The sequence below is a fragment of the Cyprinodon tularosa genome, unplaced genomic scaffold (assembly GCF_016077235.1).
Source record: "Cyprinodon tularosa strain WSP-4 unplaced genomic scaffold, ASM1607723v1 ctg389, whole genome shotgun sequence".
Taxonomy (NCBI): Eukaryota; Metazoa; Chordata; class Actinopteri; order Cyprinodontiformes; family Cyprinodontidae; genus Cyprinodon; species Cyprinodon tularosa.
Window position 1 is genome coordinate 716,192 of NW_024039106.1, and position 72,089 is coordinate 788,280.

The window sequence follows — 72,089 nt, forward strand, 5'->3', positions numbered from 1 at the left end:
TGCATCCATCCTAAATCATTAATTAACCGTTATAAACAACATTTTCGGTTGTATTTCAAGGTGGTATTGTATTTATGACCTCTAAAATCAAGAAATGACTTTAACAGAAAGTTCCTGAACATAAAGTTCCTGGAAAAACAATACATCACACCCTGATGAAAAGAAATCCCAGAAATTATTAGGCAAACTCAATGACATATGTAACTCTACAAAATAATTACATAGATGTTTCTAAAAACACAGTGAAATACAATATTCATCAATAAAGGAAATATAGAACATTTGTGAGTCTTCCAAGGAGTTACCAGTCTACCAAAACTAATCCAAGAGCACAATAACAACTCATAAAAGAGGAGAAAAATAAAAAATAAACAAATCACAGAAAAACATCTGAAAAGCTATGGATCTCTTTTTAAAAGGCTTAGTGTTCATGATTTAACAAAAACAAACAATTTGGATAGGAATGGCCTCCTTGAAAGAAGTCCAAAGCTCAAGCAATTGCTTTGGTCCAACCTTGACTGACCTAAAAACCTTTTGTGAAATATTTGTTGGACTTCTGAAACACTTTCAGAGCAAGAACTTAGGACACTTAAACCACTTTGCTCTTTAACCATATAATTGTGATAGAAACACTTCAGTGAAGCTAAACTCTGGACTTATTTTCCTTTCAGGTTTTATTGCATGATGTAATTGGTGGTTCAAGCACGAACTTCATGTCCCTCAATTAACATAATTAAGTTATTAAAAAAGTTTGATTGCGGTTCTTGACATAACCAGATATAAGTTTAAAGGCCAACTGCTTCTTTAAAAGTGTAAGGGTGGTTTGTGTGGTTTGTTTCCCTTGATAAATTATATAATAACTTGAAAGTATCAAAGGGTTATCTTTGTCCTATATTCAAATATCTTAAGAGTGACATAAATTGTAAAACCAGAACAAATATGTCAGTAGGAAAAAATTGTTTTTTGAGATATTCTACTTCATTTTTATGTTCAACTTTTCAAACTCTTAATGATGATGGTGTTGCTCTCCATTAGCAAGCTAATTCTCCAGCACAAATGCCTCCTGCTGATGCGGTATCGATGATTACTCTCTGGCTGAATTTCAGCATGCTCCTTCTCTTCTGGCAGCAGTGGCAGAGGTTAATTAATGAGCAGTGGCAGGAGTGATGGCTGCTGGCAAGGGAGGGGCTCCTCTGGGAACTGGGATCCACCGGAGGGAAAAGATAAAGGTTGAAAACGAAAGGGTATGACTATTCAGCTGAAATTGAGCCCCCCTTTATTCTATCTGGATAACCTCCATGAGTAGGAAAGCAGTGTGATCACATTGCTGAGTTTAGCTCATGGATCTTTTCATAACCTTGTTCCATCGTGATGATTATAAATTGGTTATTAAACATCAAAGATAATCTTTGCAAAAAACAGCTAGCTTAAATTAGGTCTAAAAATCTGCTGCCTCTGATCAGACATCAAATGGGTTTTATATATCATAATTGTCTTTTTCTGTTATTTTCAAATGAAAAATGAAATGCATAAAAAAAAAACCTTTGTGACACCAATTTCCATCTTCTTTTCTATTAGATTCCGTTAAATGTAATTGGCTGGAGCGACTGTTTAGATTTTGCATGGAGCTGTGAGGGAGCTTTTTTGGTTAAGAACCAAAGCCATTAGTGCTGCTGTTTTGTTAAAGGCTTCAGATCATCTCTGAAGATAATCTATGTTCCCTCTTACTACCACTGCTTCTATAAAAGGCACGCTTTATTTTTTAAGCATTTTAGCAACTGTGACTGACGTCTCTATTGTATTAAATAAATTGGACATTTCTTAATCTCAAATCATGACAAGACAGATTATGAAATGGGTATAATTTTGTAGTTTGTAAAAATCTGCTGGTTAATACAAAATCGACCTTTAAAATCATAACCTTGCAGTGGCTTCTTCTAAACGAATCGGAATGGAAGCCATAAGAAAGAAGGAGGTCATAGATAAAAGTTAACATATACGTATGTGTACCAAACAACTGATCTTGTACGATGGATTCATTTTTCTTGCCTTTCACACATTTTATGTGCATGTCTTATTTTAGATGGTTTCAATTATTGTCGTTGCATAACCGATACAGCAAAGCAGACAAAGGCATGAACTGATGTTCGGCATAAGCTTAAAAGGTGATTATTGGAGTTGCTGTTACCGTTCTACCATGTACAATCCGGAGAGCCCAGTCTCCTCAGACATCAATAGGGTGTGTTCATTAAAAAAATTTTGTTCCTAAAACACCTACCCTTTTTTTTCTGCAAATAGGAGAGATAGTCTGAGCGGGAAGATAACAGTAGATCCACAGATTTTGAAATACTCAGCCCAACCCATCTGGCACCAACAATAATGCAACCAATATTCAAAGTTACAGTCACTCTTGTTGCCGATTCTTATGCTAGGTTTAGACTTAGCATTTTGTCTTGATGCCTAAATGCATAGAGCTTTTTTACTGCCTGCCTACAAGACTTAATAAGTCTATTTACTAAGAATTGTTTACTGAATGTATTATTTGGCATGTTGTGTGGCAACAGTATATAGATGCTATTTATTCCCTTTAAGCACAATGTAAGGACTGAAAGGAGCAATACACAGTAATGACACATTGTGTTCCAAATTGGATCCCACACAATAGCTAAGAAAACAAATGCTGCTCTGTTTTGGCAACATTAGCGAGTTTCTTGTTATTTGCTTCGGTACCAGGTAGTAAATATTGGCAACATACCCAACCTAAATGGTTCCACTCTGTAGCTCAGGTTATGAAAGGAGAAAATCCTAATCAATTATCTGTTAATATAGAAGACAGGGAAAGTTACATCAACTCTTGGTGACAAATGAGAATGATTATGGATAGTTTCATGTTTTTTTGTTTTGTTTTTTTGCTTATTGGTCTTTTAACAATGAGAGCTACTTATTTTTTTAGTTAATTCATTTCAATTTATTTATATAGAGCCAATTAACAACTCACCTCATTCATCTTAATGCTCTTTACAGACACAATAGTAAGATTGGTTAAAAGTTTCAGTCTAAGGAAAGCCAGTTGACTGTATCTACTGTAGTCATTGACTTGCAAGACACGCTCCTCCTGGACGAGCATCAGTAGATATTCACATGTATTTTGTTGTTAACTCTATGGCAATACTTCACACCCAGCATGCATGCAGCGACATTGGGGAGGAAAAAATCCCTTATGAAAATCCCAATGGAGGAAACATCTTAAATCTGTACTGGGGGTTAGAGGAGAGACAAGCAGACTTACAAAAGGAACATAAACACACTTATCCATTAATACTTTCTTTTAGAAAAATAGTGTTAAACTTGTTCGATAGATTGCTCTATTTAGGGAAGCAGGTTTTATGTCAAAGAGATGAAACAAGACATACATTAGTCACTAAAAAGTTGATACTATAGCTATGTCTATAACAGGACTAAACAGTAAAACAAGTCCATCTCGATTTATAACCGGAGGGGTTCATAGCTGCAGCTCAGCTGATATTTCTCTCCAGGATGGTGTTCAAACAGGAAGAGACTAGATGAAGCTACTGTGAGGAGAAAAAGCAGAGAGAACATAAAGTTATGGGTAGAACCAACAAATAGTACAAAATGGAAAATAAAGTAGATGACAACATGACAAAAGCTAAAGAAAATCAGACCTACTTAAACTATAACCTTTTTCAAAAGGAATGTTTAAAGCCTACCCTTAAAACTAGACAGGGTGCCTGCCTTACGGACTAAAACTGGTAGTTGGTTACACAGGAGAGGAGCCTGATAACTAAAAGATCTGCCTCCTATTCTACTTTTAGAAATTCTAGGAACCACTAGTAAACCTGAAGATTGAACAAAGTGCTCTGTTAGGAACATAAGGAAGAATCAGATCTCTGATATAAGATGGAGCTTGGCCATTTAAGGATTTATATACGAGAAGGAGAATTTTAAATTCAGAATTACAATAGTCCAGCCTTGAAGTAACACATGTATGGAGTAGTTTCTTAGCATCACCCCTGGTTAAAATATTTCTAATTTTCCCATTTTTTTGAAAGATAGAATATGTGTTAAACCTAGTTACAACTAACAATTTTTAAATTAAGAAAAAAAGGTGATTGTTATTGCTGCATCTATCACTCTTGGTTTGCAGCTGAGAATCTCAATGCCAGGTTCATTGATAGACAATGGAGTTAATTCCCTACAGAGAACAACAGTAAGGATTTCACCTATATTAATGCAAAGGAAAATGATAGCCACATTAGGAGTCTGGATTTCCATAATTAATCTGAAGGGGTCAAAAAAGACAGATTTTTGAGGTCAGGGACTGTGTCATAGTTTTGTAACATGTACTGAATAACAGTTCCTCTTTAGAATCTGTCATGATCGGTACACTAATGTGACCCAGTTATGCAGAACACCACGACACAGGAAACAGATGAAAAGTTAACAGAGTTTATTGAAGACAATCCAACGATAGTATGTTCTGGTTATGGTCCTGGGCAAACGGGTTCACCGGAGTCTGTGAGGAAGACAGTTAGTTAGCTGGGCTCTTAGCGGTTTGTCCTTTGATAGTCTCTGGTTTGTACCTTGTGGGTCCTAGAATGGATCTTGGAGAGGAAGGTTGTTGGAACTGGAGAGAGTCTGATTAGCTGAGTCCGTTAGCTGCTTCAGCGTCTTGCTTCTGAAAGGTAGCAGACCTTGACTTTGGATCTCCAGCTCTTGGTCCAGAGCTGCAAGAGAATCCAGGGGAAGTCTTCAGGTTTGGCTCTGAGGGCAGGCTCGGTGGGTTAAGCTCTTCCAGAGCTTCACGAAGGAGGATCAGGTTTTCCTGGAAAAACAGAGACAAGATTAGGATCCTGTCAGGATCTCAGAGCAAGCAAAGTTCTCAGAGGTTCAGGGCTTAGGTGCTAACCAACTGGCTCAACACTGCGGCGTTGAGGCAAGGTCTGAAGACAGCTTAAGTAGTGGGTCCTCCTGATGATGGTAACGAGCAGCAGCTGTGCAGAGGGCTCTGCTCAGGAGGATCCACGGCGGACTCTGCTGGAGAAGAGAGGTACTTCTCCAGCTTCCAACAGTACCCCCCCCTCAACGACCGCCCCTTGGCGGTCCGGAGGAAGTAGATGGGCAGGAACGCTCGTACTCCTCGATCAGGGAAGGATCGAGGATGTAAGAGCCTGGGACCCACTGACGGTCTTCAGGTCCGTAGCCCTCCCAGTCGACGAGGTACTGCCAGCCGCGACCTCGCCGACGGGAGTCCACGATGCGACGGACGGTAAACGCAGGATGACCATCGACTTCCAGGGCGGGTGGAGGGGAGTTGGATGGCGGGCACAGAGGGCTAGAGACTACGGGCTTGACCTGAGATACATGAAAGGTGGGATGGATGCGTAGACTCGGAGGTAGCTGGAGACGGACTGCGGAGGGACCGATGACCTGGGAAACCTTAAACGGACCGATGAATCTGGGAGACAGTTTCCGAGACATTCCCATGAGGGGAATGTCCCGGGTAGACAGCCATACCTCCTGTCCGATGGTGTACTCAGGAGCGGGACGTCTCTTAGAGTCGGCAAAACGTTTGGTGGTTTCTGATGATCTGTTGAGGGTGGTGATGGTTTCTTTCCAAATCCTTTGACAGCGGCGGATGTGTTGGTTGATGGTCCTGACTGATATCTCCTTTTCATCTGCGGGAAAAAGTGGTGGTTGGTATCCATGACTGACCTGAAATGGTGACTGGCCGGTGGAAGCGGATCTCTGGGAGTTATGGGCGTACTCGATCCAAGGGAGATACTGGCTCCAGTCGGTGGGGTTGTTGGAAGTTAGGCAGCGGAGGGTGGATTCAAGGTGCTGGTTCATGCGCTCGGTCTGACCGTTGGATTGTGGATGATAACCTGAAGTCAAAGCAGACTTACAACCCAGAGCTGAACAGAAGGCTTTCCAAACTTGTGAGATAAATTGAGGACCACGGTCTGATAGGATTTCCTGGGGAATGCCATGTAATCTGAAGACGTGTTTCACGAGAAGCTGAGCAGTCTGGAACGCCGAGGGGAGCTTCCTGAGAGGGACTAAATGACAGGACTTGGAAAAACGGTCAACGATGGTGAGTATTGTGGACATACCTCGAGAGACGGGGAGACCAGTGACGAAATCTATGGCAATGTGGGACCATGGACGTGAAGGGATCGGAAGAGGTTGAAGCAGACCAGAGGGTGGCTGATGCGAGGCCTTGTTTCTAGCACAAATGGGGCAGGCCAGCACATATTCCTTTACGTCCCTGTGGAGAGTGGGCCACCAGAAGCGTCTGGTGATGAGAGCGATGGTTCTACTGACTCCAGGGTGAGCCGAGAATTTGGCAGTGTGCATCCATTGAATGAGCCTGGACCTGACGGAAGACGGGACATAAGTTCTGTTAGCCGGACCGTTACCTGGGTCGGGTTCCGTGGCCAGGGCGGAGTTAATGAGATCGGAGATCTCCCAGTTCACGACTCCCACAGTACAAGAGGCCGGGAGGACTGGCTCTGGAGTCTCGGGTTGATCGACGGAGTATAGGCGCGAGAGGGAGTCTGGTTTCACATTCTTTGATCCGGGTCTGTAGGAGATAACGAGATTAAATCTGGAGAAGAAAATGGACCACCTGGATTGACGAGGATCGGCCTGTTTGGCAGACTGGATGCTAGCAAGGTTCTTGTGGTCAGTCCAGACTAGAACCGGGTGCTCAGCTCCCTCTAACCAGTGTCTCCACTCCTCCAACGCCAACTTAATGGCTAATAGTTCTCGATCTCCAACACCGTAGTTCTGTTCTGCTGATGAGAGTCTGCGAGAGAAAAAGGCACATGGATGAATCTTTTGATCTGAGTCGAGTCTCTGGGAAAGGACGGCTCCGACGCCAGAATCCGAAGCATCAACCTCGAGGATGAACTGTTTAGACGGGTCAGGCTGAATTAACACCGGTGCTCTGGAAAACAAAGATTTCACTTTGTCAAAAGCAGACTGAGCTTCGGGAGTCCATTGAAAATTCCTCTTAACCGAAGTTAAAGAGGTCAGAGGTTGAGCCGTCTGGCTATAATTTCTAATGAAACGACGGTAAAAATTGGCGAACCCCAAAAACCTTTGAAGCTGTTTTCGAGTTTCAGGAATCGGCCAGTCCAATACCGCCTTTATCTTGTCCTCAGCAGGCTTAACCTGCCCGCCCTCGAGCACAAACCCCAAAAAGGTCACTGATGGTTGGTGGAATTCACATTTTTCTGCCTTGACGAATAACTTGTTCTCCAGTAGCCTCTGTAACACCAGGCGGACATGTTTCTTGTGATCAGTTAAGTTCCGTGAATAAATGAGTATGTCGTCTATATAGACAAAGACAAACACATTTAAAAAATCTCTGAGAACATCATTCACTAGTGCTTGAAAGCAGGCGGGGGCGTTAGTTAAACCAAAAGGCATCACCAGGTACTCGAACTGACCTAATGGTGTCTTGAAAGCAGTCTTCCATTCATCACCTTCTCTGATTCTGAGGAGATGATATGCGTTTCTCAGATCCAGTTTGGTGAAGACTGTTGCCCCCTGAACTGGTTCAAAAGCTGAGGCTAGGAGAGGTAGAGGGTACTTATTCTTTATAGTGATTTGGTTCAACCCTCTGTAGTCAATGCATGGTCTTAATGAACCATCCTTCTTGCCAACAAAAAAGAAACCAGCACCCAAAGGAGAAGAGGACGGACGAATAATTCCAGCAGCTAAAGACTCGTTAATATACTTCTCCATTGTCTCTCGTTCTGGTTTGGAGATGTTATATAAACGGCTGCTGAGTAACGGTGCTCCAGGTAACAACTCAATTGCACAGTCATATGGTCTATGTGGTGGAAGGGACGTAGCACTGACCTTACTGAAGACCGGGGCCAAGTCATGGTACTCAAAGGGGACTGAAGATAGGTCAGGGGAGTCCATCTCCTCCCCGCCTCTAGGAGGCCCCACCACGGGGGCTGCCGACCGAAGACAAGTCTCATGGCATGACGTAGACCATGCTTCCACGTGACGTTCAGTCCAATTAATGCGTGGATTGTGTTTCTCCAGCCATTCGAATCCGAGCACCAACGGGGAACATGCGGAGGGAATGACAAAAAATGTGATAGTTTCACGATGGTTACCTGAGAGGAGGAGCTCGAGGGGTTGAGTTTGATGAGTAACTTGGTGGAGATTTTTCCCATCAATGGCAGAGACACGGAGAGGTTGAGAAAGGGGGACAGTTTCAATCATCAACTGTTGAACAAGGTTAGAGTCTATGAGGTTCCGTTCACAGCCTGAGTCAATAAAGGCAGAAAAGGAGAGGTTCTGATTATCACAAAACAAAGTGGCAGGAAGCATCAATCGAGGAGATTTCTTAGAGTTGGTTTGGCCCGCCAGACTCCTCAGATCCTCTGGCGGGCCCTGCCTTTTGATTTAGCCGGGCAGGAAGCAATGAAATGTCCACTTTCACCACAATAGATGCAAAGTCTGCTCAAAAAACGTCTTTGTCTCTCCTCAGGAGTAAGCCGAGTGTGTCCCACCTGCATAGGTTCGACCTCCATACCATCAGAATGTGAAGCCTGAACAGGCAGAGGGAGGGACTGGGCTTTTGGTCGCTCTGTGGGAGGAGAAGAAACAGTCATAATATTTGAAGCAGATGTAGGGGCATGAGACCCAGAATTTCTTAACTTGGAGCTGCTTCTGGCTCTAATTCTGTTGTCCAATCTAATTGTCAGTTTGATTAGATCCTCAAGGGAGGCTGGCTCGTCGAGAGTTGCCAGTTCGTCTTTAATATTCTCATTTAAGGCCATGAAATAAGCTCCCTTCAGAGCACTTTGATTCCATCCGGAAGCCGCTGCCTTAACCCGGAAGTTGATCGAAAAATCAGCCACAGATGAGTTTCCCTGCTTAATACTGAAAAGAGCACGAGAGTCAATTGTTTGATCAGTTTCTTGATTAAAAATCTGGGAGAACTCAGAAATGAAATCAGAGTATCGGCAGTTGAGACTTTCATCTGAGGGGAATCTGGCCTGGGCCCACTCCAAAGCTCTTCCTGTTAGTTGAGAGAGAATAAAGGTTATTTTCTTAAAGTCCGTCGAAAAACTGTTGGGAGAGTTCTGGAACAATAATCTGCACTGAAATAAAAATCCTCTGCAATCCTTCATATTACCGGAGAATTTTTCAGGGAGGCTTGGGCGGAACTCTGATGACGTCACTGCTGGTGACCGCGGAGGTGGAACTGGACCCGGAAATGGTTGCGCTGCCGGTGTGGCGTTAGCACTATTAAAGTAATTAGCATAGCCTTGAATTACCTGGTTCTGCATTTCAATGCGGGTGTTTAGCTCACGTAAGGCCAAGGCATGTCCATTTAGTTGGGCCGCCTGCTCTTCCAAGTGGCGGGTGAAGTGATCTGCTGGGCCTTGTGTTTGGCCGCAGTGTTCTGTCATGATCGGTACACTAATGTGACCCAATTATGCAGAACACCACGACACAGGAAACAGATGAAAAGTTAACAGAGTTTATTGAAGACAATCCAACGATAGTATGTTCTGGTTATGGTCCTGGGCAAACGGGTTCACCGGAGTCTGTGAGGAAGACAGTTAGTTAGCTGGGCTCTTAGCGGTTTGTCCTTTGATAGTCTCTGGTTTGTACCTTGTGGGTCCTAGAATGGATCTTGGAGAGGAAGGTTGTTGGAACTGGAGAGAGTCTGATTAGCTGAGTCCGTTAGCTGCTTCAGCGTCTTGCTTCTGAAAGGTAGCAGACCTTGACTTTGGATCTCCAGCTCTTGGTCCAGAGCTGCAAGAGAATCCAGGGGAAGTCTTCAGGTTTGGCTCTGAGGGCAGGCTCGGTGGGTTAAGCTCTTCCAGAGCTTCACGAAGGAGGATCAGGTTTTCCTGGAAAAACAGAGACAAGATTAGGATCCTGTCAGGATCTCAGAGCAAGCAAAGTTCTCAGAGGTTCAGGGCTTAGGTGCTAACCAACTGGCTCAACACTGCGGCGTTGAGGCAAGGTCTGAAGACAGCTTAAGTAGTGGGTCCTCCTGATGATGGTAACGAGCAGCAGCTGTGCAGAGGGCTCTGCTCAGGAGGATCCACGGCGGACTCTGCTGGAGAAGAGAGGTACTTCTCCAGCTTCCAACAGTAAATCCTCTCTGTGGTGGCGTGATGTTAGGGTCCACAGGGTTATTAGCTATAATTAACACAGCTCTTTCAAGAAGGCTGAAAAACTAAAAGTTGAAAACAGGTATAAACCACTTTCTATGCTTTACTTTGAACTAGTGCTAAATGAAGTACTCAACAGTAGTTCTTGAGTAAATGTTTTGATACTCACAGTCAAACCTTACTCAACTACAAGTAAAAGTTATACAGTCAAACACCTACCGGTACTCAAGTTAAAGTAATGAAGTACTCACTTTTGAATGCATTTAGAAGTACTTAAGTATTCAAATATACTAATTAAATTTAAGTAAAATTCAGTAAATTCTGTGTAATTTTGAGATGAATTTTAAACAATCTTGTAACTTTCAGGAATCATCTTATGTATTGATGCCTAGAATCACCTGCTACAAATTCTACACCACCTGTAAAGAACTTCAGCATAAAAATGCCACAAAAACATACGACCGCTATTGTAAATATTATTTCTGAATAAACAACATAAAAAAACAGGAGAGTCTTAATTCTCCTCATACTTTCACTATGGAATAGAGGTTTAAGGTTGAATCTTTTACTACAAAGACACTACTGGAAGAAACTAAGAAACTACTGAACAACTTGGCCACAAGGCAACAACTCATGAATTGATAACTTTTATAAATTTCAAATAATATCGGCCATGAGTTTGTCACATTTGCTGAATTTCATGCAATTCTCTAAAAAAGTGGTGTTCAAATTTAATCCTAAGGGCTGCTATCCACCATGTGGAAACTGCATTTCAAGAAGGAAAAACAGCAACAGCGGATTACAAAGATAAACTGACCCATAAGTAACAAGGATCTAGCAGCTTCCTGGAAATGTAGTGGAGTGGAAAGTATAGTATTTGACTTTGAAATGTAGTGGAGTGATATTTATATGTAGCCCAAAAAATTACTTAAGTAAAATAAATATACTAAAAACATAATATGTAAAGGTATAGTGGAGGATGTTCTTTTTCTGGGTGGATCATCAAAATAAGTGGTCCTCCTAATTGTCAATCATTCTGTTGATATGTTTACATAAGGCCGTCCTACATGCTCGTCCCCATTTTCACTTACTGGCCTAGTGGAACAATTGCAAATCTTCTTTTGGAAAGTAAGCTTTAATGAGTGATGCAAACAGCAACTTTTTAACAGAGCATGCACGAGGGGATATGGGACACTGCATGCTCTCACACGCATTTAATTTGTTCCCTTTGGGTTGTTGCATGTGCATTACCTTTTAACATGGAGAGGGCGGGTCTTTTAAACTAAATCCTGCACTAAACCTAAGTACAGTAATCAAGTAAATTTACTTTGTTACGTTCCATCACTGCTTTCTACATATGTTAAGAGTTAATCAAAAGAGGCTACCCAGTAATCCCACCTCTGTACAAAACCCTCACTTCCAGAGTATTGGCCTGAGGATTTTCTATGAATAATGTTCCAGTTCATAGAAGATTTAGGTACAGAGGGCTCCACCTAAGCATTCATCTGTTACAGGAGGGATCAGGAATAAATGAGTAACGAAATAGCTGACTCACCACTGTGAGACATGAGACACAGATGGCAGAACAGCTTCCTGACATGTTTCTAATTGTTGCTTTTTGCTTGCCATGTGTATAAGCCTCAGACACAGCTATGCTTCTCTCATTATTGTCTAATGGTTAGGAGGTTGTCTTGTTGCAGCATACATACAGCTGCATCAGTAGACTCAGCCCTCCCTTGTCAGATGGATTTATGATCAAGTAAATCAAACAAGTCAGTAGGATCTGACTGTTCTTAAGTGGTTTGCAGACACTCATTTTGAATATGAATGTTTTATAAATAAAGGGTATTGTGGATGCATTCAAACCAGTGTTATTAAAGGTGGAGATATTATACAACAGAACTTAAAAGATATTTGAAAACAATAATTTAGTTTTTGGGTTTAAATTTAAAGATATGGAGTGTAAACAACCCCACAATCCCTTTGTACATAAATGTCTTTTGCCAGGTTTTTAAAGAAGTGTCTGCCTTGTTATGGCCATCAAAAAACCCATTTGCCTGCTTTACCCATTCTTTACCTTAATGCTTGAAGTCACAGTCCCTTTGGAACACAGTAGTTCAAGTTTCGCCATCTAGCTGTTGTTTTGAGGCGACATTTTGTCCTTTTAATCCACCTAATAGCAATGAAATTAGCCCATTGCCACTGCTGTGTTGGACAAATGGTTTAGGTTTGAAAGACTTCCCTGGAGTCCTCCAAGTTCTGTCTAAGTGCAAAACTTTATCCAAAAAGACATTTGACTGTTTACGTGTGGAGCTGAAAATCAGTTGTGTACAAGTTTCTGTCATAAAACAGGACAGATGGACCCAGTATTCAGGCAAGTCAGACAGTGGGAAGTTTCAAACCGTTTGATGGCAAGATAAAAACAGACAGAACAGAAAAGGAATGCAGGCTGTTGTGGATGAGAGGACCTGCAACGGCTGCAGGGGGAAGGCAGGGGATCGCTCAACACTGGGACTCTGGTCATGGGAGAAACACCGGTAAGTGACGACAATAATCTGACAGAAGATGATTATCCGTGTGACTCACTCACCTGGTTCAACAGTTCAGTCCAACCTCTCAAAGGCAGGATTAGCCGATGCACTGCCAATGATATGCAATACTGAGCCATCCAGTACAGGAACAGAGAGATCCAGGGTTCCAGGACCCCTCAGAGCATTCAGGCAGGTTCAGAGTTCTAAGAGTCCAGCAGCGAGCTCAAACAGACAACTTCAGATGGAGATGGATGGGCTGAGCGGTAAAGAGGAAAAGATACAAGACGTTGTAGCAGGATAACTGCAGAACTTTCAACTGTACTCCTACCAGGAGTCAGGATCACGGGAATTAAAACTGGACTCCCCCACAATCAAGTTAAAAAATATATCTAATTTTCTTTCTCCTTTGAACATAGCAGCTTAGTTTTGTTGAATTTCACTAGTTTTAGCCCTCTGGTGCATAGTGGTCACTGTAGTGGACAGCTGCTAAAAAGTAAATGTCTCTTTAATTCTATGGTTTCTACAGTGAAACTGCATAATAGTGTTTAGAATGCTCTCTGCTGCCCCACTTCATTACGGAAAATTAAGTGGTCAGTCATTGTAATTGCAAGTAAATTTCTTCTGAATGCAAGATGGCCAACAAACAGCCACCCCTTTCAACCACTGCTGGCATATTCTCTCAATCCTTCTATTGTAGATGAGCCCAACAGGTTAAAAAAAATTATGATTTACAGTAACATCTAAGGAAGGATATTATCACTTTGAAATATCATATTTTGTTTAATATTTAGAAAATTACGATTAACCATGTGTCCAATGAAGTGGACATCATGCATCAACCATTACATTTTTTCAACATAAGGCAAACATTGCTTTCCTGTGTCTTGAAATGGTTTTGCTTATAATTCAGTGTTTTAATGTTACACAAATAAGCTATTTATTTTAAAATTGCATTTTAGTGTATTTTGTGTATACTTTCTGCAGATTAGCTGTAGTTTGTGTGACTGTTTTCAAATGAAAAAACTTCCTTGATGGGAAGCAAAACATCTTCAAGCTTGGAAGCAAAGTCCAGTGGATTTTTTTTTTTTACTTTTTTACCTTTTTTGGAATGACTATTCCAATTATTTATATTGTATACTTTAAACAGTGAATAATAAGGCAGCCAACAGGAAAGTGAGGGTCTTGAGGCCCAGGATACAGAGGAAGGTCAGCATGATCAGATGGGCACAGGGCACCTGACCATACTGAAGCCCATAAATATATCTGGAAAATCCAAAACAATGACTTTGACGGACACTTGCCTCCTTTTCTAGGAGAGTGTAAATTGAATGTGGAGGGAAGAGATGTTTCCAGCTCATTGCATTGATGAGTGCAAAAAACCAACTTGTATGCTATCCAGAAAGGGAACGGAAATCGAACAAGAGATGAAATGTAGATATACACTCACCGGCCACTTTATTAGGTACCCCATGCTAGTAACGGGTTGGACCCCCTTTTGCCTTCAAAACTGCCTCAATTCTTCGTGGCATAGATTCAACAAGGTGCTGGAAGCATTCCTCAGGGAGTTTGGTCCATATTGACATGATGGCATCACACAGTTGCCGCTGATTTGTCGGCTGCACATCCATGATGCGAATCTCCCGTTCCACCACATCCCAAAGATGCTCTATTGGATTGAGATCTGGTGACTGTGGAGGCCATTTGAGTACAGTGAACTCATTGTCATGTTCAAGAAACCAGTCTGAGATGATTCCAGCTTTATGACATGGAGCATTATCCTGCTGAAAGTAGCCATCAGAAGTTGGGTACATTGTGGTCATAAAGGGATGGACATGGTCAGCAACAATACTCAGGTAGACTGTGGCGTTGCAACGATGCTCAATTGGTACCAAGGGGCCCAAAGAGTGCCAAGAAAATATTCCCCACACCATGACACCACCACCACGAGCCTGAACCGCTGATACAAGGCAGGATGGATCCATGCTTTCATGTTGTAGATGCCAAATTCTGACCCTACCATCCGAATGTCGCAGCAGAAATCGAGACTCATCAGATCAGGCAACGTTTTTCCAATCTTCTATTGTCCAATTTTGATGCTTGTGTAAATTGTAGCCTCAGTTTCCTGTTTTTAGCTGAAAGGAGTGGCACCCGGTGTGGTCTTCTGCTGCTGTAGCCCATCTGCCTCAAAGTTCGACGTACTGTGCGTTCAGAGATGCTCTTCTGCCCACCTTGGTTGTAACGGGTGGTTATTTGAGTCACTGTTGCCCTTCTATCAGCCCGAACCAGTCTGGCCATTCTCCTCTGACCTCTGGCATCAACAAGGTATTTCTGCCCACAGAACTGCCGCTCACTGGATGTTTTTTTTTTTTTTTCGGACCATTCTCTGTAAACCCTAGAGATGGTTGTGCGTGAAAATCCCAGTAGATCAGCAGTTTCTGAAATACTCAGACCAGCCCTTCTGGCACCAACTATCATGCCACGTTCAATGTCACTCAAATCACCTTTCTTCCCCATACTGATGCTCGGTTTGAACTGCAGGAGATTGTCTTGACCATGTGTACATGCCTAAATGCACTGAGTTGCCGCCATGTGATTGGCTGCTTAGAAATTAAGTGTTAACGAGCAGGTGGACAGGTGTACCTAATAAAGTGGCCGGTGAGTGTATTTAGGGATTGACTTGATCATGGGGTACATTCTGTATTAAAGGGCATGAATGTACTTGTCAAGTGAGGATGGACTACGACTTGGAATAACTCGTAATGCCATGTCTGTAAACAGATATGAGCAAATCCTAAGATACCTCCACTTTGTGAAAAACTTTTCTTACCACCCAGCAAACACAGATAGGATCTACATAATAAGACCTTTCCTAAGTACACTTCAGAAGACATTCAAGGCAGCAGTAGATCCTGAGGAATTTCAGTCACTTTAGTCAGCTATGAGTGTGATTGGTTTTCTTATTCAGTTCTAGTCATTTTCCCCATATAGTGTAAAAAATGAAACAAAATATGTTGAAATATTTTTCAAAGCATAAAATTAAACACTGGTTTGTATTTTTAAAACAGAATACTCATTATGTTTTTAATAAATTCATAATATTTTATATTGAGTTCTCAGGTGCGCATAGTCCACTCCATTGGACATAACTTCATGAAACAACATTATTTTTGAATAAAAGTTAAACATTTTTTTTGTCCTGAATAAAAACCCTTAAGAAAAAAATTTGATCAAGGCTTTCATAATTCATGCATCAGAAGGCTTAGTTTTTAAATTAAATATGTTTGACTTGGGGCGCAGTGGTTAGCACTGCTGCCTTGCAGCAAGAAGGTTCTGGGTTCAATTCCTGGCCCAGGGTCTTTCTGCATGGAGTTTGCATGTTCTCCCTGGGCATGCGTGGGTTCTCTCCGGGTACTCCGGCTTCCTCCCACGGTCCAAAAAACATGACTGTTAGGTTAATTGGCTTCTCTAAATTGTCCTTAGGTGTGAGTGTGTGTGTGAATGGTTGTTTGTCCTGTGTGTCTCTGTGTTGCCCTGCGATGGACTGGCAACCTGTCCAGGGTGTACCCCGCCTCTCGCCCATTGACTGCTGGAGATAGGCACCAGCACCCCTCGCGACCCCAATTGGGACAAGCGTGTAAGATAATGGATGGATGGATGTTTGACTTGGAACTGAAGGATTTTTGATAATAAACCCTTATATTTTGAATGGAAGTCAATTTGTTCCATATATGTGAATTATCATTTTGACCAGAATTGGAGCTTTATTCACACTTAAACTTGTTGTTCTAGCAAACAGCCAGTAGGCCATGTGATAAAAAAAAAATATGTGATAGTATGAATAAAATCTAATTAAGTAATATACTGTATTTACCACTTCTACTGGGGTTGACAATAAATATATATAAGTTATACAACACAAGAGAAACATGAAGGTAGCGTAGGGCAAGTTCCAGTGATTTTTGCAGAACTTTGTCCTTTCTAGCAACAAGTTGAAATTACTCCAATGTTGTGTATGTGCATGAGAGAGATCTGCACAGGTCCTTTTTTAGAGATGTAATGCCTTCTCAGATAAGAAATATAAAATAAATTGAAGTTATTTCGAGTGGCACTTATTACTCTTTTAGTAAAAAAAGAGGCCCATTCTAAGGGCAGATCTGTGCTTCCTCCTTGGATAAAGCTGACCCAGTATTTACAGTAGCAATAAGACTCTACTTTGCCCTTTTGTTTCACTAGAAAAATAAAAACTTGTATTTTTACTTCATTGTGTGAAGTCTGTAATGGGGTTTAAGTTGAACTTTTGACTGCTCTTTTGTGATCCATCTTCAAAAACGATAGCCGGTATTCTGTCCAAAATTTGTCAGTGGCAGCAGAGACTCATCAGTGTAGCTAGTTGAACAACAGCGCAGTTCGTCCCAATCACACGCACGGCCAGAGAATGTGACCTGAATCTCTCTCTCATGAACTGACTAACGGAGCCTATAGAGACAACAGAGGTAAAGAGATCAAAACCTTTTTCACACACAAGGAAATTGTGTGGGCATGTATGAGAAAGAAAACATTTATTTTTAGCTTTTGAACCTTGCAATGCACCTTCAAGCTGAAAATAACAAGAGGTACTTTTGGACGAGTCATGGGGATGTTTTTTTAACCTAAGAACAATGCCCTACCTGACAAGTTTGATGGTGGCATCATATAATGACATCCTGCTGATGTTTTGCACAAAATAGTTGGAATAACAAATATGGATGGCAATCTCAAATTCTTCATCTCAGGCCAACAAATATACTTTTGAAAAAGGCAGCAGGTTTTCAGATGATAACCTTGTAAAAGGTTACATCTTCGTCCCTGATTTTACCCTAGATGTTCCTTTCATATCATGCAGATTCCAGATCTGATTTGACCAAAGTTCCGTCACACAGGACTTATCTGTCTGTATGTCTTCTGTGTAATGTGATGCATCATCTGCCTGATGTAAATCAAACAACAAAAAAGCATTGGATATATTATATGAAAAGAAATTGAAGTTTGAATAAGTTAAAAGCCATTACAATGGAGAATCATCCTTTTTGATGACCAAAGTGGTATTTTCCTTGATTCATACATAAGGAATCCTTGAGGTCTGCTTTTTAATCAGCCCCTCCCCAAAAGGCAAGTGACCATAACCATTTTATTTAAAGCAGTAATAACCTACCCTTTCCAGGGAGTACTAGCTTTATCACGCTGCACCCTCATAGTAAGCAATATGCCCACTCTCACTAATCAGCAAGCAGCGATGTTAGACTTATTACTTATTACTACAGAGTATTAATTTGTAGTGAAATATTTCTGCTTAAAGTTGAAACAAAGTGTTTAACCCCTTTAGCAAAGCAACATCAATTATCCTTTTTAGCTAAGGTTTAAATTGTGATCTGTTCTTTGTCTGAGAGTGTCTGTATTTGTCCAGCCTCTCTAGCCAAAAGCCAAACTGCCTAACATACCATGCTGCCGCTGCTTTAGAGGGAAAATCGTAAAATGTGCCAGGCTCACATAGGGAGAGAGGTCATCACAGTAAAGAAAAGTTTCTGTCTTAGAAATTTGAAAAATGGTTACAGAAACAAATGATATTTCAAAACAAATGAATACAGTTTAGCTTCTGAAGGTAATATCTAATCATATTTAATACCAGTAGATAACTTTGGAAGGTTTAAAAAGCATGATATAGAACCGTTTGACATGATCGGAAAAAATGCAATACGGTAAAGGTAGCTACTTTATTTGTTTTTATTTATTTGATTGTTTTCCTAAAAAAGGCCTACTTTTATCATTTTAGGTAGTTATTCATGTATTAAATTTTTGCATCTTCATATGTATTTACAACTTTTGTGATTTAATCACTATATTCGGTAAGGGTTACAACTGCGTTGTATAAAAAAAATAAACACACATCCTATATATTTACACAACACTATGCCCATATGAGCTTCGGGCACATTGTGGCTTACCTATTAATCAATAGTAAAAATATTTGTACGGTACTATCTTTTACAGAGTGGTGAAGGATTTCATTATAAATCACATTCTTCAAGCCAAAATAAATATAATAAACACACTGTAAAAAATCAAAATCTTTTTCTTGAAATAAGTGCATTTGTTCTTGGATTGAGGAGATAAAAGAGATATTTTGCCAATGGAACAAGACAATTTACATTTAAAATAAGAAAACATAATTGTAATTTCTTATTTAAAGTGCATCTTGTCTTAATATCTTATTTTAAGAGGAAAAATACTCATTCAATTGGCAGATCATCTCATTTACTTGCTCAAATTAATGGTCAATTAAAAACATTTTTGCTCATTGCTAGATTTTTTTATTTTTTTTTTGCAAGGGTGGGGACTTTTACTGATCATTGTCTATGCAGCTCTTTAAATAAAAACTACATGCAACTGCATTTCTACTATTTTATTTTTGTCTGTATTTTGGAAGATGGGTGTTGGTTATCGGCAGTGTCTGTTTTCACTCATGTCATATCTAAGCCTGCAGAGCACAATAAAAGAATGTTTGCACTGTGATGTTTAAAAATTGCATCAAAGGTCAGTGATCACTGATTTTGACTATTTAAGTAAAAAAAGAATTTGACATTACCCTTTGGTGGCTTAAATATGATGAGTGTGGCAACCAACAACTATCTCCCCAACAATTCTGTGTTAAGAAATAAATCTCAGATAAATTAGGACATTTCTTTTTCCAAACACTGGAATTGTATACATTGTAATTTTTCGCATAAAATCTTTAAACCCCCAAATTTATATGATATATATATGCATGGTCTCTATACAAAACTACTCGTGGAACTGTAATAAAGCTTGACAGAATAAGTACACATCTCTTATAAAAACAGAGGACATAATATTATCACAGTGAAAAACAGTTCATAGCATCCAAACAAAGACTGGTTGTGAATATATTCATAAATTTATTATTTTCTGAACATCATGTCCACCTCACACTCAAAATCCCAAACAAAACTCCCTCTACATGGAAATGATTGTAATTCAAGGCCACAGAAGCAAGGAACTGTATCCCCACAAGCAAATACAAAACACTGAGTCGCTAACAGGTTTGCAACACCAAAAGTGAAAGCATGTTTGCCATAATCTACACATTCAAAGACCACAAACATCAAACAGGTTGCTTTTTTCTTAGCCAGTAAACGGTTTCAGTGTTTGCAAGGAAGAAAACAAACGGCTGATTCTAATGGAGAAATGGTTAACAAGTGATGTTCTTTTTAATTGTCAGCTTCTGTGGGTATAAAGGAGTGCACCATATGCACAAAACATATGATCCAGTTTAAGTACAAAAAAGATTTAGAGAGAGAGCTTGAAAGGTTACTGAGTAGCATACACTTTTGCCCAAGCAACAGCTTTACATCACAGAGACAAGATGATCTCTTTTTTTCTCTGAACTTATTATTCTCTTCCCTTTTAGTGCACAGCTTGCATAAAAAAACATAATTAAAATAGAGATCATCGACTAAGAGAGTGAACACTTCAGGAGATGGAAGCCTGTGCTGTTTGCATGTTTCTCAGGTTCTTTACAGCACAGATTTCCTGACAGTAAAACAGTCTTCAGAAAAATGTGGAATGCTGAGAGGAATGCTTTAAAAACTGCATTGACTAGAAATGCATCAGGGTCGACAGTTTGGCTTTTTTTCAGTTTGATCCCCATTAAGCACTTCCCTCTGATTCAATAACCGCTAAAGGGAGTCATTATAATAATATCCTATTTATTCTCGATCCTTTGGGATGTATGTCTTTGGAAGCCTTAAATACTTCTCATATTCTGCTACATGTTACATCTTCAGAGACTCTTTTTTTTAAAACAAGACTAATTTCCAACACAGTTAAAAGAAAATCTCAGCGTTCATTTCTTACAATAGACTGCCTGTAAAAGCACCAAGCCGCACAACTGCCATGACATCTTTGAGCCTAATTTAAAATAAAATATGTTAGCTGATAGAAGAGAAATACGTTCAAAGCATTGAGCGTTTATATATCTTAAATGCTGATGTTGTGGCAAGCCTGCAGCAGTGTTTTCGCAGTTTTTAAAAGGACAAATAATCAGAAGTTTTTCTTGGGGCTTTTTACTTGTGTTTTTAGCCCTTTCCCTTCTAATATTTTTGAAATAAATTATCAGGACCTGTGCCAGAGTGAAATACCCACTAATCCTCCTCTAATCTTTTATTCTGAAAAAAAAAAAAAAAGATGAATATCATCACTCTAAATAAATTTAAATATTTTTATGGTAGAGTGTTATCTTTTTAGGGTAAAATTTTGAGTATTTGTGGGTAGTAAAAAATATTTTATTTTTTTTATATATATTTTCATATTAAAAGTATATCCTTGTCCATGTCTCTTCTGTTTAAAGTTGTTTCCTAATTTCTTTATGATTATATTTAGAACCAATTTTGGAATTAATAATTGACATTTCATATTCATATTATTTTTCCATAATAAATATAACTTTGTAATTTGTGATTTATTTAATTTTTTTAACTCATGCATACCTTAAAATGTATTGTTCCAATAGCAAAATTACAATATGAATCATGTACATCTTTCCTCTACTAACAGACACAAACATGGACCTGCTCACCTCTAGAAAGAACATTGAGAGACCACTCTCAATATTCTGGTCTGTTTACTTTCGTTAATCATTGTTTTTAATTTTATTCTAACTGCTAAGGACATTTCTTCCAAATTCAACATATTTCACCTTGTTACTATCCCCTGAATTAATCAATTTTAACTTTGATTTGCAAAGATATTGAACAATGTTAAAGATTACACAATATTCCTCAAATAATGAAAAAAGGCCAACTTTATGTTCCTGTGGAACAATGCAAATGTTTTAACTAATGAAGATGTCAGAATTAGAAACAGTCTTGCTTTTCAATCCTCTAGTCTTTCAATTTGTTTGGTTCCATCCTTTATAAATAATTCTAATTCAACAAACACAGAAATGGGGTCCACACTGAAAGCATCCCTTGCCTCTCATTATGAAATTTAGTGGATCTACTTTATTTTTCCCATGTCTGAGTGCCTCTTCTGCTTTTTTAGAAATTGACATATTTTATTTTGTCATACATCCCAAATAGAATTTATCCATAAATCTAACAAATGACAGACTAGGGCCATTCTTCATAACCCAGAGTAACAAAATCAGTAGGATTTAACCACACAGACCAAAAAGGCTTCAATTTGCAACAGAACAAGGGATGTGTGGAGGAATCTGTGTGAATGAGGGGTTACTGTGGTTTCAATCTTTTTTCCAAAGCTTCCTTTATGGTAAATATGTTTTCCAGATGTTTTTTTAGTCATACCTTTTGTCTGTTCATATTCCTAGAGCAAAACCTTTTCAATAAGTAACAATTAAGAAAGCAAATGGCTTTCTACCCGTAAAATTTAAATATTAAAAGTCTGCGAAATAATTTACAGACTAAATAGTCATAAGTGTAAATTTTTCCTTAAATCTGGTGTAGTGTAATTTTTTCTGTTCTTCTAAATGTTCAAACAAATCAAATTGATATCACTACAGTGTATATATATATATATATATATATATATATATATATATATATATATATATATATATATATATATATATATATATATATATATATATATATATATATATATATATATATATATGTAAACCGTAGATACGCCAAAACACATGCAAAAGAAGTTCCCCACAGCACCAGATCTCCATCAAACCAGTCAATGATCACCTCTAAAAGAAATAAAAATTTCAACAAATAATAATAAATCTCAATTAAGTGGAAACACAGATTTAACTTTTCCAAACATAACAGTATATAACCTTTGACTCGTCTGGTATTCTTTTTGCTAGAGAGTAAATGTTAAAAAAAATCTTTCTTAATGAAGGAGTGCTACAAATAAGGATGAGCTGCAAGAGTAAAGCACAAGATCTCTTCCGCTTATTGTTATACATAAAAATATTCTTCAGTCTAAGACATCTGTTGGCGCAATCTGCACAAGTCTAAAATACACCGCCACTGTTAGCAAATCAATTGGACACAGACAGAGAGGCAACTCACTTTCTTAAATTTCAGTGCAAACAAAAATAAAAGAGAAGATATATTTGACCAGCAGCTACAGTAAACATGACAGCTCTACACAGATTGATCAGCAGTTAACTTCCAAATCTGGCATAACCCAACTTTTTCATTACACCTCCACATATATCCTCAATGAGTCTGATGTCCTTTCGAGACATTTTCTGCCTCCATATGTTGATGTTTGCTGGTGAGATGTCTCCTTCATACATGAGGTTATACAAGTTTGTAGAGGTGGTGAATGTCAGTTGATTTAATGCTGTGGGAGACACAGGCACTCCCAGGAATGTGTGTATTGTCTCAGCTGTCTCCTGGGGGAAGCTGACAACATCTTCAAACCTAACGCACAGGTAGGAATCCTCAGGAAGGCCCTCAGCAACTCGAAGTGCTGCCTCTGAGTGAGCCAACCACAGATGAGCAAGGATCAGGACAGGATTTGTCTCTGAATGGGACAGCAGCCACTGGATTGTTTTAAACTCTGGTGCAATCGCTGGGCAGCCTCCCCTTACAGAATCCTCCTTGAATATCAAGGAAAGGTGCTGTGGAATGTTTTTCAGTGAGTAAAGACTAGGTTTGCTATTATAAACCATAAGATAAATCCATGCCCTAGGGTCCCTGACCAAATAAACTGCCCTCAGGGAGGGACCAACCACTTCCTGAATGAAGGGTATTTTAAGTGTCCAGCTACCACTACGCATATTGAGGACCACCCGAGCATTGGGGTACTCTGCAATGTGTCTTCTCATCTCCCTGATGAACTCTGTGTCCCTGTCCAGGCTAGCCCTTAGCCTGCCTTTCAGCTCCGATGGAGGCTCTCTCCGTCTGGATCTTTTTTTTCTGTCCCTTGAGGGGCCCACTCTCTGGGGCTGTTTAACCCTGCTGCCCTCTGCAAGCTGGATATTTTGTAAGTGCAGTTTGGTATTGTGCACAAGGGAATGCAGCCAGCCCTGAATGATCTTAAACCGCCCATGCACAGCATCTGTCCTTGACCACTCACAGGTGTCCACCAGCGAGTCGAATTCAAATTCAGTCTCAGGAATGTCCACATGTTCAGTGGGAACCCTTAGGTAAACAAAGTCAGAGTTATTATAGAAAAGGTGCTTGAGTATTTCTGACCCTGATCCAGGAAGAGACGTTATGAGCACACTGGGGAGGGGGAGCCTGCGCTGCTCGTACAATCTGATTTGTTTGCTTACTTCACTTCTGGTCCCCCCAGATTTCCACTTCACTCCGCAAAGAAGCTGATCGCAGCTGTTAGTCACAAACAGCAGCTCAACTATCCAGAGAAAAAGCACAGAGATCAAGGCATAGCGCATCAGCCTGCTAAAGCAAACATAAAACTTTCTCTGCATGGTCAAAAATCCAATTGCCACACAGAGAACAACCCCAGCAACAACGTTGACTGCAAATCCAATGTCAAAGAGCTTGTTATCACTGATAATTTGTTTAGGGATGTGCTGCGTCCCAAGGCCATATCTAATGATTTGATATCTATCCTCAACCTTGCAGTGACCACCAAACCCTATATAAGACAACCTTGCTCCAATGTCTCTATAGTTTGTAACAATAGAAACAATCTTCTCTGTGTTATTAATGGTTAAAGATAGCCTAACACCATTTTTGCTGCTATCTATAAATGCACAGTTTGAGACTTTAACATATGGACCATGTAACACATATGCTACTCTGCTGACTGTGCCAATCATTGGAAAGGTGACATTGACATACTGTGTCCACCTCTTTTTAAACTCTGCTGCCTGCTCAGCCTCTTGTATTTTGGTTTCAGGGCTGCGACCCTCGCTGTCAAACCAAAACATTTTATAGTGAGCATCCCACACATCCATCATGGCACCATTGTATCTATTCATAAATTTAAAGGGAACATATTTGAAATCAATGTCTAGGTTGTGGAAAAAAGCACTAAAAGACCTCACAGGAGAGTCAGCCCACTTCTCAACATGGTCCAGCACCACCAATGTTTGAGAGTTTAGTAGAACCAAAGCTCTGAAAACACTTTTTAATCTCATGGCTGGGGAATATGCTGATACGGCTTCCCCACTCACAAATATAGTATCCTTGTGCTCAGAGGCAACAATAACCTCCCCTCTAGTGTCCCCCACACCCTCATCAGTCCAGCGAAGCCACTTCGCACACTCCCCTAACTGACCCTCCCATGGACTGTTACACTGGCTTGTAGGAGATGGACTAAACACCAAAACATTGTTGAGATAGCTGTATTTGGGACCATAAAGTGCTTCAGATACAAACACCTGCCCATTAGGAGCAAATGTGAAAGAGTTCTGGTCTGGGTGCTCGTGGCCTGGGTTAAAGCTGTTCCAACCATCTACCCAGGAGTACGGTTTTTCATGAACAATGTCATAGACTGCACGGCCACCCAGCCGACCAGACTTAAAAGAAACAAAAGTATTACTCTGGCCAGCAGGAAGTCCACCTCCATACGTAACAACTCCCCAGTTGGAGAAAATGTGCATCTTTGCTTTGCCAAAGTCATGAGGATGTTGAGGTGTCAGATGTGAGTTGTACCAGATGTATTCTGTGTGAAGTGTTGCCCAGCGCTGGGCGGATGACTGCCCCATGGGTCCATCCTTGGGTCTGTGCTTTCGAATCTGCTGAGCCAGCCAATTTCCTGTTCCATTCTTCATGACAAAAGTGTCAAGGAAAGCCAGCTGACTCTCTGGTCCATAAAACCAGTTGTAGTTGGAGTCTGCTATGCCAATTGTCCTCTGGAAGCCTGGCAGCAGAGTGGCATAGTAAAACCAGAAGTGCCCACGCAGCCAGTTGTTCTCCATGTTGTCGATGTTAAAATGGCGCTGAGCTAAAAAGACGTACTGCGTGATGGACTTGGCTGTGTAGCTTCCGTAGGCAACCCCCTCATCCAGAGAACCATCAACAATATGATTCAGAAGAAACATGGTTTTCTCCATGTAGTTCACCGCCACCTGTTTCCAGATCATTGACTCTGGATCATTATGTGATCCCACCACTATTGCACCAGTTAGGATTGCCAAGATATTAGTGGTTTGATGGTTTTGAAGAAACTGTTTTCCCCATGCTCTGTACTTAGAGAGTTCATACAGTGCCTCTGTTTCAGAACGAATTTTCTTGAGGTAAGCATCCTTCCTACTTTCATCCAAGTAAGAGTAAATAAAGTCATATGCAGTGGCAAACCCAGTCAGAGAGTGTGCAGTGGGGACCTCATCATTTGGCGCGCTCGTTACTTTCCAGTCGGGGTAACTGGCCATCCTATCCATAAACTTTATAAGAAACTGCAAGGCAGCTGAGTCCTCAGGGCAAAGCAAGCAGTAAAGAGCCAGAGGGGGCAAGTTGTTCCCATATATCTCATTCCACTTGCTTGTAAATTCCTCATGTTTTGCAGGGGGTAAATAAGAGGGGAGGTTGGAAAGCATGGTAAGCACAGCTGCCCGGATGACTTTAAAAATGTGACTGTGTGTAGTTGAGGACCTTTGCCTCAAGTGCAAGACATCTGCCTGGTTAAAATACAGGTTAGGATGCGAGTCAACAGAGTGGAGCTTCCACCGCTCGAGCGTGACCTGTGGAGAGTCATCTGTGAAAACATCTCTATCGGTGGTGTTGAAGACCCCTGAGAGAGCAGTCCCCACTCCGCAGAGTTGGAGTAAAAAAACTGTAAATGCTGCCCACATAAAAGCCATGTTTCATGGCATCAGCAAGCACATTTTGGTGGATATTTTTTCCTTAAAAAGAAAAAAGGTTTCAGAATAAAGTTATTTGCCTTGTTACTGAAATATACTGTGATAATATAAATGTTAGTATTTAAAAGAAGAATAACTTAAGTGGAGTACCCCAAAAAAAAAAAAAAAAAAATGTAAAGGTCCGTTTTTGCATGAAGTGAGAAAAAAAAATATATATAATCTGTTTCAGTCCAAGATATATTCCTTATGCATGCTTTTTTCCCACTCCATCCTCGGTTAATATTGGCATCTCCAAGCGTACCGGTAACTCTTATTGATCTCCTCCCTGTAGTATCTTCCTTGTCGGACAAACATCAGTCAGCCCCAGTCCGTGTCCGGTCCAATCAAAGTCGCCCACAGGCTCCACGAGCAGCCCGACCGAGCCGCAACATCCGCGGGCAGGGACCACGGCGGGAACCGCATCCCCGCACCAAACATTGCTTCTCTGTTACACAGACGCCACACTCCGAGGTGTTTCTGTGCGTGGACACTCTGCTGAATGTTGCTCCCTTTGCATCGTTAAGTCCAGCTCTGTCTCTCCCGTTTTCCTCCCTCTCTCCCTCTCTTTCTTTTCTCCGCGCCTTGCCCTCTGATTACTGTTAAGTCCGAGCAGTGGGAAAGTTGCCGTCACTCCTCCAGTATGTAAAAAATATATATATATTTTTCTCCGTGTCTGGAGAAAATTGAAAAACCTCCCTCCTCCACAGCAAAAATAACCATCAGAGCTCAAATTGCCTGTTCGTCTGATAAAAGAAGCATGTAGGTACCCGCTGTTGCTGCAGACACACAAAAAGAAGTGAGCGTTTGCGTGTGTGTGATCTCCCGTGGTGTCCTCCCGACTGTTCAACACAGCCGGTTTGATTGTTTTCCTGCAAAGGATGGAAATTTTTCCACTGTACAAACTGTAGAGGGAGCCGTGACTTCAGCAGCTCAGCCTCATGTTAAACATGCACAGACTGAGTCCTTCACAAGCAGCCTATTAAACACACAGTTAGTAAGTTTAGCCATTTATGTTTCAAGAAAAAAGGTAAAATAACACACCAATGAATAAATAAAATGATAGAAAAAAATATGTAATAATGGTGCAATAGTAATGATGATCATAACTCTATCTATGAATCCATCTATTTGCATTGAAGGGTAATAATATGATTTACAATAAATTCTATTTTAAAAGCATGTCTATTGATTAACACTCATTGCAAGAGTAGCCGAATTTTATTAAATTTGAGCAGTTGATCTCTGTCCTCCTACCTGCAGTAAACAATGGTCAAAATGCTCTTAGTTCAGAAAATGGAAAAATGACTGACAACATATGAGTCTGGACTCAAACATCAGTGAAGCTTCCTTCCAAGCTTCCAATTTTCCTTTCTGCCAGCCACATAATCAAAATTATACCACTTGTCGATTCACAGTCACAATAGGAAAACATTTACCTAAATCGTCTACTGTTCATGCAGCTGTTACAGTAATCAGAATGGGAGAATCAAAATCTACTTTAATGGCCAGGTTGGTGCTACCATACCATACCAACTTTATTTATGAAGCACTTTATACACCGACAGGACAGGACTAGAGTGCTACACACAATCATAAAATACAATGCAATTTTAGAATAGAAAGGATTGAGTATCAAATACATATTAGTATACAAACAGAATAAAACAAAGTGAAACCTCTCAAATTGTGCCAAAAGCCAAACAAAAAATATGAGTCTTAAGAAGGGACTGTCTATGGGACCCTTAAAAGCAACTGATCAGCTGACCTGAGGGAACGGGAGGGTCAGCTCAGACAGATAAGGGGGGGCAAGGCCATTAAGAGTTTTAAAAACAAATAAAAAAATTTAAAAATCAATCCTAAAATGTACTGGCAGCCAGCGTAAGGAAACTAAAACAGGGGAAATGTGGTAGAATTTTCATGTACCTGTTAAAAGATGTGCAACAGCATTTTGAACCCTCTGAAGATGGGAAATATACAAATCACTGACCCCTGTATAAAGTGGGTTACATTAATCCAGCCGTGTGGTCACAAATGCATGGATTACTTTTTCGAAATGTTGTCTTGAAAGAATGGGTTTTACTTTGGCTAGCTGGTACTCACACAAGTTAGTTAGGTAAAAATGTTTCAAGGAAATACAGTTTTTAAGCAGCAGTATGTCCCAGTGTGTGCAAACAGTTATACCTAAGTTGCTTTGAGCAGTTTGTCTTATAGGTACCAATACGTCAACCAGAACGTCTCAATAAATTAGTATGTCATTGTTAATTTTCTTTAGTAAGTCATTTAAAAAAGTGAAGCTCAAGTTACATTTGTTTGTTGAGTAATTCTAAATATTATTTTCTTTTATTTTGTTGTTACAGCTAGTGGAAATCACACTGTTCATGACAGCATTGAAGAATTTAGCAAAATTGAGTGGAAGAAAAAAGGGGAATAAGCAAAATCTACGGTGACCCTGAAGTGCAAACTGCAACTACAAATCTAAAAGCGCAACTACATAAAGCAAAGCGCAACTACATTAAGAAAAACAAAACTACATAAAGCAAAGCGCAACTTCATTAAGAAAAACAAGTTTGGGGAAGATTCACAAAATGTGGACTATTCCAATATTAAAGAACTACCTCACACAGACATATTCAAAACAAGAAAAATATCAGAGTCTTACTCTAGCATAGAAGAAAAAAAGACAGGCTATTTATTATTGGTTCAAAGTTCTATATTTAGGTGTCAAACTGTTTTAAGTAATTTATTGGGAAGTATAACTAGAGTCCACTAAAAGAACTAAGAGCCAGCAAAAAAACAAAGTTGCTGGAGCCCAGTAAGAAGTTTCTACAGACAAGGATGATTTGGGTGGTGATGCGTTCTCCTCGTGTTGGTCAACTAGATTTTATCATGATCATTCAATTAGAAACTTTTAGAAGTAGTAAAAAATGTATTAAAGACTCTGCGTGGTGATAAAAATTGTTTGCATAATAAAGTCAGAACCAAGACTCACAATAAGAAGAAAAATATAAGCTTTCACTTTTTCTTTAAAAACATGTAGTTTTTCATATTTACCAAATTAGTGTGATAGCATACAGTAACTGCTAATGGCTGAATTAAAATAAAGTACTATATTCATACTATTGTTTTTTAAGGGAATTTCCTGATCTAGCAGAAAAGACATTCAGAGATCTAAAAAGTGATGCTCAACTTAACATTGCAAATGTCAGAGGTTTTTAAATGGCTACCTTCTTGCAAAACCCCTGACATTTGCACATCCTCACACTCAGGCAACTTTCAATGATCATGTTCGTCTATGTATAAAAGACTTCTGTTCTACATCTAAATATGATAATGAATAGCCTTTTCCACAGTGACATCACATTTGTGTTCTGCAGCCTGGTATGCCTAAAGGAGCACTCTCATCTTTATTTATTTTTTTCTACCGAATGACTTGAAAGCACAGGTTCACTACAGGCACACAGTTGGGTTTATCAGATCACTACAGGAAACCTACTGTTTCTTTTTTGGGAGACACCTTCCACATGGAGAGGAGACATATAACATAAGAACTGCCTCAGTACAACACAACAGATATCTGAAATCAGTCATATCTCTACAGAAAAGTGTAGGTGGTGTATGACCTACAACTATATATATATATATATATATATATATATATATATATATATATATATATATATATATATATATATATATATATATATATGTGTGTGTGTGTGTGTGTGTGTGTAATACAGGAATTGGATTATTAGTAAAAACAGGTGCATTTATAAAAGACGTTTTGAAATTTAATAAAAATGCGGTATGATAGCTAGACAAAAAAACAAAAGCTTTTGAATAAGAAAAATAAAAAAAGATATGCACAAGTACCAGATCATCTTATATAGCTTTAGCTTATTGTGAAAGAAGACATAACACTGTCATTAATCATTTAAAAAATGTATGTTTTTATGAGATGATTATCATCTCTGAAAAAAAGGGAAACATTTTTGTAATCTGGTTAATTAACAAAGCATACGCACATTCTTTTCAAAGAGTAGCTCATCCCAATGCAAGAGTTTAACCCAAGCCCAGACAAAAGCTTTAAAATGCTATCAAAGTGGTCAGTGAAAATAAATGTTCTAATCCAAGCTTAAACTGTCACTCAAACTGATGCTGCCTGAAGCAGGCCCAGCTTAGTCTTTGGCTTTTGAATCAGAACCTCACAGGAGAAGATATTCCGAAACATTCACTATTCCTGGAGATAGCAGGAAAACTCCATAGGGCCAGCACAAATAAAACACATATGGTTTATATTTCCAGCTAAAAGCTCATTGTTTGTTTGTAAAGAAATATTTTTTCATCCCACAATAGCAGCTCTGTTTCCTTGTGTTCCTATTTTGCCATTTTGTCAAATTTGGCACGTTAGGGTAACATTTTGGGTTGATTTTATTTTGAAATGCACTTGAACTCTCTCCTGTCTGAAGCAGCTGCTGCTGAAGCAGACGCATACAAGATGAATCACTACAGAGGCGTATCTCTGAAGTAGAGGCTTTTATAACCAAAATACATTTCAGTTGCAAAGGCCAACACTCAACCCTAATGTGATATCTTATAGAGACATATAATACAGAATGAAATAATTCTTCATCAAAGTATTTTTTATTAACATAAAATGTTAACACAAAAGTTATTTTTAACCAGCACCCCATAGGTCCACTTTATATAGTAGCTCTGCATGAAAAATGTATTTTAGAGTAATTACACTTAAAGTAAAGTTTGGTTTAATTTCCTCATGCAGTCTTTATCAGCAAGTGTATATTAGCATAAAACATTTTGTGATGGAGTTCTAAAAATTTAGAGCAATGTAAGCACCCATTTTGTCACCAGTCCTCTTTAGTTGGTAAACAGATCACTACAAACTCTGGAATGGCACCAAATGCAGCCAAACTAAATGCTTGAGTGGTGCAATAAAATAGAATGAAATTTTCCACAGAAACAGTGGTAATAAAAATGTACTATTCCATCTTTTTTAGTTTCTTGACATGCATTTATATATGTTATTTTAAATAACATTTGCTCTTTGTACCTGGTGCTTTGTTTCACAGTCATGATTTCAGGAGTGAAAAAGAGTTTTCCAACAAGTTTGAAACACATCTGGCTGCAACTTGTCTCAGCAACGCCATGGCTGCTATTTCTCTTTCCAGTTTTCCATTGTGATCTTGCGGAGGAGGTGAGAAAAATGTATTCACATTCCCTGTCAGTCCTGCAAAAAGAAAAAAAAAAATCCACTTTATTCAAAATCTTGCTCTAGAGACAAGAATTGGAGAAAAGAATCAAAAGAAGACTGTTTTATTCCTATAACTCTGCCTCACATTTGTTTGTTTCAAGAGCTTAACATTTTTAAAATGTAACTTTTAATAAGAATAATTTTTTAGAGTTTAGGAAAAACAAACAGATCCAGAGGACTTTAAATTGTTACCGTTCTTGTCTTTGTTTGTGAAATCTAATATGCATGATTCTTCTGTTCTTTACTTCAAAGATTTGTCTATTTTCTCAATCTCTTTAGGTCTCAGCAGGATATTTTTGAGTCATTTGATATTCATTTAGTTGCCCTATCAGAATTATGCTTTTCTATCATTAGAAGATATTTAATTGAAATGATTTTTATCCCTACAGGTTATGAATATTGCACACTGCTAAAATTCTTTGAAGTTTTGCTCTTAGGATGAGCATGCCTTCCCACTGGATCAAAGTGCAGCCTTTCCCATTTCAAGATGTAGATTTTGTCTAGGACCCCTGAGAACTTCTCACCATTCCTTGATTGTAGCAAACTGGGCAGACCTCAGCATAAAGGCAATCATTGTTTTATCAATGCTGCTAAAATTAGGTGTTTCATTGCTATTTTTCTTGCCTATCACATCTGCACCAATACTGTTTACTTCAAATTTTTGGATTTTTTTCTATCCTTATCAGAATTATCTACACCTCCATCACCAGTTTCAGAAAATTGTGCATGAGGTAAAAAAAAGTGGAAAAAAATATACTTTCCTGATAAAGGCTGGGAACCACTGAGGGTATAATCTTGCCCAAAAATAATAACTTAAGTTGGTTTTACAATTATGACAGTTCTATCGAAACTCAGACAGAATGAAAAATGCACTCAAATTAAAATAATAGTTTTTTTTTTTAGTGACTGCTGTAAATTGACCAGACGGCTTTGAAATAATTTTCTATGAACGTCACCGGAATTACGGTACAGTAAATGATAATTCTAAGCCCTAAGATATGCTGCTTATGGTGTTTTTCTTACACTCAGTACTTAAAAAAACAAACAAAGAAAAAAAAATCTACAGTACAGTGCTGGATGGGTGCGGATCTACAACAAACAGCTAAACGCACTGCAGAGCCATGAAACTCCAAAAAACTAATGGAAAGAGTATTAAAAATTGTAAAAAGAAAAATGTTGCAATCAGATAAAATAAACAGGAGCAAGGTTAAAAACTCTGCATCTACCAAAAACAACATTGAATCATAAAAAACTTGCTCCTAAACAGCAGAAGTATGCCAAACCACAAGAGGGTGTTTCACGGCAAGTAAGGCGTGACCTTATTATCAGTAAAGGCAAGCGGGTGAAAAATCATGTTATCAAATGTTGTATTGAATAGTAAAGATGAGATTTTAAGGCCAAAAATTTTTCTTCTTTTGCCTTTCAACAAATGGCCTGTGTGTGTGAGTCCATCTTCCTGTTTATCTTTTTAAAAAGTGCTATGGTTTCTATTCAATGTGAAATAGACCTGAAAAAAACATCAATCAGAAGGCTTTATGCTGTGTACAAATAGAATCAACTAGAAAAAAACTAACAAAATGTAAACCAATATAAAGAGTAGGCTTACTGTTGTTGGCTTTAGAATGCTGCCATAAACAAGTAATACATAAGTCTCAAACACAGTTGATTGACAGGGGGTGGCATTTGTCCCCTGGCAATCCCAACTGCAGCTCTCGTACTGTTTCAGAGACTTGTGAGAAATGTTTGCCTTCTTTGTCATGTTTTACAAATCTCCAGTTGTATTTTTTTTTAAAGGAGAGCTTGGTAAGGACAGATTCTCCCCCTTATTAAAAATGTGCCATGCTGGGGCAAAAGGGATGTGCAAACCAGGCCTTTAAAACACCTCCTTCCTTTCCACCCTGCAGAAAATTTCAATTTCCATCTAAAGAGCCTCTGGTAGCTCAGCATTCAGGTCCCCCACATTAGGCCTACTGAGTAGAGGCAGAAGGTAAATCTAACAGTTCATTCTTCAAAGCCTATGTGAGGTTTAAGTTTTAGCTAAATTAGCTTCAATTTGTGGTATAAAAAACAAGGCTGAGTTAAATTGCAAGCTGTAAACTTGAAGTTGAAGGCAGAACATGACCATTTGCAACACTGACAATCTGCTCCCAAGAGCATATAGTAAGTTAATAAACAGATCTCATCTTGATAAGCTACCTGATCACCCCCTCTCAGGTGCACAATGCAAGTTAGGAAAACGTCCTATGAATATTTCAGAATGCTAATAGCAGTATCTTGGATCATTTGAATTTTAAAAAGGGCACCATGTTAGGAGAGATGACAGCAAGAAAGGGGTAAAGATTGTATAATCTGTTTTAAAATCATCAAACATGCTGCCAATTGAAGACCACAGTAGTTTAATACCGTGTTGCCTTTGCTTGAATTGATTCTGTTCTTTTCTCTTTTTGCTGGTACCACCATGCAGCTATTGGTTTGTGTAACATGACACATTGACTTGTTGAAGAAGCCAACAAACAGCCCTCTAAACTAATTCTTAATCCTGCAGAGTGACACGCGATTTTCTCAGGTGGTGCCAAATTAAACATCCCACTGTGGCTGATACATCATTTGCTGCATGTGTTGTGGTTTGGGTATTTGGTAGAGTGAGATTACATTGTCTGCAGTGTTATCATCCTTTTCTTTGTTGCCTTCTCCCAGTGTTCTTGCTACTTTTTACCAGTCTGGGGGGGTTCAATCTGATGCTGTCAGGAGTCATCCTTTCACAGCACATCAAAGAGTCTGGAAAAGAATCGGTTCTCGTATGCGTGCATTATTCAAATGGGCCAACTTGTGTCTCAGGGTTCGGTTTTACATCTTGTCAGCATCCTTGTCTGACGTGTCTCTGTGTAGTGTGGGGGGGTAAACGGGGACGAGTTTCTTGTGTCATTCATGGTAGCATCTAGTGATGGGTAAAAAAGCCTGCAGTGCTTCCGAAAAGGGACTTAAAGATGAGACGCAGTGCAGAGGGGAAAACTCTGCACAGTGTTTTTGAAGGAAAGCGAGGACCTACTTCACAGTGAGCATCACAGGTTTCCACAGCAGCTGGTGGGAGCTTTACATACATTTATGAGACTGTTTGGCCCTAATTAAAATCCATAAACAAGAGCAAGTTCATCTGCATTTCATAGCAAATGTCTCATTGATTTCTTGTGTTCTTGTTAAGAGCTGAGGAATTCTTAGCCATGCTTCTTTTGACCAGCTTGCTGGTTTACAAAAAAAACTCTTCTCCAATAAATTTATCCTTAAATTAATGCAAGTATTTTGTAGTTTTTTTGCTTGTACTCTTTTGTTATAGGCATTGTTGTTTATAGGGAAATGTAATCATATTAACTTTATGTTCCTAGTAAGGCTTTCATCCTTGTGTGGGTATATATATATATAGTACTTACAGTTCTTCAATGATAATAAATAACCTGCTTTTGTTATATTTTATTACATTTCTGTCAGCAAATCCCTGTAATTATTACACCCTGTAACTTTAAGATGTGTGATGCTTCTGGATGATCTAGTCTGACCATGTTTGATGTGAGTCGTCCAGCTTGTGGTCAATAATTCCACTTACGGTTATTTCATTTACTCATTCTATCTCTATTTCATCTATTTTGAGTCTCACATCTCTACTTTTTTAGTTCTAATTAATATGATATTTATTTTTATCCAGATTCAAGTACATTTTTTCTTAGCTTAAATGTAAACTTTTTGAATAAAAAAAAAAAAGATGTAGCATTGCATACAATTTGTTGCAGACACAAAAATTCACTACTTTGTGTTGGTCTGTCTCATCTAATCAATGTAAATAGAACAGATTGTCCTTTGTAGTTTCACTGTGAGAAAATAAAAGAGTTCAAGAGGTGTGAAGACATTGCATGTGAATGCATTTAAGAGCTTTAAACTGAGCAGACAGGCATTAATATACTGTAAGTCAAAGACCGTAAGACAGCTCATACGAGGTGAAGAACACCCCAGAACTACTCTCCCATATCCTTCTATGCACAAATCAACCATGACAGTGGTGCTGCCTGTCTATTATATAGTGCAGTCTATTGTCTTGTTCTAGCTTAAACTGCTCTGCTCTGCATCATTTTTTCCTGATGACAGACATTATTACAACCACGTTAAAAGGACAGGCTGCTAACCATAACAGAATGGATGAAGCTGCAGTCAAATAGAAAATGTCCAAGTGCATGTGAGCACCATTGGTGGTTCTAGATAAAGATGATCAGGTGAGCCAGGATGGGGAGAGTTCTTTTTTCATGGGGTGAGAGAACAGAAAAACAACACAAACAAAGGGAAATTCATATAGTTTTCAATATAAAGTAAGCTAGAAATTCAAGGTTGCAGACCCCTGATCTAACAGATGAAAAATCTGATCCTACCCTAATATGGCTGAAGCTTAAATTCAGCTGAAATTTCTAAATAATTGTCAGAGTAAGTTGTAACGGCCAAAATATAAAATTGGTCAAATCAATCAGCGTATATCATCATATCATCAACGTAAATTGATCTTATTCCATTAAAAGATTTTCTTGTTCCTGCCTAAATCAAGGGAAAATACATTTAATGAGGAAAATAAATAAATAAATAAATTTTGCAGTGTTTGTTTTCAGTGCTGGTCCAATAACAGGGGCGTGGATCTGTTCTAGAGGGGCACTGGCCCATTTTATTCTGTGTCTAGGACCGCCCATGGTGAGCACTTATTTTCAGTCTTAAACATCTTGCTATCCTGTGGGGGTGTCTTGTGAGAGGTTTCTGGGGGAGAGAGAGGGGTGTTGAAGTAATTGCAGAGGGGCGTCCACAGCAGAGCCAACTGCATCCTTGGAAACTATTGATCATATTCATAACAGCTGGGGCATTTGGTCCTCCATGTTCCTAATGAATATCATGGTATATGGCCCGGAACCTTGAGAAATATTCCTTTATAGAAGGAAGAACAATCCAAGATGCAAGCATGTAAAAATAGCATAGGGAGGTTGGGTGCAGCTTCAGAAGATAGAGAAAAGAGCCTTATCATCCTGAAGAGGTTGGTGTACAGTAGGTCCATTACTGCTCCATGTCACAAACTTGGCCAAGACGGTTCAGGATCCAATCAGTACACATTCCTCTCCCTGTAGCTTTTCTGGGCAAGTGTCACTCTAAGGGGCTCTGGAGCAGACCCAGGACTTGCTGGAAATGCTCTACATTAATTTTAACCTGGACGATCTGCAAAAAAGCAGCTCGGACTCTTGTGCATTTTAAAGAAACTCTAACAACCTTTGAAATAAAGTTGCTTTTTCTTTTTACATCTCTTTGCAGATGATGAAGCAGACTGAAGATGTTTTATCGTTATCTCCCTTTTATCTCCTCTTTCTCTAATCTTTTCTCCTTTTTTCTGTTTTTCCTTTCCTGTTCTACCTACATTGCAGTGTCCATATATATATAATCTGTAATACTCCCTGCATGAATTATAACAAAGCTATTTATATGCATAAATCAAGTGGCACACTATGACAATAGCCGTACTGCTCCACTTGTGAAAGCAAAATCTGTTGGGCTCTTTTTGGCATCAAGACAATTATTCTTATTGATACATTTCCAGACAGGAAACTGTTAAAAATAAAAAAAGAAAGAAAGTTATAGGCATAATATTTTTTTATATCAGAAAACTGCTGTATTTGTTGAAAGGTTGTAAAATTCAAATCATCTGACATTTAAGTAATATTCAACAGGAGGATATATAGTTTATTTTGTAAAGCAAGATGTGAACAAATTTTTTGCCCCAGCAAACAAAACTACCTGATATCAGACTGTTCACCTGGCAGTGCAGACTTAAAGAGGAAAAAGGAAAATACGTAAGGGTCACTGGCCTATTTTCATTTTCAGGTGTCCTCTGATGTTTTCTACATGTCCATTTTGTCTGGCTGACGTAATTTCTTGGCTGACGCACACAAAGCCAGGCTAGTAGCTTTGGCCCGAGGAAGCAGCATCACAGGCCACTGAGGCTTTGACTTCAAAGGAACCTGGCATTAGGAGTGACCAGAAGCTGAATTTTCCTTGCATAATTTCCTGGCAAGGCTGGGCAAACATGTTCCCTACCTTGTTTATGTTTCAAGTCTGAACAAAGGGCTCTTTGAGATCTCCTCTGAAATACAATTTCTTAAGTCCTTTTCTTTTTTGTAGCATATAGATCTTCCTTAAAATGCTGAAATTTAAACTAAATAATCCAAACATTAGGAATATTTGAAAAATAATGATGCACTATAAATATCCTTGTATCTCAAGCAATTGAGGGAAACTGATTATATTAATTCAAGTCTAAAATTGCCTGAGCGGGACCAAGAGGGAAGGAAATAAATGATGACAGAGGATTTTCTATAAAGATGGGTCTGCTGCGTACTGAGAATCTCGAGATTAAAACACACTTTGATGAAAAATGGAATTATGAACACAGGCTTTTCCTTGTGGAGGGATGCATCTTCAGTAAAAGATCTGCCTTCCAGAACCTTGAAGTAAATCCCCTGGCATTGCCTGATGTGACTTTTAATTAATTCTAAACTTTCTTAAAAAAAGGAAAACTTTTCTCTTATGAGGAACATTACCTTGACTGGATTGGGTGACTTTTAAAAACATGTCCTCATTTATTTGAAATATAATAACTCATCAAAGCTGAAAGCAAAAGACTTGGCAGACGATAATGTGTCCTTTATATGTTCTTGTGTGTTCTCTACTAAAATACACTTAAAACCGCACAGTGGATTCAACATTTGCACAATTGCTGTAACACTGAGGTTCAGGGTGGAAACAAAAATCAGTCCCTCTTGACCATACGGCAGACACAGCTGGTTTACTGTTCCTCAAAGCAAACAACAGGTTTAAAAATGGCAGGCCTCGAAATCAGACACTTCCACATCCCTAAAAAATCACCAATATATAGGGCAAACTCCGCCTACTCACTAAACAAAACAGGAAGTTAGTCATCACATACATAATGTAAATGCTCACATTCATTTAATATCAGGCACACATCTTCTGTGAGTAAATGCACACTTTACATTTGAACTTATTATTATACTATTCAGTTCTTAAAGGGGAACGCTGGTTTTTTACATTTGGCCCTTAATTTTACGTTATTACATATGTTATGCGGATGACGTCATACACACGCCGCTTTGTTTAAAAAAAAATATATATATATATAAAAAATATAACCGCGGATGTCTGAGGGACAGAGATTCTCTACATGTCATGAATGCTGGCGTACCATAAATCATAAATTATGAACAGTTTAGTTTGTGCCTTCAAGTCGTTTGCCCATAGGAAGACGTTACTTGGATATAACCTAACGGAATATCTTCAGAACTGTTCCTAATGACAAAAAACTCATATGGCTGAGTAGAACATGATTTAATAACGTAAAATCAAGGGCCCAATTTAAAAAAAAAAAACGGCGTTCCCCTTTAACACAAGAGGGAGCGCCAAGAGGCGCTCCCTCTTGGGCACAGAGTTATACTATACTTTTAAGCAGGGAAACAAAATGGCCGCCATAAAAAACACCTATATGCTAACCTTTTACCATTTTTCCAATGATAAAAAAATCCTGACCCACAGACTCCAAAACAAAAAGAAAGTTCATTGCATCTTAACAGTTGCCTTGAAGTGAGGCAGTTCTGAGCTGTAATCTTGGCCAGGATGTTTTTGCATTGTATTTGCATGTTCTCCCTATCCATGCAGAATTTCCTATGTGGGGGATTAGGAAACTCCAATGTAGTGTATTATCTTGTGTTAAATTGTACAGTAAACTATACATCTACTGTAATTTATCATGATTCAGGTAAAATCACATGTGCACATGTTTAAATCTGTTGAGTGTTCTTATACCAACCTAACCAGAAAGTTTGTGCCAAAGCCTCAGCTGAAAAATTAAGAACATGCTAAACAGGTGAAATAAAATCCATGACACTTTATTGAAAAAGCAGTAAAGATTATATCTAAAGGAAATAAAAAGTATAAGATGGCAATTGTTCCTAACTTCTGAGCCTAAACTACTTGAATCCTGACAGACAGACAGACAGACAGACAGACAGACAGACAGACAGACAGACAGACCGCTTCATATTGTCTGTTAATTCCACACCACTGAAGTACAAGCCAGTACCACCCATGTAAAAGGCTTTAATGGAGGAGAGCATTTTCTTGGTCCATAATTTAGACCCTAAAGTATCTTCAAAGGATAAATAGCTACCGAGGAACATTCCTGCGGTGGAGCTGTGGTTGTATGTATTCTGCACACATTGGCCTTGAGTTAAATGAAGAAAAGCTTGATCTGTGTGGTAATTATGAACATTCAGCCAGGAGACAATTAGCCTTCTTTAACTCCACCAAAGTGTTGATTCAAGAAGTGACTGATTTGTTTTTTATTTTTCCAACCCAGCACACTCTTTCACTACACATTTGATATTTCAAAAACATTTCTTTAGAAAAAAAATTAGCTTTTTTTAATATGACGTGCTTCCGTGTATGGGGTAGAAAAAGGTTCCTCAAGCTCTGGGTGTTTAAACATTAGATTTGTCTAGAGATTCTGGACTTTTGGCAGATTATTTATGCAAAAACATTAATTAAGCTGCTAATACCCACTTTTCAAAATTAGAATAGTCTTCTTAGTTTTTTTTGTAAGTAGTAATCTCACCTGAGGCTTTCTGTAGAACAAACAGATTGAAAAACAGATGCCAAGGAGCAGTGGCTATACAAAACTTCTCAACGTAATTTAACTTATTTAATTAAATTAGATACTTGAGGTGTGCAGAGTATCAAGACTGGTAAGATCTCTGGCCTGCATACTGATGAAAGAGTAAAAAGTACAACCCAGAATTTGAGGTAATCTGCGTAGCAAGGGAGAGCTCATTGCTAAATAAATATATTCAAAATCTTGACAGGGGTTGATGTTAATACACCTCTCACATGGTTGAATTACACAGTGAGAGGGATCTTTAACCATTCCTTTGGATGTTTTAACTTTCCTTAGAGGGACATGGATTGCATGACAGATAAAATTGCTCATAGCATCACAAGTTCTAAACCATAACAGTTGTTTTACCACATCTTCTTTTATTTATTGTACCCCAGAACTATCCTGTAGCTCGGTATCTTAATACTCAAGCTTCATCTCACTTGATCCAATTGCACACCATTTACAAACCCAAATAATTTGGCTACCATACGTTGATTATTATGGCAAACCAAAAAAACGCAAGTCTTTGCAGAAGTTTTAAAGCAGTCATATTAGGAGATTTTATTTTAAAGCATTTGGTATCCAGTTGTTTAAAACTTTTTGCATATCAATCTGCTTGTAATGTAAAAAAGACAAGTTTAAGTGAGTAGTTATGATTTTGTTGTTGAATAGCATCTCCTTACATTTAGATCTTTGGAAACATGAAATTACTGATTAATAATTTTCTATACTGTTATAACAGAAATGGAAAAATGGCTTTATGAATTAACTGTATAATAACTGTCCATCAGGGTTCTGCCCTCTGCTTTGGTTGATTTTTAGTTTCTTTTACCGGTAGTTCTGTGTCTTTGTAGTTGTTTTCTAGCTGTGTTGTGTTCTTGAGTTACTCTCTGTTGCCCCGTTGTGCTTGTTTCCCTTTCCCTTTGGCTCCCTTCTGGTTACTTCTATTAACACCTGCTCCATATCCGCTCATTAGCCCATCCTTTGTTCTGTTCTCCATATGTACACCACCTCTGGAGTTCCTAATTGCTGGATTCTTGTTGTTTTGTTGTTACTTGGCTCCCTGCCTGTTTTTCTCTGGCATTTCCTTGATTTTTTGGGTTTTAGTATTTTTGTTTTTTGGACTCTGCTTCTGTTGCCTTTGCATATACCATTAGATCTGCCTCCTCATCTCTGCCTCTGCCTCCTCATCTCTGCATTTGGGTAATTAAAAACCTTCACTCAACCTTGACATGTCTGAGGCACTAATACTGAGCCAGAACAACAATTTATGGGATTGTTTGCCAGTAATAAATATTTGTTTTAATTTGATAATTTTCTTTGTGTGATATGCTAGCAAAAGGCAGAGATGTATGATTTAAAGACATTAGTAATTTCCTTTGGAGAAATTCAAGTGTAAGCTCCGTTGTCAAAGAAAGAATTTTTGAATTTTACATTCCTATTATTACGGAGGATTAGGGCCAGGCTAAAGATATATATTTTTTTGAATACGAGAATAAAGTCACAATATTATGAGAATAAAGTCGCAATAATACAAGAATAAAATCGAAACATAAAAGAATGAAGTCGTAACATAAAAGAATAAAGTCGTACATTTACGACAATAAAGTCAAAAAATTACGAGAATAAAGTTGAAAATTACGAGAATGAAGTCTTCATTCTTGGTTCACTTCCTGTTTGGATTAACTGAGTGTGCAGCTGTTCAGAGGATCTCCATCTGAAGTTAAGTTATTTTCTCTGTGATATCTCTATATCTAAGTAACTCTAACTGACTACTTTAAAACATAGCACCTTCTGCTGCACTTTTCTACTGAGCACTTGTCAGTTTCACACGGTTTTATTTCTGATAGCAAGAAGTAGCTAGCCTAGGCTAGCGCTAGCTTAGCATTGCTATGGCTTCTCTCTCTCCCTCCCTTGACTCTTTTCCAACTCTTCCTTCTTCCTCTCCTCTCTCCTGCTCTCTGTGTCAGATGTTCAGTTATTCCTCTGCCTCCTTTAGTGATAATGGGATGTGTAATAAGTGTAGTATTTTTGTAGCTTTGGAGGCGAGGGTGTCAGAGTTAGAATCCAGGCTTCAGGCTGTTGAACATCCAGGAGTTAAAGTAGGCCCCCCACGTAGCTGTCCTCCAAAAGTGCCTGAGCAGCCAGGCGATTGGGTAACTGTACGCAGAAAGCGTAGTCGTGGATCTCTGCCCACTGGTCACCACCAACCCGTTGACGTTTCTAACCGGTTTTCCCCACTCAGTGACACACCCACTGAGAAGCCCACTCTGGTGATTGGCAGCTCCATAGTCAGAAACGTGGCATTAGAGACACCAGGGACCATAGTCAAATGTTTGCCGGGGGCCAGAACGGGCGACATCAAATCCTACCTGAAACTACTGGCTAAGGATAAGGTTAAATACAGTAAGATTGTTATTCACGCTGGTGGTAATGACACCCGGTTACGCCGATCGGAGGTCACTAAAATTAGTGTTGCTTCGGTGTGTAAGTTTGCCAAAAAAATGTCGGACTCCGTAATTTTCTCTGGTCCCCTCCCTGATCTGACCAGTGATGACATGTTTAGCCGCATGTCGTCATTCAACCGCTGGTTGTCTAGGTGGTGCCCTGAAAACAACGTGGGCTACATTAATAATTGGCAATCCTTTTGGGGAAAGCCTGGTCTGATTCGGAGAGACGGCATCCATCCCACTTTGGATGGTTTAGCTCTTCTTTCTAGGAATCTGGCCACATTTATTAGTCCTCCAAAACCCTGACCACCCAGGGTGCAGACCAGGAAGCAGAGTTGTAGTTTAACACACATCTCTGCAGCTTCTCTACTGTTACCCACTCTTTACTCCATCCAGACAGTGTCTTGCCCACGACCAAAATCTAATAAATTAGCAAAGATTCGCAAAGGAGTAAATCATGATAATCTAATTAAAATCAAAATAACTCCAATTGGGGAAAAAGTTAAAACAATTAAATGCGGTCTGTTTAACATAAGATCGCTTTCCTCTAAAAGTCTACTAGTTAATGACTTGATTTGTGATAATCACATTGACTTGTTTTGCCTTACAGAAACCTGGCTGCAGCAAGAGGATTATGTGAGCATAAATGAGGCAACTCCTTCAAGCTATTTAAATTTTCACATCCCCAGAAGTTCTGGGCGAGGAGGAGGAGTAGCAACAATCTTCCAGTCTGACTTACTGATTACTCCCAAAACAATTAATACCTACAACTCTTTTGAACATTTAACCCTTAATTTCCCTGATCCAAATTTCAAGGCAAGAAAACCTCTTCTTTTTGTAACTTTGTATCGTCCACCAGGTCCTTACTCTGAATTTTTAGATGAGTTTTCAGAGTTCCTTTCTGATTTGGTATTAAAAACTGACAGGGTCATCATAGTGGGAGATTTTAACATCCATGCTGACATTGAAGGCGATAGCTTAAGAGCAGCCTTTAATGCTATCTTAGACACTATTGGCTTTGTTCAAAATGTGAATAGTCCCACGCATTCTCATCTTCATACTTTGGATCTTGTGCTGACATACGGCATAGAATGTGAAGAAATAATAGTATTTCCTCACAACCCTGTCCTCTCTGACCACTTTCTAATAACCTTCAGGATTACTTTAACAGAGTTCTCCTCCCCCAAAAGAAGGTTACATTTTAGTAGATCTTTATCAGATAGTGCAGTTATAAATTTTAAAGAATCTGCTTCACTTTCTCTCTCCTCTGTGTCACTGAGCAGTGCTGCAGAGTGCAAAAGCTTAGCTTATTCCCCTTCACAGGTTGATGATTTTGTTGATGGGGTTGCTAGTTCTCTGCGTATTGCCTTAGACAACGCAGCTCCTTTGAAAATGAAAACCGTTAAAAATAGAAAGCTTGCTCCTTGGTTTAATGCAGAGCTGCGTACTTTGAAGCAAAATGCTAGGAAACTGGAGAGAAAATATCGCTCCACAGGCCTGCGAGAGTCCTTCCTAGTCTGGAAAAATGGTTTACTGCTGTATAAGAGGACCCTTTGTAAAGCAAGAGCAGCATACTTCTCCTCAGTAATAGAGGAGAATAAGAATAATCCTAGATTTCTTTTTAATACAGTTGCCAAACTCACCCAGAGCCATAGCTCTGTTGAACCGTCCATTCCACCTGCTCTTAGCAGCAATGATTTTATGGGATTCTTTATAAATAAGATTGATCTTATTAAAAATAAGATCATAAGCACTCCTCTATCCGCGATTGTACCTGAGGTAGTCATGGAATCTGAACCGGGTTTAGACTGCTTTGATCCAGTTGAACTCTCTGAATTAGCAAAATTATTGTCTTCATCTAAGCCTTCAACTTGTATGTTAGATCCAGTTCCAACCAGGTTATTTAAGGAGGTATTCCCTTTGATCTCCTCCTCCATTTTAGATGTGATTAATCTATCTCTGTTACAGGGATATGTACCTAAAGCTTTTAAGGTTGCTGTAATTAAACCTCTGCTTAAGAAACCGTCTCTTGACCCAGATGACTTGGTCAATTATAGACCTATATCCAATCTTCCTTTCTTATCCAAAATTCTTGAGAAAGTAGTTGCCAAACAAGTTTGCGATCACTTCCACCATAATGAACTTTTTGAAGAGTTTCAGTCTGGCTTTAGAGCTCATCATAGCACTGAAACAGCTCTGGTGAAAGTCACTAATGATATTCTCATGGCCTCAGATAATGGACTTGTATCTGTGCTCGTCCTGTTGGATCTTAGTGCTGCATTTGATACAGTTGACCATAATATTCTTTTAGAAAGACTTGAATATTTTGTTGGAATTAAAGGAACAGCACTAGACTGGTTTAAATCTTATCTATCTGATCGAATTCAGTTTGTTCATGTTAATGATAGATCTTCAACACGCTCAAAGGTTACCTGTGGAGTACCACAGGGATCAGTGCTAGGACCAATTCTCTTTACTTTATACATGCTCCCAATTGGTAGAGTTATTAGACAGCATGGGATTAATTTCCACTGTTATGCTGATGATACTCAGCTATATCTGTCTATAAATCCAGATGAAGCTAACCCATTACATAGATTACAGGCATGTCTTGAAGACATAAAAACCTGGATGACTCTTAACTTTCTGCTTCTGAATGCAGACAAAACAGAAGTTATAGTCTTTGGACCAGAGTCTCTGAAAAAGAAACTGATTAGCCAGTCACTTCATTTGGATGGGATTAAACTGATTTCAGATAATAAAGTAAAAAATCTTGGTGTTATTTTTGATCAGGACCTGTCATTTAAATCCCATATCAAAGAGGTTTCTAGAATTTCCTTCTTTCATCTGAGGAACATTGCAAAAATTAGAAATCTCCTGTCCAGGGGTGATGCTGAGAAACTAGTCCATGCATTTGTTACTTCAAGGCTGGACTATTGTAATTCTTTACTATCAGGAAGTCCACAAACTGTAGTTAAAAGCCTTCAGCTGATCCAAAATGCTGCAGCCAGAGTTCTAATGAAAATTAAAAAGAGAGATCATATCTCGCCTATCCTGGCTTCTCTTCATTGGCTTCCTGTTAAATCAAGAATAGAATTTAAAATCCTCCTTCTCACATATAAAGCCTTAAATGGCCAAGCTCCATCTTATATCAGAGATCTGATTGTTCCTTATGTTCCTAACAGAGCACTTCGCTCTCAATCTGCAGGTTTACTAGTGGTTCCTAGAGTTTCTAAAAGTAGAATGGGAGGCAGATCTTTTAGTTATCAGGCTCCTCTCCTGTGGAACCAACTACCAGTTTTAGTCCGTGAGGCAGACACCCTGTCTACTTTTAAGGCTAGGCTTAAAACTTTCCTTTTTGATAAAGCTTATAGTTAGGGTGGCTCAGGTTATCCTGAGCTATCTCTATAGTTATGCTGCTATAGGCTTAGACTTTTGGAGGACATAGGGACCCCCATTTCATCATTCTGCTTCATTCTCTCTCTGTTCTCCTATTCTGCAGAATCTGTTAGTTCAATCTCTAACCTTCTGCTCTCTCTGCTTTTCCTCAGAGTAGCTTTGCCTCGTCTGTTCCTGTTTGGCTGTGACGTCATCCTGGAAAGAAACATCAGCTGTGCTGCTTCTATAAACACCCTTGTTTATAGATGTTAGAGATCGGCCTGTTTTCCAGTGTGGTCCTGTTTCTCTGACCGTGACTGAGTGGATGTGCTCTCTTCGTCCTCTGGCATGGGAGCTGCCTTGGAGCTCGTCTGCCTGGCTGTGTGTTTCCTGGACGGGGCCGCCTTTTACAGCTGCTTTTTGTATCTCTGCTTCTGTCTCCTTGAACCCCAGTCGGCCTCGGCAGATGGCCGCTCACACTGAGCCTGGTTCTGCTGGAGGTTTCTTCCTGTTAAAAGGGAGTTTTTCCTCTCCACTGTTGCTACAAGCATGCTTAGTGTGGGGGATTGTATTTGAGTCAATGAGTCAATGCAATCAACTGGTTTTCCTTAGATAGAAAACTCTGTATCAATTTGACTGTATGATCTGGTTGAACTGTAAAGTGCCTTGAGATGACATGTGTTGTGAATTTGGCGCTATATAAATAAACTGAATTGAATTGAATCATACCACAACCCATTTCAGAAAGAAAGCTTTGAGCTGCGACCAGCATTTCACGGCCGACCAGCACCACCAAACAGCAACCTGAGTCCACTTTGACATACTGCCCAATTTAATACTGGTTTGCTAACAGACTTGATTTGTCAAATGTTTATAATTCTTCATTTTAGGGAAGCAAGTGCTTCTTGTAAGAGTTATCATAACATACAACTTAATTCTCTTAATATTAGGACTTAATCCTGATAATATTATAACTTTATTCTCATTAATTTATTACCTTATTCTCAAAATATTAGGACTTTATTTTGACATATTGTTGCAACTTAAATCATGTCATTTTATGACTTTATTCTTTTATTATTATGACTTTAATCCTCTAATTGTATGACTTTATTCTTGTAATATTGCGACTTTATTCTCATGATGTTATGACTTTATTCTCATGATTTTATCACTTTATTCTTGTTGTGACCTTACTGTCGTAGTTTTATGACTTTATTCTCCAATTACCAAAAAAAATAAAAAATCTATACCCTGGCCGTAATACTCCTGGGTCCATGTCATATCTCAGTCCTTGGGAAAAACTTCTACCAGGGATTCAGAGTTGCTGGCAAAACTTCACCAACTTTCAAGTGCATGAAGGGGGTCAATGAACTGGTGAGAAAAAAACTTCAGCAACACTTTAAGTGTAGGGACACAATTTATTGGAGACCAACGCGTTATGATTGTGGCCTCCTGACCTTGAAGTAGGTCACAGCTGATGGTCAGCAAAAAAGTGTGCCCCTGCATTTTAAGTGTTGCTGAAGTTTTTTTTTCCCTTGCCAAAAACTTCAGCCTGAAAGCTTTTCATAATCTGACGGAGGCATGTCTGACTACAAGTAAAACTTTGATCTGGTTCAAAACATTTCTGAACCGAATCAACATACTCAAGCCCTGCAAAATTGAGCCACATTTCTTCTGCAGGCAATGGTCTCTGGTCTCAGTCACACAAGTGGTGCCGTTGTTAAGGTAATAACAGTCTATATATATATATTGATATATATGTATATATTACTTCTCATTTTTATATAAACTTGGCAGCTGCAGTGAGGCGATCTTTTTCAACCAAGCCAGCAAGAGACATTTACACTTGTTATAACAGGGCTGTGATTTACAAAGGCTGCAGGAATAAAGCGAAGTCAACCATCCAGCAAACTGTCAGCCTGCTGAAGCCCTAAGATGGAAAGGGGTAAAAAAATCATACCATGGTCTACTTGGATTGATTAGCTTTGGGCTCCTGCCCCTGATTGGCAGCCCTTTCTGCTCTAATCCGGAATCACTCTGCAGGGTGGTATAATGTCATGTATAAAGATGCATTTCTCGTTGAGTCACCCAGAACACATTAGGGAGGGAAAGAAGTTGAGTTGGTTGGCTACTGTGATGAACTTCAACTTTTAATTGAACTTGTAATTGGAGTTTCTTTATCCATTACTCTTGTTGCAACCTTGTGTCAGGATAAGATTGTTTAAATCATTGTGCTTTTTTTTAGATTGGCCAGATAAAATTTTTTTTTCTTTTTTTGTTAATGTGTGATTTATTCATCAGGGAAGTCATAAATATTGATAAAAACCGAGCTTTTGCTACCTGATTTGTGATATTTTGCAAAGCATGAATTATTCTTCGACTTTCACATTGGGTCACATTATAACCACAAACCTCAGTGTATTTCATTTGAGTTTTATGTGGTATAGCGACACAAAGAACAGAACAATTGTAAAAAATATACGGCCATTTATGATCAGCACTTTTGAGTGAATGCCTTGTAGAGCCATCATTTTTATGCACTTATACATGTCAGCACTACAGGGTTTGAATGTAGAATGAATTAATATTCCTGGTCTTGCAGAACTCCTTGATCTTAAACATACCTTGGAGCTCTGGCTGCATGTTTTTTTTTACAAGATGAATGATTTTCCTAAGGAAAGAACACAATTACATTTCACCCACTTTGTATACAGCAAGCGGGCAAAACTTAGACTTAAACTATCATAAACATTTCAATAAACAGCAGCCTTAACTTTACCTATGGTCGAACCTCAGGAATACAGAAACAGATTAAGTTAAATATTAAGCCTCTTTAAGCTTGTTGTCTTTCAGCTGATTACATATTATTTCAACAGAACCTTATTTATTTTACAATTTTCTATTTGTTTATAAAGCAACAGAATAGGAGAATAACTGATTAAAAAGATACAGTGGTCTGTTGTTGTGCAGTCTATAATCGAACGTGTATTTCATACAAAGCCATCTCTTCTGCGAGTCAGATGCACTATAAATGACATCTTTGGGTGAACAATTTGTTAAATATGCAGAAATCTGCTCTGCTCATAATCTCATGTTACCTTTGGGTGACCTTTACAAACACTGGTTTGACAATCTATCTTGAGCAATCTTGCAAAACTAGTCAGACAAAAAGTCCTTGCTTTTTGACTTTTTTTCTCGCACCTCTAATGCCCTTGTTTACAGAGTAGCACAGTTTTATTTACAGGTGATACAGATTTCTTAAAAACCCATAAAGATGTTTCACTCAAAAAACCAACAGCCCAGGTAGACTGAATTACCCCTATTTACAGTAGTAGGAACAAAAGAGCTGATGTGAGCTACCCTCATGTTTTAGGGGCATCCAGTCATGCTGTTGATTTTCTTGTGCACATGCAGAGTGTTTACCATTGTTAAAGTGGCAACTTTGTTTATTCATTAAGCTGCTGTATAACATCAAGGTTATACCTCCCTCCTTATAAGGTTGTCCTTCTGCTCTCTGTTTAGCTGATTTGATTGATCAACAGCTTAAAGCAGCCTGCTTGGGGAAATCACTACATGCCTTCTCCACACTACGCCTTGTCATGATGGGTTCTCAAATGGAGACCCAATTATGCAGAACACCACTTGACGGACACAAGGATGAAAGTTTAACACGTTTATTATGCACAACACACAGAATGTACTGATGACTGGTTCGGGCCTGGGTTCTGGTTTCACCGGAGTCTGCGTGAGAGACAGAGCGGTTAAGGACTGCTGACAGGATTTGATTTCCAAGTGAGCTGTGATTGTACCTTGAGGGTTCTTGAGTTTCTCTTTGGGAGAGTCACTGTTGGTTCTGGAGAGGTGTTTATCAGCAGAGTCCGTTTGCTGCTTCAGCGTCTCAGGTCTAGCTTGAACAGACCTTAGCTTTGGTTTCCCAGCTCTGGTCCAGAGCTGCTTGGAGGTTCTCAGAGAAACTTCAGGGTTTGGCTCAGAGGGTCGGCTCGGCAGGTTAGCTCTTCCTGAGCTTTCACGGAGGAGGCACTGGTTTCCTGGAAACACAGAGATAGTGGTTAGAATCCAACCTGGATTCAAAGTTATGGAGATACTCAAAGATCTAGGCTTTAGCGCTGACCAACTGGAACAACACTGCGGCGTTGAGGCAAGGTCTGAAGACAGCTTATATAGTGGATCCTCTGATGATCTAGATGAGCTGCAGCTGTGCAGGAGGCTCCCTCAGAGGATCCACGGCGGACTCTGCTGGAGAAAGATGGGATTTTCTCCAGCTCCCAACACGCCTGGATAATTGCTCCTTAGTTATGCCTGCAATCCATTATTAAAACATATGTCAACCAAGTATCATAAAACCATTAACTCCTTTCACCTTAAAGTATCAAGTTTCAACCAGCTCTATAACTGTACAGTCAATCTATATAAAATTGTTAGAACAATGCTACTTATTATTAATAGATACTTCTCAGTTTGATGTCTTGTGAATAGTATTTGCAATTTTTTTTAAATATTCTTCTTTCAGGGATTAATTTTGTATGTAAGGTAATGTCACAGAAGAACCTTTTGATCTAGATCTTACTTTGTCTTCAAGATCTTTGAAGGCTTTGAAAAGGCTTAATTGGGAGCAAAACTAACATGAATTAATTACTAAAACTGTATTGCATAGGACTGAATAAAGTTAATTTGTTTAAAAAAAAAAAACATGTTTGTAGCTATTTAAAAAAATCACAATCTAACATGGTCAGTTGACCCAAATAGGAATAAGAACATTGCAAAGGCAATGTAGAGCAGAAAAAGAGCCATGTTCCCATAAGTGTCATCATACAGCCTATTCTGTAAAATATGTATAAAAACATAATACATAATTAGACCAACACAAGACTGTTTTATAACAAAAGTAAACTTAAAAGGGGTGCATAATGCATGGAAAAGCTAGATGCTTAGGGTCCTTAAACTACATTATTTGAACACACCTTGCGCATAGACTATAGCATCTTACCTGGGGCTAAGCCTTGCCAGATCTAGGGTCCTAAAGACCTCCCTCATAGTAGTACTAGACTGGCCTGCTGTACTGACTCATTTATCAAATTTAAAACTATTTTCTTTCACTGCTGCCTCTTGATTCTATTCAAGAATTAAACTGCTTAAACCATCATATTTGCCAATGTTGTTTAAATTGAAGTCTTCAAAAACTGGAATTCATTATTTTACAAACTTCACTTAAAGATAGTCCCAACACAGTAGGACAGAAGGGGGTTAGGAGTGTGTGAGGAGTTCTTCTTCATAGATACAGTAGTCATTTCTACGAGACCAGAAAAAGAAAATATTTAGAAGAGAAAGAAATAAAAAAAATTTCATACGTTTTTTTTTTTCAGTTTTGTTTGTTATTTTTTGTTTTGTTGTTTTTTTCACATCCTTAGATAAATGGCAGCCGCAGCACACATTTGCATGATGCTATAGAGAGACCCCATTTATCTTAATCTGCACTAATATCACCATCAGGGAGGTAGAGGGGCTGAGCTATTTATCACACTCCTCCCTGGTTTTCATCGGGTAAAAAAAAAATACTTTCAATCAATCTTAACAAGAAGATAAGTCTACCTTTGAGACCCAGAGCTTCATCACTTTAAAAGAGGGCATTTTCAGAGGGGTAGCTGCTAGGTCAAACTGCATCTGGGAGAAACTATCAGCCATTATAGACCACGTAGACTGTGCTGATTCAAAATGACTGCTAATTGGAACTTTTCCTAAAATACTGAGTTGCTTCTTTTTCTCTTTGCTCTCTTAAGCTCACATCATTGATTTCAGATACAAGACAATAGACTGAACTTACTTTGTATTGACAGAGTATCATGAGCTGCCCATTAGTAAATGTTGGATCCCAGGGTTCCTGGATAGCATAGGCTATGAAAAATTGTCATGTTTGACTTGTTTTCTGTAGGTTTGTGGAGAAATTGGACACTGATGCCTGTTTTAAACCCTATTTTCATGTGTCAATTTGCAGATAGGATTTGGTTTAAAAAAACAAATACAATTTTTTCAGATAAAGATATTTACGCTGAGCCTAATTGTTGATAAGGGTATGATACACTTATACCAAAATAAATATGCATGTACCTATTTTTGTTCCTTTCTTAGTCGAAGTGCTCTCATTTTGCTAGAAACATATTACCTCACTAAGCAATTAATCTGTGAGGGGGGTGCAAAAGTCCTATCCTGTCATTACTGAGCTTCATTATTAAGATGCAAATTTATTTTCAAGTCAATTGAAACACTGCTTGTTGTGAGTGACAATCTTCCTAAGAGCACTCCGCCCCCCCAAAAAATCTCCATTAACCAGGATGTGAACAGGCTGTCAGACGTGAGTGCAGTGCTTCATAGAAAATGACAGATAGGTACTTTTAATGGGTCCTATAAACATATATTTTCCCAGAAGTGGTATTCTCCAACCAACCAGCACATATCCCTATCAATCAGCCGAGGGAACGCAGCCGGGCAAAGATGGCATACATCAACGAGGCAGTACTTCGTTGTCCAGAGAGTGTGTAGAGGAGGTCGACGAATTGTACAACATGGCAGATTGGTTTGATACTCAACGCAGAGAGGCAGCTCAGCAAAACCCCTTGTGCCCAAGCTCTCTGGAGCCTCTCACCCCTGGTCACAATCAATCCACCGCAGACCAACTGTAATCCTATTTGTTCAAATAAATAATGAAAAAGCTACAGCCACACAACGAGACACACGGGGGGGGGGGGAGTAATTGCTGCATTTCAGACTGGATCAGATGGGCTCTGTGGGAGGCTGGCTCTACTCCATCGTGACCTTGTGTGTGTTTGTAATTTTCCACAAGCTTAGAGGATGTGCAGCAAGCAGGGGCCTCTGTGGGTGCACATGAATCCCAGCTACCTAGGGGAAGTGCAGAGGCTATCTAAGTACATGGTTTTAGTGTAAGTGCTAATCAGGAATTACAAAAAAGAAAAACATTAAGGAGAGATGGATGACATGAAAGCTCATTGCTATGTAAAAGAGCAGCTGTGTCCTTTTCTGCTTTCATGCACTGAAATGTACTGTGCATTGGTTACACAAACAATCACACCCCTTCACATTTAATCATAGTAAAAAAAAATATATCATGCATTTTTTAAGACTATTAGTAACATTAACCCGTCGCTTTCTTCTTCCAAATAATTCAACAAATACATGCTTTTGTTGCTAATGAAAAATATGGAGAATTTCAATATCATGAATGCCTATAAAAGGCTTTGTATTTTGTCTAGTGTGTTTACATGCAACATACAAGGACTTACAAGGAGGCAAATAAAAGGCAGAAATTGAAGGCTGCACCTTACTTCTCAGTAGATTTACCGTAATAGAACATCTGTTGTATTAACATTTATTGTTTATCTTCCCCTGCAGGGCTGTGTTTGCCTCCATAATCCCATTATCCCTAACAAAATATTCCATTATCTAGAATATTATTAGATGTTGCCTTGACCAGTAAAGCTTTAGGTCATGCTGAGTGCAGCAGCACTCTGTGATGTTTCACATCAGCACCAAAGTCCATTTCTAAAGGTAAATTATTGCACCAGAGTTAGGTTGTCCCTGCTGGTCCAAATAGCAGGTCATTTGGTGAAGTTATGACCCACTGTTGTCAGTAAGGTGCGATTGCTATGACTCTTATGGGCCATCTCTCTATATTGCTTTGACGTTAAGCAGAGTCAGAGAAGGGTCAAGCCACAGAATGTTGCAAGGAAACAAGTATGACCAATTTACTACCATTTCCTTTCTTGAATGAGCATCTCAGCTTGGTAGACCTTTGAAATGAGGTGCCTATAGTTGTATTAGAGAACTATAATGTGATGCTATCAGCTAAGAGTTTTGGCAGACCTAAAATACATCCATCTATTATTCTAGTACCATAATGTCCTGCTGAACATTTTAACAAAATGAAACTTTTAATTTGTATTCCGTTACATAAATGAAAGAAAAAACAGACTTAGACTTAGTCTTAATTGACTTTTTTATATGAAATCATGTGTACAGCAATTACTTGTACTGCATAACTAATACTTGTGCTTTAGCAAATGGGAGGGCTCCTGGAACTATTTTGGTGATATTCTCAATATTGGTGCAAACAAAAAGCTTTTACTAATCGTCTTCTCCTTAACGTTATCCAATTAAAATGGTTGTTATAAATTGAACGCGAATGTGAGCTGTGCATGTTGCTAATTATTATCAGAGTAAACCTAGCTCTCATTCATGTTTATTCCTCTAAAACTGATCTGTACAGTTTACCGTTCACTAAAACTATGAATGTATTCAGTGAACGGCGTTCATCAAAAGCGTTCATGCTCAACAGTGGTTCTAACAGTGCAGGGGAAAAAACTGTTTCAACAGAACAAAAATGGAGGACAGCATGTACAGCAGAGGGACAGTGAAATGTTTGATACATTAGTATTTGGGTGGTTGCAACGATCCAAAAGAAACTTGAGGAATCATAGTAATTCAATGAACCGCGACCAAAAGCTGGAATTAATAGTTTATCTCTCTTTCTACTTTCTTTCCTTTTTTGTCTGCTGTTTCATCCGGCTACTTTTGCTGCTTAACAGCTTTCAATCGATCCTTAAACACAGACTTCTGACACGTCTTATGTTCTTTTGCACCTGTGGATCACTTGTGCACCTAGTGTGGTTTGACGTGACATTTTATTGTTTTTCTGTGCGTGCAGGACACTTAAGGGACACAATTTGAGATGATCATGCAAACAGCCACACAACAAAATCGTATCTGACAAAAAAATCGGCATTGAGCATTAAGACCCCCAGTGTGAATCTAGCCAAAAATGGGCATGGAGGATTGCTAAGCTTGGTCATCCAAAATGTATCTTTGGCAACACATGGTGGATCATAAAAACAGTGATAACTAATTTTTAATTTTCTGGAACAGGCAACAAGACTTTTGACTAAAGTATCCTTCAGGCATGTCACCCTGCTTAGACCAGTGCATATCCAGGCCCGCCTGAAGTTTGTCAGGCAGCATTTGGATGATCCAGTAGAGAACTAAGAAAATATAATGTAATTTGATGAAACCCAAAAAGATATTTAAGACAATTTATATATTTGTTTTTTTTTATTTTATTTGCTGCCCTTTACAGGTCCCTCTTGATCTCAAAGAGGCTATAGCCATTTAAATGAAAGCTGAGTAAATGTCAGATAAGAATACATGGAATGAGGTTTTACGGTGTGTTGACTCTGGACGGAAGAAGAGTGCAGCGTGTGTTTCTGATCCGATCCAGTCAACAAACTGGTCTGTTTTCAAGGCTGGGTCAGCTCTGGGGGAGATATGAATCAGTCTGATACAAACAACAAGGGAATTTGATGGGCTTTAATCTATTTAATAATTTACGCCAATGTCAGGAGCATCCCCACTGACAATATAAGCCATAATTGATGCACTGCAGTGCCAGATCCTCACAGTAGGTGTGGTAACAGGAATTCGACAGGTGCACTGCAATCAGAGGTTCGCATTGCAGGAAGGTTACCTGGTTAGCTAGGTTGCCTGCAAATACAGTTGCTTTGAAAGGGCTTCAGGTGAAGGCAGCTTCTCTCCCTTGCAGGCAGGTAGCCATGGGGTAAAAGAGGACATTCAGTCCCACGCATTGGGTTTTAAAGTAGCAGGATGTTGGAGGGCTGGCTTGCTTGCATCACAGTTCCCCAGCAGCTGGTTTGTCTCACATTATGATATTGCAGGGTTTGGACTGCTTAAAAAGCTGTGGAGTGCTACAGACGGATCTCAACACTACATCGGAATGTAACTGTTGAAGGAAGAGATGCGCAAGACAGAGAAAGCGAGGCTGCAGGGGGGGCAAACTAAGAAGCCAAAGAGAAATCCTCACAGACCTCCACTTCCATCAATCATGCTCTCCAACGTCCGCTCTCTAGAAAACAAAATGGATAATCTCCGCCTGGAACTCTCATCAAAGAAGGAGATTAGTAACTGCTGCGCCATTATTCTGACACAGTCTTGGCTGCATCTAGAAATACCTGTCAATGCTATTAACCTGGAGGGGCTAACGCTATACCGCGCCAATAGGAATAAAGAACTAAGCGGTAAGAATCGAGGTGGTGGGCTCTGTGTTTACATCAACAACAGCTGGTGCAAGAACGCTAGATCAGTCGCCAGCTTCTGCTGCTCCCAGCGCTAATACAAAAGAGGCCATGAAGACTGTATACCAGGCTATCTCTGAGCTCCAATCTGCATTCACAAAGGGTGTTTTCATCATTGCTGGAGATTTTGAAAACATTTTAGACTTGGTTTACTCTAACAACAAAAATGCATTCAGAGCAGCCCCCACCTCAGGTCATCAGATCATCTCTCAGTCATTCTTATCCCTGCATATAAGCCCCAGCTGATCAGGGCTAAACTGACAGTCCGAGTGTGGTCTGAGGGAGCCATGGAGAAACTCCAAGACTGTTTTGAATGCTCTGACTGGAACATCTTCAAGGCTTCAGCAACATTTGACAACTTATTAAATATTGATGAGTATGCCATGACTGTGTCAGCCTACATTAACAAATGTATTGAAGATGCCAGCATCAAAAAGAATATCACCACCCGGGTCAACCAACCACCCTGGATAAATGGAGAGGTTCTGGAAATCGCTAAAAGCACAGAACTCAGCTTTCAAGTCTGGTGATACAGAGGCACTGAGAACAACGCGTGCCAACTTAAACCGTGCCATCAGATCAGCAAAGCCCGAAAATCCAGGATCTTTTCCACAATGACAGCAACACCAGGAAGATGTGGAAAGGCATTTGGATGATCATGTACTAAAACACACCCTTCCCCCCGGTAGATGAAGCAAACACTGACTTCCTAAATAAACTGAACAACTTCTTTAGAAAGTTTGAGGCACTAAACAGCACTCCAGCAGTGAAAGCCATTCTACACCAGGGGGAGGAGGCACTTAACCTGGACCCAGCTGAAGTGAGGAAAACTCTGAGGAGAGTCAACCCAAGGAAGGACCCAGGGCCTGGGCTGTTATATAAGGAGTGTGCAGATCAGCTGGCTGGTGTCCTCACAGATATCTTTAACACCTAGCTCGACCTATCCGTAGTTCCAGCATGCTTCAAGTCTGCCACCATTGTTCCGGTACCAAAGAAGCCTCAGGTCACCCCACTTAATGATTGCCAGCCTGTTGCACTGACTCCAATCATGATTTAGTGCTTTGAAAGGCTCGTTAAAGAACACATCATCTCCAGTGTGCACCATATGCAACATTCAACCCATTCCAGTTTGCCTACCGACGAAACCGCTCCACAGAGGACGCCATCTCTGCTGCTCTCCATCTGAGCCTGGCACACCTGGAGGAGAAGAACCCCCACGTGCGGATGCTGTTCCTAGACTTCAATTAAGCTTTCAACACCATCATCCCACAGCATCTGATGGGCAAACTGGAACAGCTGGGCTTCAACACAACCCTTCAAAACTGGCTGCTAGACTTCCTCACCAACAGACCTCAGTCAGTCCAGGTCACAAAGAACACCTCTGATGTCATCATCCTAAGCGCAGGCTCTCCTCAGGGCTGTATCCTGAACCTCCTGCTGTTCACCCTGATGACACATGACCGCGTCCCCAGGTTCACCACCAATCACATTGTGAAGTTTGCAGACTACACCATGGTGGTGGGCCTCATCAGTGATGACAACAACCAGAACTACAGACAGGAGGTGGAGCAGCTGGTGGACTGGTTCAAAAATAACAGCCTGATCCTGAACGTGGAAAAGACGAAGGAGATAATCTTGGACTTTAGGAAGAACCGGCCGGACAGCCCACCTGCTCCCACCCATCCTCACTACCTTCTACAGAAGGACCATAGACAGCATTCTGACCAGCTGTCTCACTGTGTGGTGTGGAGGCTGCAGCGCCTTAGACTGGGAGACAGTGAGGAGAGTGGTGAGAACAGCAGAGAAGATTATCGGGGCTCCCCAGCGCTGCATGTCCTGAGCCCGTAACATTATTAAGGACCCCTCACACCCTCACCATGGACTGTTCATCCTGCTGCCCTCTGGTAAGAGACTTCGAAGCATCCGATGCTACTAAAGCAAATTGGTGTTGAGATCCGCAAAGGCATGTTGCTTCTGAGATAACATGCAACGGAGGAGCTATTAGATGTAATACTTTTATTTGTACTCTAATTCCATCGTTTCAGCTGGAGAGTCCACTGCAATCTTAGAAAATACACGTTTGTTAGTTGCTGACTTGAAAATCAATAATGCAATGGGCAGTTTAGGTTTTTTCTTTTCTCAAACCACTGATCGTGCTCTGAAATCCCAGATAAGATATCAGTTGTCTTTTTGGGTAATCTTTGCTTCTATCTCATTCCTGCCAAAGCTTGGCTTTACAATAACATCAATCTTTCATCGCTTTGCCACTATCTACCTTATTTTCCGCAAACTTACACCAACAAATACACAGCTCTGTCCAACAAACCATAAAAAAATATTCCTCCTTTTTCTTACTTTTTAAAACTACTTTTTGTCTACAAGCAACAAATAATTGTCTTAAATTTGCAGAGTTAGAGCTGCAGGGAAAAACATTTCAGCTGGTGTCATCATCTCAAGCCATTAGTAAGGCTATTTGATCAGTGGTGAAGCAGAACATGGTTGTGGATGCCAGCCAACCAGAAAAACACTGACACATCACAGTGAGTAAAAGCAAGGTGGAGACACATGTACAACAAAGAGTCCAATGTGTTTTAAATGACTGTTTGTGGTTTGTTACGCCATGCATCTCTTTGAGTTTTTCATGGTTCAGTAGCTAAAAATGACCTAGGAGGTATTGAGCCGGTTGAACAGACAGTGTTTACATGCACACACACAGTGAAGTGGGAAATAGTGAAACAAAACTGACTTTGGCAGGTTTGGATTAGATGCAAAGTTGATAGTTGCCTTCTTATAACCAAGTATATTCTGAGCATTTCGTTGTCAAAACATGCTATTGCTTATGTCTAGGCCTGTCACAACACAATGAGAGTTTAGAGACCATTTTTAACTAATAGTAATGAACAGATTTGAGAACTCAAAAAATCAGTAACTCAAATTTTTATTATTTATTGATTTTTGAGTTTAGAAATTGGCAGGAAACCACCAGCAGCATGATCGGGTACCTCATGAGGATAAGAGGGCATATACCACAACACTCTCTATTGTCCTCCATAAAAAAGTTGCAATGCGGCAGATCTCATTCAATCATCAATGCATCGCCTCTTGTTTTAAAAAATTCTCTGATAGACTTCCTGTTACACATTTTGCTCCATTATCATTTCACAAATAGACTCAATCCATATATATGATGGAAAACGTTGAGGAGCTGTCCATCATGCATCAGAATTGGTAGGAGTTAACACACTGACTAAAAAGGCTTCTATTTGTGGCACAAGGATAAAAGAGTCTGTGAATTAGGGGTCAGGTTGGTGGCTGAGTAGAAAATATAGGTGGGAATAAGTTTGATAATAAATCCACTAACCTTCTCGAACTATGGGTGAGAGCAGGGAGACGGTATTATGATTCCTTAGTCCAACAGGCTGGTGACATCAGGGGCATGCCCCTGAGAGCTTGACAGAAAAAAAAAACACATAAAAAAACACTTACAGTGGAAGCAATATACATAATGCATTGTAAAGTCTTTGCAAAAAAAAAAAAGAAGAATGCCCCAAAGAATGCTAATCATTAGGCTCAGCTGAGAAAAACAAACAAAACTACCAGTTTCATGAGTGTCAGCTAACACAAAATCACTCCTTTTAAATAAGAGCAGATGCCTCAAATGGCTATGTGAGGCTTGTTTTCCTGGCAATTTGTATTGGTTGTTAAATGCTTGCAAAATGTTTAAAGCAGACAACACTGTATGAGGCAGGTGGAAGCAATAATAGAGGATTTTTTTTTTTTTTTTTTTTTGCAGGAGTGGCTGACTAACCTGCCTGTGAGATGTTCATTTTGTTCAGCAGAAAAACAACCTGAAGGTAAAGTCTGAGCAGCCTCTGAACAGCATCTGTGGGTACAGCAGAGATGTTAGTTTCTCCTTTTTGACCCTGTTCAACCTGTTCAACCCACTTGAACATGTTTTGGATGCTGAGATAAACCAGCTGATGATGATCCTAAAACCTTATCATGGCAGTTTGGACTAGGGATGGGAATCGAAAACCGGTTCCTGTTCAGAACCGGTTCCGTATTTTCCGATTCCATGGCATCGTTTGGCAGCTCGCTGAACGATTCTTTTTTCGATTCCCGCAGCACCAGAGCCTAGAGCGTCGGCTCTGGGGAGCACGACTTACGTCACGTTTTTTACGTAAGTTACGTAAGTTACGCAAGTTACGCAAGTTGGAAGAACTATTCGAGGAGGAAGACAACGAGCTGCGGTCACTTTGTGAATCAAAGCCCCGTCTTTCCTTAGCCTAGAGGGTAGATCAGGAAATCCAGCTCTATAAAAGCTTGCCCTCCATCCCCTGCAGGGATAGCGCCACACTGTGGTGGTTGAACAAGCAAGATACGCTGCCCTTGCTATCTGGACTGGCTGAAAACTACCTCTGTGTGCAGGCTTCCTCCACCCCATCTGAGAGGGTGTTCTCCACGGCTGGAGACACCATAAGCCCTGAAAGATCCTGTATCCTTCCAGAAAAGGCAGATATGCTCATCTTTCTGCAAAAGAACTGTTAATTTTCCCTACTACTGTTTTATAATTAGTATTTTTTGTTATTTAAAATAGGTTATTATCCCATCATTTGTTATTAGACATTGTTGGTTATTAAGTTTGTTCTTGTATTCATTTTTCATTTAAACACAGATGTTACTCCAGTTTCACATTTCCTGTGGACATCTTGATCTTGTTGAGTTTGTAAGATTGTGCAATAGTTAAGTAAACAAAGTTGATGCTGATAATCAAACTGTTTGTTCTCCTTTTTCCCCCAAATTGGAATCGAAAAAAGAATCGATAAAGAATCGAATCGTTTCATAGAATCGAAAAGGGAATCGGAATCGTGAAAATCTTTTCAATTCCCAACCCTAGTTTGGACCTGTCCTAATTTGTCAATGAGACAAACGACACACTTGTTTTGTGCATGACAAGATTGGTCATGCACAAAACAAACTCAATGATGGCAGTGTAGAATATGTCCAGCTGCTCCTGAGAAGTGTTGTGCTTTCCAAGTTGCTTTCCAAGTGGTCTCTGATGGCAACTCTTGCAAAAAAGTCCATGTCTGAGATCTATCATCTTGTTTACTAAAGAAGATTGTTCCAATGAACTGGTAAGGTTCACACTCAACACAGTGTTGTTTAGGTTCAGGAGGGTAAGCACTCTGAAGGGGAAGTCCACACTCATCTTCTCTGTTTTAAGTGGTTTTAGCTTCAGATAGTTCTGAGCTCACCAATTGATCTGTCATGGGGTGAGGTAGCTTTTTTGCCCACATTTAGAAAGACACTCAAAAGACCAGAATCCATTTCAATACAGTTTATTGAATGAAGAGTTTGTGAGAGGTTTACAAGATTAGGACAGCTCATATGTGGTGCATGGAAGAGACAGTCCAAGTCCAGGCAAGGAAGGTAAAGCCTGGTTTATGCTCAGATACAGGTCGTCTGCGTGTGTGTCACAGTTAACGCAGATATGCCTCCCCTTCTGCAGGCACTCTGTTGCACCTCAGGAAAATTCTAGGTGACCACAGACAGTGGCAGACAGATACCTTTGCAGGGAGGAGAGAAAGGAGGTCTTTGATTGGTCAATTATACATCAGCTCTACATATATTTCCTGTTTGGTGCCTAATGGCAGAAACTCTGGCTGTAGTGCCATCCACAACACCTGGCACCGTACAGGACGCTAGTTTGTAGCTCTTTGCGACGTTCTGTTGGTTTGCACCTGAAGCCAAAACACGCAGCGCCATGGCTGGTCTTTCAGGAACACTCATGGGTGAACTGTGTGTCCTACGGCATTGGATGAGAGGTTATAGACGGTGATAAGCTTGTCAAACCGACACATTGACATCCTCAATCCTAGCTAGTTCGTGATTGTCCCTCTTGCGTCGTAGGGTGCAATAACATAGTGCAGATCATGTTTCAAAATTAGGCATAAATCAAAAATATCTGTGTCATCCCTGCGATAAGCTAACTGTGACACACTGCTGCGGGAGTATACACAGCCCTTAAGACTTGAATGGCAGGCCAAGAGTCAGAGGGTGGCAGCTGTGGCTTTGGAGTGTAGAGAAGCAGGCAGATAATGGAGGTGAGACTGTGGAAAACAAATCCTGATTCTAAAACTGCTTCAAGGGAGAGAATGGACAGCAGTTTTGTCCTTGACAGAAGGGAAGGGGCTAAAATGGAATACCCTTCGGTTTACAATCAGGTGAGTGTAAACACACACAGAAAATAACAGGAACAAACTGGTCCACCTCCTGTCTGTATGCAGATCCATCTTTGTCCTCATCAGAACCTTAATGATGGTGTCATTTGAAAGCTTGAGGAGTTTCACAAACCGGTCAGCTGAAGTAGAGGAGAACACATCCCTGATGGGCTCCAGTGTTGGTGGTTCTTGAGTGGAGGAACATGCTTCCCAGTTTCACTTGCTGTTTTTGTTAAGTCAGGAAGTTGATGACTGACAGGTTAGGATCAGCACTTTGAGCTGAACAAACTTCCACATAGTTCATCACAGTTAAAATTAGATAACAAGGGAGGCAGTATAATTTCAGACTTGTTTGAATACTTGCTTTTTCATAACTCCTATATTTTTTTCCTATACTAAAATTAACTTCTGAAATTACCATTGTCTAAAATTGAAAGATTCCAAATAAGGACCACTAAGTTGCTTGCACATGCAACTATTGCACAAATTGCAGGTGTTCTACAATGTTACTTGTTCAATGAATAGCAGATACTAATTTGGTTAAGACCATCCTATTTAAATAAAGAAGTTGCTCCTGCTGCCGGTAGTTCTTGGAAATCAGGAAGGCCTTAAAGGAATAGTACACCCAAAACATGATTAGCCTTCATTTTCTACTCACCCCCATGCTGAACAACACTCTGGAGTACTTTTTTGATATCTCAAATGCATCTGGAGATCTGGGAGGCTTCTTGCTGTCTGCTGACATTCAAATAATGGAGGTCTATGGTGACCGAGACAGAAAGGTCCATAAAAGTCCACAAAAAACGTGTCAATATTCCTCCATACTGCTCGTCCAATGTATTCCAAGTGTCCTGAGTGGGTAGCATCCAGAATTTACTCGAAACGAAGTCATTTAGAATGTTTTTAGAGCATAAACAGTAGTGTATAGGATTTCCTGAAAGCGCGCACATGCGCGTTCACGACGCTACGGAAGCCGGCAGACCAAACCAGATGAAAGTGCGCATTCAGCGTCTGCTCTGCCAATGATGCAAGCGTAGAAGAAGAAATGTGCTGTTTACCTGTGCAAAGAAAGAAACAACGAAAGAAAAATGTCTGAGGACTTAAGTGTTGAGGAAGAGCATGAGTTCTTTGCCGAGCTGAATGCGCTGGTTTGGTCTGCCGGCTTCCGTAGCGTCGTGAACGCGCATGTGCGCGCTTTCAGGAAATCCTATACACTACTGTTTATGCTCTAAAAACATTCTAAATGACTTCGTTTCGAGTAAATTCTGGATGCTACCCACTCAGGACACTGGGAATACATTGGACGAGCATTATGGAGGAATATTGACACGTTTTCCCAGATCTCCAGATGCATTTGAGATATCAAAAAAGTACTCCAGAGTGTTGTTCAGCATGGGGGTGAGTAGAAAATGAAGGCTAATCATGTTTTGGGTGTACTATTCCTTTAAAGCGTTAACCTCATTACTCTCCAATGTTATTCTACAAATTTTATTTCTAGCAGTCAAAATATGTTTATATGCAGAAATGCATCTCTCCATAGTCCATCATTACACGTATAGGGCTTCTTCTTGCCGCAATAACAGCAGAGATTCTTACACGATTTTTTTTTTTTTTTTTACCTGAATTTCAAATTAGCTAAATATAAATGTAAAAACTCTACCCACATTCAGTTTTAGGTTAGATAAATTCCTGTCTTGGTGACATGTTTTCACTTTGCATATCGTCTTTTTTTATTTAGCATGTTTTAGTTATAAGCTTATGTTTTGCATACTAAAGAAGGTATGCGTGTTAAAACATTAATAGCGGCTGTTTTGCTAATATTAAATGCTAAATTTACTGTACACATGATTGGAAGATCAGTTTTGCTGACTTTATCAAGTTTGCATGCAGAGATGGGAAGTAACGAAGTACAAATACTTTGTTACTGTACTCAAGTAGATTTTTCTGATATTTTTACTTTACTTTACTACTTATTTTTCTGGCGACTTTTTACTTCTACTCCTTACATTTTTACACAAATATCTGTACTTTCTACTCCTTACATTTTAAAAAATTGGCTTGTTACTTAAGTTTTGAATCATTTCAATGGAGTTACCGTTATTATTTTTCACGTCATCAATACCAAATTCAATCTAATTGGATGGGAATCTACGTTGCATTTGATGCACCACTACAAGATGAATCGACAGATTCGGCGGTATTCATTGGCGGCAAATCATTGCAGCTTGGTGGCGGTGGCGTTAGCATAGTAGCATGCACGACGAGATGATTGAAAATGAACACAACGGAGTTCTAGTCCTATTGGCAGACATCCATTTAAAATGTAGGCAACGGCATGAAAAAAGTGGTTTCTACTTTCACTTTTATACTTTAAGTAAATTTACAAGCCTGTACTTTGTTACTTTTACTTGAGTAAAGAAGTTTAATCAGTACTTCCACTTTTACCAGAGTATTTTTTAACACAAGTATCTGTACTTTTACTCAAGTACGGAAAGTGAGTACTTTTGCCATCTCTGTTTGCATGTACTTGTGTGTGTGCAAGTCTTTTTAAAGCTCAGAGGATGTGTGTACATTTTGAAACAATGTGTTTTTGTATCTGATAAATGGTAATATCATTGAAGCAAAAAAAGGGGTTTACATGACGGGTATCAGCAGGTATCAATACAGTCATAGTTTTATACTAGCTTTTTATATTTAGTGTTATATAAAGTTTATTAGAGAAAACCCACATTCATATGATTACACTAAAAGTTTATTACTTTTTCATATTAAGCTTTTAAGAAGACTTTCCGCCTCATTTTTTTTACAATGCGTAGGTCATAGAGGAAACCAATTTGGTAAGATAATTTGAGTAATAATTGTTTTCTAGTGATTACAATGTTTTTTGATTGTTTGGGGTTGAAATCTAAATTGAAATACACATTTTAACATTAATTGGACAGCCCACAGTAACGATTAACTTTTTAAAGAGCACATCCAGCACTGCTTCACAGAAACTTCTCTTCATTCTATTGTTAATTCAGATGTGCTAGGGTACCCCCGGAGAGCAACTCTCATTTCAATATTTATTGAATTGTTATCAAAACCACTCAGAGCAACTGGGCAATCAATGCTCCATTTAGGCTCTGTCAGCTCTTGCTGCAATTGTTTGCCTTCATGCCATTCACCCTCATCCCTCAGAAGAATAGATGGTGGAGTCACACCTCTGTAATCCCTGCCTCCAAGGGGTGGTTGGGTTTAGATTGCATGTTGGCTGACTACAGTGTATTTTAATTGACAGTGCGATTGTTTTTCACATGAGAGAGAAGAAAACACTTAACTGCACTACATTGCCCTACAGGGTTCATTCATGTTTGACAACACTGGCAATTTTACCAATAAAAATAGGCAATGTTAGTCCTGAAAAAAATTTATTCAAACAGCAATAAAATGACACAGGACATATTAAATGATACATGAAAAGGAAATCCACAGAGTAAAGGAAAAAGAGCACTTATCCCCCATGTTGCAGCAACAAGTTTTATCATGAAGAACCAAGCAGAGAAAATCTAAGCACATCCTTTCTGCACTTACAAAGACCAGAAGGGGGGGGAATAGATTTAGCCTTTGGGTTTAAGTGCTCTGAGTGGGGATAGATTAAAAAATCATGAGATAAACAACTGAGAAATTCTAACTTGTACACCAAATAGGTCATAACAGGTCACACCGGTACTGGAAGGATATGTTTGGTTTTTGATATCAAATGAACATTGGAATTTAGAAAGGATTTCAGTTTATTCCAGTTCAAATGATCTTAAGAAAAAAGTTCTACTCAGACAACTGCATCTATGTAAAATTGTGATTTTGATGTTAGAGTGAAGGCCAAATAAATAAACTTGAAACATATTTTTTGTGAATGTCTTTTGTTTATGTTAACTCTACTTTTATCCAAAATTCTAAATCTAAATAAACGTACCGTCTTCTGATTAACAAAAATAATTAACAACATAACAAAAATGCGACATAAGAAAACATTTCAATTTAGAACCGCTTCCTTGCAGAAAGAAGGTTCTGGGTTTGATTCGTCTTTCTGCATGGAGATTGCATGTTCTCCCTGTGCATGCGTGGGTTCTCTCTGGGTACTCCGGCTTTCTCTCACAGTCTGAAAACATGACTGTTAGGTTAACAGGCTTATCTAAATTGTCCTTAGGTGAGTGTGAGCGTATGGTAGCGTATCTCTGTTTTTTCCTATGACAGACTGCCTATCTCCATAGACTGCTAGAAATAGGCACCGGTCCTACCGCAACCCTGACAGGACTAAGCAAGACAATATGAATGGATCGATTATTAAGAAAAAAAGGACCACATAAACCAAGTTATTACTTTAACCGTAATCTTAGATTAAACTGAAAGGTTCTAAAGAAAGGAGTTTTTATTTTATTTTTTTTGGAGCAGTCATTGCTATTTTTGAGGTAGAGTACCATTAGCCTAGCTCAGCTCTTGAAGATTTCAGGTAGAACATATTCTTGTCCCTCTGAACACTGAGCAGACCATTTTTGATAATAAAAAAAATAATAATTACGTTAATTGCTTTCAAGCCTTTTCATCTTTACAAAGATTTTGCAGCCAAACCAATAGCCACCCTCCTGTAGCAGAAGGGTATGCTGTGTGGCCTAATCATTTAATGCATGTGTAGCTAAACATATACTTGTATTGGAGTTGTTTTTAAAACTAAGGCTAGTGTTGAAAGGAAATAACTGTAACACTGCTCCTTAAAAAAAAAAAAGAAATTGCTAAAGTTAATCTCTGAGATTTATTGCAATATTTCTAAAGGTATTATTACACAAAAAAGCAGCTTCAGGGAAAAACCTAAACCTGATGAAACACTGTACACCCATCATATCCGAGAGGTTGGGTTTCTGTGTATGATATGTGTTTGTCCCAGTGAGTGGTAGAACACAAGGTAGAAAAGGATTGTCCCCTTGCCAGCACATTGATTGTCTCAAAGTCCTCCTGTCTCCAATATCGTACAGACAGGCAACCAGCCGCTGTTGAGATGCATCACATGCAGCAAATGTACTGTTGGATGTGAACCAATTGTTTATTGTTTTTCTAACTTACTTGCTTCCTGATGAAGTTCATTGATCCCCAAAGCAATCCACAGTCTCCGGCTCCACATCATTTGTCCCTCTGCTGAAATGAGTGGTTTGATCCTGAGGCCGGGCATCAGATGTAATTACTGCGATGGGATTTCAACTGTCAGCAAGATAAATGGCTATTTGACTTTATTTGTCTTGGTCCCCCATTGGCTTGTGGTGCTACCTGTCACTGAGGTATTCTTTTTCCTTTACTCAGCATCACACACAGAAACATATTGAACACCTCTTCCATCACTTTAACAGAAAATCTCTTGATAATAACACAAGATGGTCTTAGGAACAAAATGTTCCAAGCCAGGGAAATGGAAATCTAAGTAACAGTTTTAGTTCTTTGAAAGGTTTAAAAAGGAGGGAGGGGGTCCAGGCTTCCAGATAATGCACACAACATCTGGAGCCCCATTTATATATTGTGAATGCAGGAACAAGAAGATGGTTGCAGATAGACATTTCTAAAGGTGCTTTTGTGCCTGACTGAACACAGTGCCTGGGTTTGGCTGACCTTAGTCCCCTTTCCTGAGAACAAATCAATTGTGCTTCCAGAAAGACTGCTTGAATAGAAGCCCAGTTCTAATGAAGGTATCACAGTACTGACAATCAGTTATGTTTTCATAACATCAGAACATTTCGTCTCAAATGCACTGGACGGCAAGTGAGCAAAAGAAGAAGCTCTTTACACTACAAAGATACTGTTTCAACTGTCTCTCCACATTTACATGGAAGAATGAAAAGATCTGAAACTGACACACACAGTATCAAAAGGATTGGTTATTCAGTTGTGCATATTACTTTGTAAATGTAAAAAATAATCCCTGCATGAAAATAAAAAAAACTTTATTACATTTTTTTAGTAAAATTTATCTGAAGATGTTATATCTCAACTTTCAGTCATCTGTGATTCTCCTTAATTGAGTAGCAAGCAGAAAATAGTCAAATGTGCTTGTATGTTCTGCATAATGAAGTTATTTTATATACTTCTACTTTTTTTAGTAGAACTATTAGTTACTACAAGTTTGTATCAGACCTATTTTGTGTGACAGTGGCAATGCATTTCTTCACTTTGTTGACAGAGGTTGCCATTAATAAAAAAAAAATGCATCTTAGCTGTAGTTGACAAAACACCTTTTTAATACCACAAATTTTATCCTGGTCTTCTAGCTTGTTCTTGACACATGATTTGAGCATTTTGTATTTTTCTTCTGGTGTGTTTGACAACTATTATACATACATATATAAAAATGCTTCTGAGGTAATCATAATAAGTCAGCACTGGAGATTTTGCAGTGTGAAATAAAATAAATCCATGCGCAACAGGACCAACAATACACTTTTTCTAGCCAGTTTATTTCCTACTTTACAAGAACTGAAGTGCAGACTTCTTAGGAAGTCTGCCCACAGCCGAATTTGGATTCAATCTGTGTAGAATAGTAAGAGTTTGTGTACTGCTGATGTACAGTGCATCTTCAATTGTGAAGTCAAAAAATTATATGTATATTATCATGTAAGAAGTATTCTAAGGTTACTATTGTTTTTGAAATTTTTGCTTTTATGAATACCTATTCATTTTTTCAACACAACGAATAAGCCAGATTGGCAAAATTATCTTAAATCTCTTTTTTAATTACTTAAATGTAACTATAAGTAGTTATAATTTAAAATGTTGGTTTATTTGTCCAAGTAAATGAATGTTATTCATTATGAATAGAGTCTAGGTAATTAATTAATAGGTAATTAAATGTAAACATTTTTTACAGCAGTTTTAGTGATTAATTTGTATCACTTTTTATCAAACTGTACTTTTTTAACAATGGTGCTTAGTGTTTCTTTTACACAACAAAAACAATACAAAGAAAAAAAACAGCAGAAACTCAGTTTATCAAAAATACAATGGAGCTTTTTCCTTTTCTTAACTTACTCTTCAGTGGCTTTCATTTCTGCTTGCTAGTGCTCTTTCCAGATCAATTATTCCTGCTAAAATAAGTAAGAAGCAGTCATGAAATATTAAAGCAGAGGCTGAGAAGCATTTGAAAGCATCCCTAACGTGGGGGTGTTGTATCTGTTTTATTTTTCATGTGGATGGAGGGACTGTGTTGAAAAAGAGGAGCTGCCTGTAGTTTGGTCTCCTTCATGGTTAAGTCGACGACCCAAGCTCACCAATTGAAGAATCCATCCGGTGTTGTCTCGCTGCCTCCTGCTACTAATACAAACAGCAGGGAGAACTATTGCATGGTATTCATTGCTGCTGAGTCCTTCACTGCTTTAGCTCAGAGTTGATCTCAACAAATGCAGAGCAAGTATGCAGGACATATTTGTCTTGTTTGCCTTAGAGGGTAAATATGGTGGTATGTTCCTTCCTTCCTTTCATCTTCTTAATTTAGCTTGTTGCCACTGGGCATGTTATTGAACTAAATACTGAGATTTGTTTGCCTGATTGAAATGCAGATTTAACTTCCAACTCAGTTTTGCTGGCAAATACATTTCCCAAATAGTTTAAATAAATCCATGAAAACTTATATTAGGATCAAAAATATTTTTCCTGACCCTCACATACTGCTGAAATTTTTCAGTCTTAAATTTTGAATTACACAAGAAAAAGTAAATTTTTGTGAAAGCAGCTATATGTTTGTTTAATCTATCTGCGGACCGTCACTGTTTTTAATGTTTTACTGTATGTATATTTGATGTTTGCTTGTATCCTCTCTATATTATGCAGTTCTGTCACTAGCACTGTCGCAGAATTTAAAATTGATTGGGTGATGTGAAATGCTGCAGCAGAGACTAAGAACACTGATGGAGCTTTGAAGCTTATTGTTATCATTGTATGCACGCCTACCTCAAACCTACACAGCAATTTTCAGATAACACGCTTCACTGAATCCCTTGAAATGCTTTGTTGAAATTCAACAATGTCAGATGAGTGGTTTGTTTTTAAAATGAATAATGCAAATTTTATCAGTGCAGCTTTGAATCATGACTTTAACACTGGAGAAAAAATAAGGATATGAAATACATGTTGATTTTGTGCTCAGAGATTAAATGGTTAAACAACTTTAGCCTTTAGCAACAAATCAGTTCTGTCTTAAAATAGTTCATATAATAACTATCATAAAAACTTCCAAACGTTAAACTGTAACATTTTTAGGTATCTTAGAGGTGCTGATGTTCTTATCCAGTGTACTAGAAAGCAAATCAAGGAGGAAGTAAGGAAATAAAGGACAGGTAGAGTTGTATTGCAATAATGGTCTCAATCAGGAAGTGACCTGGGAATCCCAAACATAAAGCTATGGACAGTGTTGGGAAAGTTCTCTTTCTACGTGAACTAGTTCAAAGTTCAGTTCACACATTTTAAAATGAACTAGTTCAGTTCATAGTTCATAATTCAAAATTTTGAACTAAGTTCACAGTTCCAAAAAATGAACTAGTTCATTTTTTTTTTTTCATATATTGCTCAATTACACCATAGCCTACTGTAGAACCACAGACAGCAATTATTTTATCAGTTGTAACTCTGAAACTGTGCGTCATTTCATCTTCATATCCAGTTTTGAATCCTTATCCAACCAGGGTTTACATTAGCATTGAGGGGACAGCATTTCCCCACTGTTGCTTTAACGCTTTGTTGCTGTCCATTCACTTCACACTAGTAGCAGCTGCAGCTTTCACCGCTAAAGTATATTCTCAAAAACATCAGGAAAAATGTGCTGCTTGAATGGTCTTTTTTATGAGGAATTATTAAAAGAAAAACAGGAAAGTAGTCTTTAAGGTGCAAATGTTTTTTTAATTTTAATATTTTTTTAAATTTGAAATTCCATTTCTGTACATACTAAAAAGGAATCCTGGAAAATTATACCAGGCAGGTTTAACAAACAAGTTACATGAATAGTAAAACCCTCAAGACCATTTTACTAACACAAACTGAGGGACCAGGCTGAGGTAGGAATTTAAGGTTACTGAAGTGCGGATTTTTTTACTGAAAGCCCGCGGGCAAACTTTGCAGAGAAATGTAAGATTGTTGCCATCATCCTCACCAACCACCTGGTCATAAAACTGTTTTAAGTGATCATACTGCTGCTTTTTCGCATCCACGGTCGCCTCCATGCTGCTGTGGCTTCCACGCTGCATTTTGTTTTGATGACGCACGCAGCTGTAGGCTACGACACTGGTAG

The 72,089-nt window shown here is 39.1% G+C and overlaps 1 protein-coding gene and 1 long non-coding RNA gene across 2 annotated transcripts; both read right to left on the bottom strand.

Annotated features, from left to right (window-relative positions):
* Nucleotides 1–22,390: 22,390 nt before the first annotated feature.
* LOC119791420 (dermatan-sulfate epimerase-like protein) lies at nucleotides 22,391–27,413 on the bottom strand. The gene has a single exon (XM_038297488.1). The coding sequence runs from the start codon at nucleotides 26,508–26,510 to the stop codon at nucleotides 22,896–22,898; it is 3,615 nt and encodes a 1,204-aa protein (XP_038153416.1). The 5' UTR covers nucleotides 26,511–27,413; the 3' UTR covers nucleotides 22,391–22,895.
* Nucleotides 27,414–31,686: 4,273 nt separating this feature from the next.
* LOC119791418 lies at nucleotides 31,687–60,395 on the bottom strand. The gene is made up of 3 exons (XR_005281856.1): nucleotides 60,376–60,395; nucleotides 59,929–60,016; nucleotides 31,687–31,794 (listed from the first exon to the last, which is right to left on the bottom strand). It is a non-coding gene; the product is annotated as an uncharacterized LOC119791418 (long non-coding RNA).
* Nucleotides 60,396–72,089: the final 11,694 nt, after the last annotated feature.

Excerpts from the sequence above, each read along its gene's own strand:
- LOC119791420 (XM_038297488.1), bottom strand. The coding sequence starts at position 26,510 with ATGGCTTTTATGTGGGCAGCATTTACAGTTTTTTTACTCCAACTCTGC.